We start from the raw sequence: 72089 nt of genomic DNA, 5'->3' as shown, positions 1-72089 counted from the left end.
GTACAGCCACTATGGAGAACAGTCTGGAGATACCTTAGAAATCTATACATAGAACTTCCATATGACCCTGAAATCCCACTCTTGGGCATCTATCCGGACAAAGCTCTCCTTAAAAGAGACACATGCACCCGCATGTTCACTGCAGCACCATTCACAATAGCCAGGACATGGAAACAATCCAAATGTCCATCGACAGATGATTGGATTCAGAAGAAATGGTATATATACACAATGGAATACTACTCAGCCATAACAAAGAATGACATCATGCCATTTGCAGCAACATGGATGGAACTAGAGAATCTCATCCTGAGTGAAATGAGCCAGAAAGACAAAGACAAATACCATATGATATCACTTATGGCTGGAATCTAATATCCAGCACAAATGAACATCTCCTTAGAAAAGAAAATCATGGACTTGGAGAAGAGACTTGTGGCTGCCTGATGGGAGGGGGAGGGAGTTGGAGGGATCGGGAGCTTGGGCTTATCAGACACAACTTAGCATAGATTTACAAGGAGATCCTGCTGAATAGCATTGAGAACTATGTCTAGATACTCATGTTGCAACAGAAGAAAGGGTGGGGGAAAAACTGTAATTGCAATGTATACATGTAAGGATAACCTGACCCCCTTGCTGTACAGTGGGAAAATAAAAAAAAAGAGGTGATGAGTATCAATCACATGAAAGTGATTTTCAGAATAGAAACTGCTATCCAGAGCCAAAGAAACCTGAGTTATCAATAAGGTCCTGCTGTACAGTATAGGGAACTAAGTCCAGTCTCTTGAGACTGACCATGGTGGCAAATAATATAAGGAATGTATGTGTATGTATGATGTGTTACTTTGTTGTACAGCAGAAATTGGCACAACATTGTAAATCAACTTATACTATAATTTAAAAATAAATAAACACTTTTTAAAAAAGAAAAAAAAAGAAGAAGGAATGATGATCCAAGTTCTAACTACAGTTTGTAGATAAAGTCTAACCCTTCCCAAAAAAGTTTTCTCTGGTCAGAAGGGTTATAGGTGGAAGGGAGAAGCACTTGTTGTTGTTGTGGCAAAGTCCCCTAAAATTAGTTACTCTTCCCTTGAGGAAATAGCACAGAGATGATTTATGCACTTAAATAAAACTGGTGTCTCTATATTGTGAGAAGAGAAGGATTTGAGAAGGCAGAACCATGAAGATTTTTTGGTGAGTAAACCAGAAAAGCAATACCTTTTCCTGACTTAACAGGTCAGAGATTCTGTTCCCTCCATTAACCACCTGAATTTAACTCCTTAAGTGTAACAGATTAAATGGGTGGGAGGCAGGTGGATAAGGCTGTGCTTGGGGTGCTTATTGCTTTTAAGAGTAAACAACACTCTTCAGGTGGAGGGGCTGGGAAGAAAGCACTGAAGAAAGCTTTGATCTTCTGGCCCCATATAAACCAGGCAAAGCCAGCTTCAGCTTCAAATGTGAGCTCCCACAGGAAAACTTCCTCTGCACGATGGCCTCTGTGGCAAACCATAGGCATCTAGTGAAATGATGGGAGAAGGCAGGGTGAGTCCCAAGGACTAAAACTTCTGAATTTTCATGGAGGAGATATGTTCTGAAGAAAGACTTGGAAGAACTGGCATCAAGAAATCTCTCACTCAGGAGTTCACCTTGTGGCTTAACATGTTAAGGACCTGACATTATCTCTCAAGATGCTAGTCAATCCCTGGCCTTTTTCTCCACACTGATTTTTCTTCTGCAATTGTGTTTGATTATGCCTGAGAAAGCAAACTTTTTATAACCAGGCCATTCACAGATAAAATCATCTCAACATCAACATTATAAATCATTATTTTTAAGGCTTTAGAATTTGGGGAGAACGGGGAGACACACCTGTCTCTACTTCCTCTGAGAATGACCATCATCATTTTCCACCATTTATTGGAAATAACTGCAACCATTATCTCAGTACCTTCTATGTTGCACAGGCAACCAAGAGGTAATTTGCTGAGATTTCTTCAATCCTAGAAACAGCCCTGCTGTTTTACAGGGGAAGAAATTGAGACTCCGAGAGGGAAAGGCACTTTTCCAAGGTCCAGAGAAAAGTAGGTCACAGAATTGAAGTTCAACTTCTGGCCTCGACACTAGAAATGAGCCCTTTCCTTTCCCCCACACACGGCCCCAGAAGGCCTTTCATGGCCTTAATTCACATGTGTGGGTTTGCATCATGTGACCTGCATTGTCTGCTTTCTTCTTGGGTTCTTCTATCTACTTGTCAAACTTAAGAAGAACTAATGGAAGAATCAGAAAATGTGCCCAGATGCTTCATCAGGCCAGGTACCAATTAGAAAAAAACTGACATTTTAGCTTCAGAATACCTGCCAGTGTTTCAGGGATAACCAGATCATAAGAGGTTGGTCCAAATACAGAAACAGACCTCTGGAGTATATTTCTTTATTAAAATATGAAAGGCCCTGGTACATTGTTACTCCTGTGGGATCCCTGTATTTCTGATTCTGAATGGAAATTGAATTGTGTGCTGATCTTGCAGCAGTCCAAGTGGGGAATAAAACAAAGGGCTTCAGAGCCTAGAGGCAGGAGCACTATGTCTCCAAACCTAGGACCATATCCCCAGCTGACCCACAGCCAGAGAAGCCATCACAGGTTCAAATATGCACTGCCTCCCAGAACCTCCAGGAGGAAGAAGATGCCTGGGGGGCTAACTGGGGTGAACAAGGAGCCCTGAGCATAGAAGGCAGGAGACAACCCAGAGGGGATGTGAAGTCCAAAGCCCCAAGAGGGGTCAGGATCACTCAGAGGACCACAGTTCAGATGCTGCACATGGCAGTGATGAGAGCAGATCCAGGCGTAGTCACTCACCAGCCATGGGACTGACTCTGGTCTCCCCAGTGTCAAACACAAGTGCAGTGCCTGGCCCATGATACCAAGTTTCTGGCTCACTTGGCCTCCCAGTCAAGAAAGAAGTGCCCTTCTGTCCTCATTAGGGGAATCACTTGTGAAATTATGGGGATGGTCTCCAGTAACATCAACTATTTACCAAGCATCTACACTGTCTTTATCCTCACAATGGCCCTATGTAATTGGCATGATTATTTCCATTTTACAGATGAGGAAACTTCATAGAGATGACTGGTGACAAAGTCAAGACCCAAAAATTTGTCCATTGACACTCACATCCTGTGCTGCCTCCCTACTCAGGAGCTTCTCAGACCAAGTTCTCAATATCTAGGTTAATGGTCTCTTTCCTCCTATTCCTTCTGCAGGTTATAAACCAGAACCTCCTATCTCTGATTTTGGCTGTGTTACACACATGGAGAAGATCTATGATGACCACCACAAGTTCACCGTCTGTATCCTATAAAACCAGGCAGGGTGGTCCAGCCTCTGTTCACCCAGCAGCAGTCTGAATAGCATCAACAGGACATACTCCCCAGATTGTCACATTTCCATTGTCCAAAGGGGCATCATATCTGAAATGATGAGTATGAACAGGTAGGTCATATCATTTCTCATGTCTTTGCTGACAGGAAGTCTTGGAGCTACATGTACTTAGAGAAGGCAGGTATCTATATCCCTCCATCACTGGTCTTGCCATGTAGAAGACCCTCACTGTGGCTAAACCATGGCCAGCCCAGCCTGCTGACGTAAATGGGATAGGTCTGACCCATATTGTCTCCAAAAAGAAATGTTCAGGAAAATCTGCATCTGAAGAGGGTAGTCCTAGGAGGCATCTGGATGGATTGTGGTGATGGCGTAGCAAGTGGGGTTGGGGGTGGACCAAGGGAAGGAGAATGTGAACAAGCCAGCTGATAGACTGTAGCTAGGATCAGGCCCAAACACTGACTATATTTATGAGTCAGGATTTGGGGTCCTGAACCAGGCAGGGGTCTGCTCCCAGTTCTAGGGTACATGGTGTGATCTGGTCACTGAGACAAAGCAGAAGCCTTGGGATCAGTATTAAGCATGAGGTGTTTAATCCTGAGTTTCAAGTGCTAGGTGTGCCCTTAGTATGTCTCTTCTTCTTCAGGTCAGGATTCATTTCAGACCAAGGACTAGGAACCAGAAAGGGCCTGAAGTTAAAAGTTGGTCCCAAATAAGTAAAACTGGTAACATGCCTTTAGGTCTGGATTAAACCATCACTGAGTATAGAAGAGATTTTGTGGTGTGCAAAAGTTGGACATGACAATCTGCAAACCTTGTTATTTCCCCTCTTTTCTCCTGTGACACAGTCCTTGTGCCCTTTATTTTAAGGCAGTTTCCTTCATTCTACAAGGGCCTCCTCTGCGCATTCACTATTTTAGGCCCTGGGCATGGAAAAATGGTCCCTGCCCTCTAGGAATTTGCCCTGCGTGAGGGGCAACAGACAACTACTCTCCAGTGTGAGGGGCTCACAGGGCAGGTTTACACTGATGACTAGAGAAACACAGGAGGCATAGCTGGTTCTGCCCAGGGAGCTCCTTATGTGTGAGGTCCCCTTATGGGTCGACGTGTACCAGGTAATGGGAAGAAAGGTGATCCAGGGAGAGGGGGCTACACACAGAAAATGGCAGAGAGGACATGTACAGCTCACATGGTGCCACTAGGGACATGGTGGCTTCCCGGCCCCCAATCTTGGTGGCCCAGTTTGGACTTGTTTTGCTGACAGCAATTAGAGAATTCTTCTTTCATGGAAGAATTCCTGGTGGTCATGTCGAGAGGAGTCCCAGGAATAGGAAGGAAGAGAGGACACAGTGGTTAGCAGGTGTGATGAGAAGATCTTTGGGGCCTGTGGACCCACAGGAATGTCGCCACAAGGTTTCACAGCATTCATCATCCTTAGCCTGCTGCAAGACGTAGAAAAACAAAACAGATTGAGATGGCAGTTCCCTTATATCTATCTGCATTAAGCATGCCCCTGCCTCACCCTCTGATGACTTTCCTGTGAGAGACGTGGAAGGTTACTATAGCCAATGAAAAAAAATGGTGCAAAAGTTTTTATTACCTAACACCAAGATGCCACTAATTCTCATTAAACCTGACCCTTTAGCTTCCATGTGGGCTACATGGAAGTTCATTCACATCCAGCAACAATAACCATAAAAGGCATATTTTTAAACTCCCCAGTTCTAAGCTGAGGTTAGAATTCTAAATTTTCTGACCCCCAAATCCTCATTCTAATATTTAGAGTGACTCAGTAGAAGTGCAAGACTGTACACACAGGAAAGAGATTATTATTATTCATCACTGTCCCAGGAGCCACACTGAAGTCTGGGACAGATGGGTAAAGAGCTTTTAAACTTAAGGGAAATGTCTACCTCTGAGATTCTGGAAAGAAGAATAAAATTCCCAAACATTCAGAAAGGCATGGTAGAAAAGCCAGTGGATAAATATATTTTCAGCCTTTACCTAAAGGCCTAATGGGAAAGTTTCACAGCTTCCATCATTCATAATTAAGACCCAGGTCTCTTTGCAGCCCCCTGGTTTCCTGGGCATATGCCTATTCCTGATAGTGGCTTTCCTTTGCAACTAGAAATTCAGATGAAAGTGCTCAGCCTCAGGCAACGTGGCTTTGAGGTGCCCCCACCCACTTGTATTTCTTTTAATTTCCTAACGAACCATGTTACAAGATTCATGGAATATGATATTCTTAGAAACTCAGCGAGGAAAGGGGCTTTGGAGAAAAGCTAGTCCAAGTGTCTCGTGTTGCAAAGGAGGAAATAGAGGTCCAGGGATTTGGAGGCATGAGTTTGAGGAAAAAGAGAAAACCTTCTATGAGACAGGAACCAAGCTAGACACTTTAAAATACAGTAAATACAATCATTTATGGAACAAACAATACAGTTCCTGCTAAAGGATAGCTTCCCCCCAATAATAAACTATTAATTTTCTTCTTCATTATGTGGTGAAATAATTTCTCTCATCAATTTCCAGATAAAACATGGAGCCACAGAGAGGTTAAAGAGACTGTCCAGGATCACATAGTTTGCAAGTTGGAGAGTCTGAGTTTGGATCTGTGTTTGTCTTTCATCACCAAGTTCTTCCCTTGTATGGTCTTTCTAGAAATAGAACTTGGGTTTCCAAGCTTTTCTTTCTTCCACTCCTCCATTCCAGATCTCCAGGCTTCAAATCCAAGACAGAGGCTCTGGAATATCCAAATAAACCAAAGAAAGAAAAAGAGAGAGAGAAAGGAAGGGAGGGAGGGTTTAAGAAAAAAATGCAAACATGTGGTTACTGAATGGAATGGGAACATAGGGTACATGGTTACTGGGTCAAAGCTGTTGACCCCCACAGAGGGACTCCCATCACCAAGATGAACACAATGCCACCAGTACCTGTACCTGGACCCCAGGAACCTCCCTGATCAGGAATATGTCTGAATTAGGAGAAGCCAAAGGCAGGCCTGGATGCCCACAGCCTGGAGTTGCTGGCTCTGAGGCTTAATTCCAAACCCTGCCTTTTCCACACTTTGGATTCAAGTCTTTTGTCAACCACTGCTTTAGCATCTTCAGCTGCCCCTTTCCAAGGAAGGCTTATCCATACTGAGACACAACCTGTATGTGTCCCTTGAGACCCTAAATCACCTCCCACCTGCCATCCCAGCCTCTTTCTGATTCAGCCGTGGTTTTCCTTTCTGATTTTCTCTGTCTTGCTGAACTGCTCTCTGCTTACCTGAACATTCCCCATATTCACCTCCCCTCTACAGGCCTTGCCATTTAAAATGGCCTTTGCCTGAAGGGTCCCCTTAATCTCTATCAAATCCTGACAAAATTTATGTAGCTTTCAATGTCTGGCCTAATTGCCACATTCTTCATGAAGACTTGTCAGCCTGTGCAACCAAAAGTCTCCTTCCCTCCTCTTGACTTCTGCCCTGGGTCAGAGTTATCCATGACCAGGACTCATGTCTCCCTCAGATTCCTGCATGTGCAAGCTGAGGTTCTCTGACACCAGGGCTGGGCACATAAAAGACTCTCTGCCACAGTGGGACAAGTGACTGATGGCACACCCTCAAGCTTCTTTCATTTCCTGATGTCCTGGCTTCCTGATGCCATTCTTCAGTGAGACAAATGCTAAGGTCCAAATCCCACTTTTCCCTATGGCTAGTATTTTATCACCAGTAATCCCCCTTCCCCAGGAATCCTATGAAAATCATTCAATGTGCATGGGGCTAGATCCTCAAGCCCAATATAAAGACTGGAAAATGAAGGCAGCGGGAGGTGAAATGATTTCCCTAGGCTGTCAGATTTAATAAAAGGAAAGATCATGGGCCAAAAACTCTTTGATCCTTAGCCATGCCATCTCCATGTCCAATGATCTTTGTCCCTGTGGCTCTAATCTCTGTAAAAAGGATTGGGGAAGGAGGAAACATTTGTTCCTTAAGTGGATTTTTTTTCTTTGAAAGACTTTCATTAGTCTTTTCTTTGAGTCCATACCTTCTATTAATGTTGGAGGTGGGTGTGGATCTGACCATCACTATGAAGCTGTAGGTCCTAGGGATAGGGTGGCAGTAGAATGAGGATCTGGAAACATAGTTTCTTCTTTAGTGACATCTCCCAGATATATCCCTAGGAGGGGACCATAGATCCCAAGGGCATGTTCAACTTCCATTCTATGAAGCAGTTCCCAGCATACCTGCACCTGCTGACTCTCCCACCAGCACCCTCCACATCCTCAACCCACACCCAACACCCCCTGCAGCATAACTCTAGGCTGCTTTCTTGGGATGTGTCATATCCGAGGACCACTGACTCCATGGGGATATTTCTGCTTCTCCCCCACCCAGATGTCAACAGCTGGCTCCTCACCTTTGGATTCCAGCTTCACAATGTGATTCCTGCCTATCCCAAGCCAGACATGGATGCCATGGAACCATCATATGAGTTCATCCACACACAGATGAAAACTCAGTAATGAGACAATAGCAAAATAATTCATGCACATGGCTGCTCACCTATCAGGCCATCCAGATATTACAGAGGTGGGTCTCACCAGCTTTTTGGGAAAGTTTGGGCCAGTGATAGATACCAATGTGGTATGTTCACAGTGCCTGCCAGAGACTGTTTAGCAAATACTTAGTAACCCTGCCACTGGGTCCCTGTAGCCCCAGCTGTTTCAGTACACAGACACTCACAAGCCAAATTAAGGAGTTTTATATGTCGTAGTGAGTTTGGAGTACCACAAAATCAGTGAGCTTTTGCCATATTCCTGGAAAAAACTCAAGAAGGGAAGCTGTGTTGTAAATAAAAATGTGACATTTTCTGGGTACCTCAATACACTTGGCCTTGAGTGACGTCTTCTATACAAATAAGCATAAATATCCCCTATCATTGTTCTCATTTTATCGATTTAATAAAATGCTTTCCAATGATGCACAGTAAGGATGGAGTAGAGTAGGATTCAAACACCGGTCTGTCTGTAGGTGCTCCAAAAAATGTTACCTTCACCAATTCCCATTCATGACCCAATTTCAAAGACTCCTAGAATTACATAGCTATAAAGATCCTTAAAAGTTTCATCTCAGAGGTCCCAATGTGGCTCAGCATGTTAAGAACCCAACTAGTATCGATGAGGACGCTGGTTTGATCCTGGCCTCGATCAGTGGGTTAAGGAACTGGCGTTGCCATGAGCTGTGATGTAGGTAACAATTATGATTCAGATCTGGTGTTGCAGTGACTGTGGTGTAGACCCGCAGTTTCAGCTCCAAGGCCATCCTTGATAATCATTTATAAACATGGCAGAGAAAAATAAAGCAGAGTAAGTGGGTTTGTGTGAATCACCATTTTTCATCTTACCAAGAGTGTATTCCTCATCTTCCTGCATCTAACATCACCCTCTCATCCTTCAAGTCCCAACATAGGCATGAGCCTTTCCTTGAACCCCATCATCCCCAAGTCTCTCTTGCACCTCCCTCCTGCACCTCCAGGGCAAGGTTTCCTGGGCTGTACTTGCTCCTCCTACTCCAGCAGCCGTTGACCTGAGCCTCTAGAATCAGACAGGACTGGGTTTGAATGTTGGCTTGAATACCAACTAGTTGCATGACTGTGGGCCAGTTACACCCATGTTGAGCCTTGGTTTCCTTAGATGTAAATCAAAAATAATAGCAGTACTTACAGTGTAAAGTTATTTTGAAGGTCAAATGAGATAATTGAATGTGAAATGTGAATTATTCAGCTCAAAGAACAAGGAACGTTGGCTATGGCCATTACTCTTACTTCTCTTAGACCACCTGTCACCACATTTGATTGTAGATTTTTGTTGTCACATCTGTCCTTCCCCACTGAACGATAAGTTCTCCAAGGGCAGGTATGATGTCTTATCCATTGTTGTAGCTCTGGTGCCCAGAAAAGGACTGGACACAGAGGAGCTACTCCCTGAACAGCTTCTGAGTGGCAGGAAGTGTGACTAGATGGATGAGGAGGTCTGGGGGTCCTAGTGGTCAGCAGCAGAGCTGGATGCTACAGGTTAATAAATCTGTATTGGTTTGACTTAGTTGTGGAAGCTGATTCTCCAGGCCTTTGGAGGCTTCCCCGTTTTTCTTATTCTCTCTCCTCCCTCATCAGTCTAGCCTTGGGATACAGTGCAAAGTGAAGAAGCGGCTCAAGACCTTCATCACCCTGGAACATTTTGACCAGCTCTGTGGCTCCACAATCACCAGCTTCCAGCAGGACCCAGAGACAAATAAGTTTGCATCTAGTGGATCAATCTTTGGGAAGGGGGCCAAGTGTTCCCTGAAGGATGGCCGAGTTACCACAGTGTGGCCAGTGAGGATGGGTGGAGCATTGCCCACTACCCAGAGAACATGCACTTCACCATTGACAGAGTGGAGACCACTGCTTTGTGAAACCAGGGCTTTCAGAATGTGACCTGGCCATTCTGGGGCTCAGCAGGGGCCAGTGAACCCTGGAGAATGGTGTCAAGATCACTGAGTTCCATATCAATATGATTAACCATGACAGGACTAGGCACTACACAGATATCCAGCTCTAGTATGGGGTGTTATGCTTGAACACCTGCTATAGGAGCACACTGGACCAGGAGAAGGTGCTAGTGCTAGACCTGGCCTAGCAGAGATCCATGCACCAGGCCTGGGCCTAAAACATCAGTGACTTTGGGAAGGTTAGGAAGGCCTGTAGTCCTGGGAAGAAAGAGAGAAGCAGCAGGTGCTGAACATAGGGCAGGATCAAGGCTATGATGGCTTCTTCATGATATCCATCGAGCAGTACCTGGAACTGTCAGACAGTGCCAACAATATCTACTTCAAGAGGCAGAATAAGATGGGCCAAAAGTGACTGAGAGGACCATGGGCTGGATTTCTTGCCAAAGACAGTTACTATTTTGTGGCTACACACCTGATTGTGCTGTACTTTAAATATATATTTTAAAATATATATCTCTTTCTCTTTTAACAAGTGAAGAAAACAAACAAAAAAGATACTGGTTGCATTGTAATGCATGCAATATGATTTTTTTTTAAGTAAAGGAAAACACAAATTTGGCCTTCACACATATTTTGCAAAGAACAGAAGGTATTTTTTTTTCTGTAGTGTGATTTCAATGAAAACTTTATTGTCTTTCTCTTGAGGAGTTGCCCTTATTGTTTGTGGTATATTTCTCCTCAATGAGATTCATCTCCTGAGATGTGTCCTTGTCTATCCCTAGCTACCCAGTGTGATGTGAGACATGAGTGTCTGTGCTAACTTGTCCCATGTTCAAATCTTCCTTACATGGGGTTTGGGCAGGAGTGAGGGGTGCAGAGAGCAATGGGCCAGTAGCATATTTCTGACGGGGCCTGAATGGAGGGTTGGCAGGACCTGGGGATCATTGACAAAGATCCTGAAGACTAGTACTGGCTTTTCCATCTTACTGTGTCCGCACCTCCAGAGGACCACGGATGGTCTCATCATGCTCTGGGGAATTTCATGATTTCACAGTACCTTTTTCAAGCTGCCCCAACCTCATGGCCAAACTAGTTTTTGATGCTAAATGAAACCCCCTACCCCTTTTGCCAATCTTGTGTGGTTATCAGTGCCATCTGCATCCTTGTATGGAGACAGTGTCTCCCAGGCTCTGTCCCCTGTCTGATGATGTCATCCCAGGATAAGAGCCCAAAGAGCCAGAGGCACCCAGGATGTCTGTGGTTGGTTGGTCCTTCCATGATGTTCCTCTCTCCCTAAGTCAGATGTGAGAACCAGCACTGCATAGCAAGTCCTCAGTTTGGGCACCACATTCAGAGGGAAGGGCCACATGCAACAATTATTGTTGGCTAATTGTGTTTTGATTATCCAGAAAACAAAGGCTCATACTATACAGCAGAAAGGATTCTGTTGAATGAGGAAAAAAATGGAAAAATTTACTCCGATATCCACAATAACATGATTGATTATATTTATATTCATCATTTTCTGGAGTTCCTGTTGTAGCTCAGTGGTAACGAGCCTGACTAGTGTCCATGAAACTTTGAAATTTAATTAATTAATTAATTGATTTGTCTTTGCTTCATTAAAAAGACCTTCTAAAATATTATATTTTTGTCCTCCAAAATTATATTAAAGAATCTACAAAGTTGTTCCATCACTCCCCAACCCCTCCCGCTCAATTCCTGACCTTCCCAAGTACAAATACTTCGCTAATTTTGAGGAGATGAACTGCACATTTTGAAAATCTTTGTTTCTCCTTAAAGGAGGACTGGGAAAGGGGTCCTAAGTGTAGGGAGGTCGGTTTTGATTTTCTTTCAGTGCTTTGGCAATTGGTATTCCTGTGGAGCTAGGGCTGCTCTGTCCCAGCCAACCCATCACCAGCCTGGCAAGTCCCCAGGTCAGTTAATGCTGGTGGCTGGCTCCAGGGAGCCTCCCTGCGTTTTTGGCCCACAGCCCTGAACACCGTGACATCATTAATGTGCAGTCTGCTATTCCTCTTTCTCTCTGCCAGACAGATGGTGGTTTTTCAGTCCTTGCACAAGTACCAGCCCTGCCTGCACATGATGGAAGTGAAAGAGGATGGTATGGAGGACACCAGCCAGCCAGGCTGCTTGCAGTCATTCACTTTCCCAAGACTCAGTTCATTGCAGTCACCACCTAACAGAACACAGATGTAAGGAGGTCTGTGGGCTGAGAGGATGGAGGGTGCCACCAGCTTCTGCTGGCAAGCACCTGTACCCTGGGCCATCCCTGGATAGGGCACTAACATCAGAAACAGCTGGCTCTGCTGGGACTTTTAAGCTGGTGGGAAAATGCTTCATATTCCTCTCTGTTGTGGGTCACCCCCAGCCACCTTTGAGAGGAGCAGGATTTCTGTGGCCTCTTCTCCTGGGAATTCTAACTTAGTTCTCAAATATCACTTTTTTTAACATTTAAATTTTTTTATTGAAGTACTGTTGATTTATATTGTGCCAATTCCTATTGTGCAGCAAAGTGGCTCAGTTATACATATATATCCATTCTTTTTTATATTACTTTCCATCATGTTCTAATCCAGGAGATAGGATATAATTCCCTGTGCTGTACAGGGGAACTTTCCGTCTATTCCAAATGTAATAATTTGTACCTACTAAACCCAACCTCCAAGTCCATCCTTCTCTCTACCCCCCTCCCTTGGCAACCACAAGTCTTCTGTATAATCATACATTTTTAAATATATATATATATATATATATATATATATATATATATATGTGTGTGTGTGTGTGTATATATATATATATATATATATATATATATATATATATATGTATGTTTTTATTTCCCCAATACATTATTATTTTTTTTTCTACTGTACAGCATGGTAACCCAATTACACACACATGTATACATTCTTTTTTCTCATATTGTCAGGCTCCATCATAAATGACTATACAGAGTTCCCAGTGCTACACAGCAGGATCTCATTGCCTATCCATTCCAAAGGCAATACTTTGCACCTATTAATCCCAAGCTCCCAATACATCCACTCCCTCCCCCGTTTCCTCTCCCTTAGCAACCACAAGTCTATTCTCCAAGCCCATTATTTTATTTTCTGTGTAAAGGTTCATTTGTGCCTTATATTAGATTCCAGATATAAGTGATATCATTTGGTATTTGTCATTCTCTTTCTGACTTATTTCACTCAGTATGAGAATCTCTAGTTCCATCCACGTTGCTGCAAATGGCATTATTTTGTTATTTTTATGGCTGAGTAGTATTCCATTGTGTATATATACCACTTCTTCCTAATTCAATCATCTGTCGATGGACATTTGGGTTGTTTCCATGTCTTGGCTATTGTGAATAGTGCTGCAATGAACATGTGGGTGCATGTGTCTTTTCAAGGAAAGTTTTTTTCTGGATATATGCCCAAGAGTGGGTTTGCTGGGTCATATGGAAGTTCCATGTATAGTTTTCTAAGGTACCTTGATACTGTTCTCCATAGTGGTTACACTATCTTACATTACCACCAATACTGAAGGAGGGTTCCTTTTTCTCCACACCCTTCCCAGCATTTGTTATTTGTGGACTTATTAATGATGGCCATTCTGACTGGTGTGAGGTGGAATCTCATGGTAGTTTTTTTTTTTTATTATTTTCCCACTGTACAGCAAGGGGGTCAGGTTATCCTTACATGTATACATTACAATTACGTTTTTTCCGCCACCCTTTGTTCTGTTGCAACATGAGTTTCTAGACAAAGTTCTCAATGCTATACAGCAGGATCTCCTTGTAAATCTATTCTAAGTTGTGTCTGATAAGCCCAAGCTCCCGATCCCTCCCACTCCGTCCCCCTCCCATCAGGCAGCCACAAGTCTTTTCTCCAAGGCCATGATTTTCTTTTCTGTGGAAAAGTTCATTTCTGCTGGATATTAGATTGCAGTTATAAGTGATATCATATGGTATTTGTCTTTGTCTTTCTGGCTCATTTCACTCAGGATGAGATTCTCTAGTTCCATCCATGTTGCTGCAAATGGCATGATGTCATTCTTTGTTATGGCTGAGTAGTATTCCATTGTGTATATATACCACTTCTCCCGAATCCAATCATCTGTTGATGGACATTTGGATTGTTTCCATGTCCTGGCTATTGTGAATGGTGCTGCAGTGAACATGCGGTTGCATGTGTCTCTTTTAAGTAGAGTTTTGTCCGATACATGCCCAAGAGTGGGATTGCGGGGTCATAGGGAAGTTCTATGTTTAGATTTCTAAGGTATCTCCAAACTGTTCTCCATAGTGGCTGTACCAGTTTACATTCCCACCAGCAGTGCAGAAGGGGTCCCTTTTCTCCACAGCCCCTCCAGCACTTGTTCTTTGTGGATTTATTACTGATGGCCATTCTGACTGGTGTGAGGTGGTATCTCATGGTAGTTTTGATTTGCATTTCTCTTATAATCAGCGATGTGGAGCATTTTTCCATGTGTTTGTTGGCCATCTGTATATCTTCTTTGGAGAAATGTCTATTCAGGTCTTTTGCCCATTTTTCCATTGATTGATTGGTTTTTTTGCTGTTGGGTTGTATAAGTTGTTTATATATTCTAGAGATTAAGCCCTTGTCAGTTGCATCATTTGAAACTATTTTCTCCATTTCTGAAAGTTGTCTTTTTGTTTTCCTTTTGGTTTCTTTGCTGTGCAAAAGCTTTTCAGTTTGATGAGGTCCCATGGGTTTATTTTTGCTCTAATTTCTATTGCTTTGGGAGGCTGACCTGAGAAAATATTCATGAGGTTGATGTCAGAAAGTGTTTTGCCTATGTTTTCTTCTAGGAGTTAGATGGTGTCCTGTCGTATATTTAAGTCTTTCAGCAATTTGGAGTTTATTTTTGTGCACGGCGTGAGGGTGTGTTCTAGTTTCATTGCTTTGCATGTTGTTGTCCAGGTTTCCCAGCAATGCTTGCTGAATAGACTTTCTTTTTTCCATTTGATGTTCTTGCCTCCCTTGTCAAAGATAAATTGACCATGGGTGTCAGGGTTTATTTCCAGATTCTCTATCCTGTTCCATTGGTCTGTCTGTCTGTGTTGGTACCAGAACCACACTGTTTTGATGACTGTGGCTTTGTAGTATTTCTTGCAGTCTGGGAGAGTTATGCCTCCTGCTTGGTTTTTGTTTCTCAGGATTGCTTTGGCAATTCTGGGTCTTTTGTGGTTCCATATAAATGTTTGGATTGTTTGTTCTAGTTCTGTGAAAAATGTCCTGGGTAATTTGATAGGGATTGCATTGAATCAGTAGATTGCTTTGGGTAGGATGGCCATTTTTACAATATTGATTTTCCCAATCCATGAACATGGAATATCTTTCCATTTCTTTACATCTTCTTTGATTTCGTTGATTAAGGTTTTATAGTTCTCGGCATATAGGTCCTTTACCTCCTTGGTCAGGTGTATTCCGAGGTATTTGATTTTGTGAGGTACAATTTTAAAAGGTATCATATTTTTATATTCCTTTTCTAATGTTTCATTGCTGTTATACAGAAATTCAACTGACTTCTGAATGTTAATCTTATATCCTTCTACTTTGCTGAATTTATTATGCAGTTCAAGTAGTTTTGGGGTTGAGTCCTTAGGGCTTTCTATGTATAGTTTCAAGTCACCTGCATTCAGTGACAATTTTATCTCTTCTCTTCCTATATGGATGCTTTTTATTTCTTTTGTTTGTCAAATTGCTGTGGCTAGAACTTCCAAAACTATGTTGAAGAGCAGTGGGGAGAGTGGGCATCCCTGTCTTGTTCCAGATTTGAGTGAGAAGGCTTTCAGTTGTTCCCCATTGAGGATTATATTTGCTGTGTGTTTATCATAAATGGCTTTGATTATATTCAGGAATGTTCCCTCTATACCCACTTTGGCGAGGGTCTTGATCATGAATGGATGTTGAACTTTGTCAAATGCTTTTTCTGCGTCTATTGAAATGATCATATGATTTTTGGCTTTTTTTGTTAATGTGGTGTATGATGCTGATTGATTTGCGTATGTTGAACCATCCTTGTGAACCTGGGATGAACCCAACCTGGTCATGGTGTATAATTTTTTTGGTATGTTGTTGGATTCGGTTGGCTAAGATGTTGTTGAGAATTTTTGCATCTATATTCATCAATGGTATTGGGCGATAGTTTTCTTTTTTGGTGGTATCTCTGTCTGGTTTTGGAATGAGGGTGATGGTGGCCTCATAGAATGTCTTTGGGAGTATTCCTTTTTCTTCAACATTTTGAAAGAGTTTAAGGAGGATGGGCACCAGTTCCTCTTTATATGTTTGATAAAATTCACCTGTGAAGCCATCTGGTCCTGGACCTTTATTTGTAGGGAGTGATTTCATTACCTCTTCCATTTCATTTCTAGAGATCGGTCTGTTCAGTTGGTCTGTTTCTGCTTGATTCAGTTTTGGCAGGCTGTAATATTCTAGAAAATTGTCCATTTCTTCCAGATTGTCAAACTTGTTGCCGCATAGTTGTTCATAGTATTCTCTTATGGTTTTTTCTATTTCTGTTGTATCTGTTGTGATTTCTCCTTTTTCATTTATAATTTTGGTTATTTGGGTTCTTCCTCGCCTCTTTTTAGTGAGTCTGGCCAGGGGTTTGTCAATTTTGTTGACCTTTTCAAAGAACCAGCTCTTGGTTTTATTAATTTTCTCTATTGTTTTTTGAGTTTCTATTTTATTGATTTCTTCTTTGATCTTTATAATTTCCTTCCTTCTGCTGACTTTAGGTCTTTTTTTTCTTCTTTTTCTAGTTCATTTAGGTGGAGGGTTAAGTTGTCAATTTGGGATCTTTCTTCTTTTTTGAGAAAGGCCTGTATTGCTATAAATTTCCCTCTGAGCACTGCTTTTGCAGCATCCCATAGATTTTGAGAGGTTGTGTCTTCATTATCATTTGTTTCAAGGTAGTTTTTAATTTCCTTCTTGATTTCCTCATTGACCCATTGGTTTTTTAGTAGCATGTTGTTTAGTCTCCATGTAGTAGGGTTTTTCTCTTTCCTTTTCCCATGGTTGATTTCTAATTTCATGGCATTGTGGTCAGAGAAGATACTTGAGATAATTCCTATGCTCCTAAATTTATTGAGATTAGCTTTGTGTCCCAATATGTGGTCGATTCTTGAGAATGTTCCATGAGGATTTGCGAAGAATGTGTATTCTGCTTTTTTTCGATGTAGTGTCCTGAAGATATATCAATTCAGTCTAACTTTTCTATTGTTTCCTTTAGGATGTCTGTTGCTTTATTGGTTTTCTGTCTAGAGGATCTGTCCATTGATGTGAGGGGGGTATTAAGGTCTACTACTATGATTGTATTCTCATCAATATCTCCCTTTATGTCTGTTAATATTTGTTGTATGTATCTGGGTGCTCCTATATTTGGGGCATATATGTTGATGATAGTAACATCCTCTCCTTGGATGGATCCCTTAATCATTAAATAGTGTCCTTCTTTGTCTTTCTTTATGTCTTTCGTTTTAAAGTCCATTTTGTCTGATATGAGTGTTGCGACGCCTGCTTTTCTGCCTTGTCTATTGGCGTGAAATATTTTTCCCCACCCTTTCACTTTCAATCTATATGTATCTTTTGTCCTAAGGTGAGTTTCTTGTAGGCAGCATAGTGAAAGTTTTTGCCTTTTTATCCCCTAAGCCAGTCTGTGTCTTTTGATTGGAGCATTCAGTCCATTGACATTTAAGGTGATAATTGATAGATGATTATTTATTGCCATTTGAGCCTCGTGTTCCAGTTGATTCTATGGTTCTCCATTCTTCCTTTCTTTTTTTTTTTTTTTTTTTTTTTTTTTTTTGGTTGGATGGTTTCCTGTTGTTATCTGCTTGAGTGTATTTTTTTTTTAATTTTTTGCAAATGCAGTATTTGGTTTTGGCTTGTGGTTGCCCTGTTTTTTAAATATGCTAACCCCTTCCCATAATTGTGTGTTTTAGCCTGATGGTCCTGTAAGTTCAAACACTTCATTACTATATTAAAATTAAGAAGAGAAACTTATACACAAACAAAAAGTGTTATTTACTTCCTAACATCCCTTGCCCACATTTTATGGTTTTGATGACCCTTTTTTATTTTTTTCTTTTTAATTTTATTTTCTTTGAAGCATGTTCATGATTAAATCTGTATGCTGGCTTATTTGAGTGACTGCTCTCTGATTGCGCTTTCCTCACTCCTAGTTCTTCCTCTTCTTCTTATTTTTTTTTCTTTTCTTTTTTCTTCCCTTTCCTTCCTTTCTTTTTGGTTTAGAGAAGCCCTTTCAATATTTCCTTTAACCTGGGTTTTGTGTTGCAGTATTATTTAAGTTTTTGTTTGTTGGGAAAAATTTTTATTTCCCCTTCTATTTTAAATGATATTCTTGCTGGATAGAGTATTCTAGGTTGCATATTTTTTCCTTTTAGCACTTTAAATATCTCTTGCCATTCCCTCCTGGCCTGTAGTGTTTCTGTAGAGAAATCAGCTGATATTCTTATGGGGGTTCCCTTGTAGGTAACATTCTGTTTTTCCCTTGCTGCCTTGAGGATCCTCTCTTTATCACTAACTTTTGCCATTTTTATTATGATGTGTCTTGGTGTGGGTCTGTTTGGGTTCAGTTTGTTTGGGGCCCTCTGTGCTTCTTGTATCTTGAACCCAGTATCCTTTAGATTTGGGAAGTTTCCAGCGATAATTTCTCCAAATATATTTTCCATCCCCTTATCTTTTTCTACTCCTTCTGGAATTCCTATTATGCATAGATTGGCCCGCTTTATATTATCCCATAGGTCTCTTATATTGCTTTCCAGTTTTTTGATTCGGTTTTCTGTCTGTTGACTGGATTGAGTGATTTCCATTATTCTATCTTCCATATCACTGATTCATTCTTCTGCATTATTCATTCTGGTTTTTACTGCCCCTAGTTCAGTTTGCATCTCTGCAAATGGATGTTCTAGTTTTTCTTGGCTCCTCCTTATATTTTCTAGTTCCTTTCTGAGGGTGTCTGCATTACTGTTCCTATCTTCTCTTAATTCCTTCAGTATTTTCACTATTTCTCTTTTGAACTCCAGGTCTGTCTGACTGCAGAGATCTGTTTCATTGTTGACTGTTTTAGGTGAGTTCTCCTGTTGGTTTGACTGGGGGTGGTTTCTCAGCTTCTTCATCTTGCTTGTTGTTTTCTTTCTCCTGAGGGAGTTGTACTGTCCGTTATCGGGCAGTGTTTGCCTTGTCACTGCCGTGGAATATTTCCTGAGGGCTGGCGTTGTTGGTCAATCTTTGTTGAGGCAGTGTGGCTTTTCTGGAGTGTTGATGGGGCTAACAGTGTTTCTTTGAAGCAAAGGAGGACTTCCTGAGGGAAGACAGGACTGGGAGGTCCACACCACGATGGTAGCAGATTTCACTTGGTCATGCAGAGCTTGCTCTGTTGTTTTTAGGCTTTGGGGTTCTTGCAGGGGCTTGGCAGTGTTGGGCAGCTGTTCCTCAGGGGTGCAGCACCCTTTGCGGGCTGGAGCAGCTATCTGGGTCACTGAGAACCTAAGAGGCTCTTCCCTAGGGCAGCCCAACTCAGAAGGACAGCCTGTGAATGTAGGTGGATGTTTTCACAGTCTGGCCAAGCTTGTTGCAGCTTTTCTGGGCTGCAGGGGCTCTTCCAGGGGGCTGGTGGTGCTGAGCAGTTATTTCACAGGAGTGGGGCACCCCCTCGGGGCTTGGGCGGGTAGCAGGGCCGTTGGAGACCCTAGAGGCTCCTCCCCAGGGCAGCCTGACTCAGAAAGACCGTCTGAGATCTTTTCCCAACTTGGCCAGGCTTGTTGCAGCTTTTCTGGGCTGCAGGGGGTCCTGCCTGGAGCTGGCAGTCCTATGCAGCTGGTCCACTAGGTCTCAGCACACCCTGAGTGCTTGGGCAGGTAGCAGGCCATTGGAGACCCAAGAGGCTCCTCCCCGGAGCAGCCAGACTCAGAAAAACCGTTCGAGAATTAGGCCGATCTATTCACGGCTTTGCTAGGCTTGTTCTGGCTTTTCTGGGCTGCAGGCCTTTTCTCGGGGGCTGGTGGTGTTTGGTGCTGCTCTGTGGAAGTGTAGCCCCTCCAAAGGGCAAGCAGGCCTGTGCAGGGACAGCCCCTGTGGTGGTAGGCTTCAGGCAATTGTTGAGGCCAGCCCTCCTGGATGGCAGGCAGCCCCAGGTTCAGCGAGAGCGTAGGGGGTGGCGGGGGTGGGGGGAGGGAATGCACTGGGAAGCACAGCTTTCTGCTAGCTAGTGGGCCTGTAAGCTTGCTGTGGTGTGGGGGGTATTCTATGGGGACCCACCCCTTCTTCTCTCCCCTCCCCAGCACGGGCACAGACCAGGCTCTTCTCCCAGGTTCCCTCTGATGTGGCTTTCCACTTCTCCGCCCCTAGAGTATTGTTCCCTTCGTCTGTGACAGCTTTGTTTTCTAGTCTCCCAGGCAGTCTCTGCCCCATCAAATGGTTTCTAGACCTCCCAAGCAGTTTCCGCTCCGCCCCGCCCCCCCAGCCTGGGAACTAACCTCCAGGGCTGAGGTCTCGGTGCCCAGCCCCCACCCAGGCGTCTCAATTTTTGGTGACTGTGCCTGTAGTTCAGATGGTCCGTTGGGTTCTTGATCGGCTTTTCCGTACTCCAACTTACTGCTACACTGTTCTCTGCATCTGGAGATTTCTCCGGTTTGTTTGATCTTTCCCCCGGTATGTGACTTTCCAGGGTGCAGGAACCTTTTCTCCTCCGCAGTTCCCTTTCAGGAGCGCCTGTCCCGCTCGGATTCACCTTCTCTCACTCTCCTCTTTTCTCCCATTCTGCCCAGTAATGTCACGAACTTCTTGCCGTTACTGGAGTTTAAGTTTCTCTGCCAGCGATTGGTTGCTGTTCTGTGCGAGTCATTTATTCTGTAGATGTGCTTTTTTTGTTGTGTTTGTGGGAGAGTGCGAGCATGTCCCCCTACTCCTCTGCCATCTTCTCATGGTAGTTTTGATTCACATTTCTATAATAATTAGTGATGAAGATGGACATAAAGAACATTTTAAAAAGGGTTTCACATCCCTGTGCACAATGGACGTTGATCTGTGATTTCCTTCTAAATAACTATGTCTTATGATCATTTTGTTTCCAGAGTAATGCTGGCCTAATAAAATTTGCTTGAAAGTTTAAACATCACGTTTTAAGTCAGCAAAAGAAATACACACATAGGTAAAAATTACAATAAATCTAATTTCTGAGGCTATGGAATGAGTTTTATAGTATAGCACTTTGAACTTTGAACATTTGCAAGTTTGCACAAACTTATTATGCTAGTGTTGATTTGACTACTAGAAGTGAAGATATGGTTGTTTTCAAGATATTCCCTTTCCTTTTTTTGGCTCCCCTTTTCTCTGGTAATCTTCTGGACTGGTGCTTCTGTGGTTTTGGTCAAAGATTTCGTCTACCCCTTTTTAGCTTTCATATGGATTAGAAAGTTGTTGGTGGGGCTCTGGGAGTGGCTGGCTGGTTGGCTGGTGGACCTGTCCTGGTTCCCAGTTGAGGGAGTTGTATGTGGCTCTGCAGATGCTCAGCTCAAATTGTCTGTGTCTGATACTGCCCAGTTCTACCTTAAAGTGCATGTGGCTCTGGCAGTTGCTACAGACTCCTTGGCATATGTGACTCTTATTTGCCCATTTCCAAGATTCATGTAACAGTTTTTCCCATGCAAGTTTACTATGGACTAAATGAAAATGTGCACCCACTGCAGTCAAGCTCATGAGCCCAGCAGACATTGCAGTCATTTTGGGCTTTGCAAAAGACCCAGGTGCTGTTGTTGTGTATTATTTATACTTTGAAAGGAAAATATTCTCTTTTATCACTTGTATTAAGTTGTTTTTTCATAAAATATGGTGGTTATTTTTTTTCTCCTGGCCTCCCCTACCAATTCCTATTTATTTTATGTCAAAATTCTGTCCTCTGGGGCAATAGTAAGTGTAAACTGAATGTCTTCTGTTGCTCCTTCTAGCATTCTTGCTGAGAGTCCAGATATAGTGCCTAGAAATTCAGATAGGGTTAAATAGCAAAAGCTCCATCATGATTGTGGTGATCCCTTCACTTTTTTCTGACCATAAAAGAGAAAGATAGATATATTTTAACTTTAGGGCTTGCATTAAGTGATTGGGATAGAGCTACAAAGGTGAAGCTGTCTTCGAGTAGGAATAGATGATATTTGAGGAGAAAGAAAGTGGCTGCCTCCAGGTAGATATGAACACCCTCCTCTATTCTTATAACAAACTGAAAAAAGAATCATTAATCATTAATGGAGAATTATTAATGGTACTGTCTTTAACCATCATGTGCATCCCTCAAAAGTGGACCAAAGGAAGCAAGCCTTCTCCAGAAAACAAACAAACAAACAAACAAAAACTTAGCTAAATTTCCTCACAGTCTGAAAAGCTGGGCTCAGCACAGTGAAAATCTTGCAGCCCAGGAGACCAGAGATACTGGTGTCTGTAGTAGGGGTTCATGTAGATTTTGAGCTTTTATTTCTGTTGTACTTATCTGTTTCAAAGCATTTTGTTTTGCAAATATCAATCTGGTAATGCCAAGTTGTGTTTTTTTCACTTTTGTTTCTTTTAAAAATATTGTTGTGCTCAATAGAGAAGATATTTATACCTTGCTAGTTATGATCCTCTCCTGCCTCCTTCGACTTGCTATTATGTGAAACTTGTATTAAATTTTGGGAGGGAAATTTTGTGTGGTAAGCAAACTGGACTTGAGCAGCCACAGGAAAACCCTCGCCTGTCCCTTTTCTGGCAGTCTTTTGTTGGAAAGGTCACTTCTGCTTCATTCTTAAATAACTATATATTTATCATAAAAATCTTCTTTCCCTATGTAAATGAATACCTTAGAGACTTACAGGTTAGAGAAGAGTAAAATGTTTTATGACACATTTTCCCTTTCCACTGTTATGTTGGCTATTTGGGCCTGGCTCACTTTTGGAGAAAAAGGAAGAGCAGTAAAGAGTTCATGGGGATGGGGATGGGGATTTGCTTGGCCACTCATCAGGGCATCTCCCCAAAAGATTGAGATCTGACAAGACTGAGGCTCTCTTCCAAAACAGTCTGTTGATTAAAAATTAAAACATTTATGGAGTTCCTGTCATGGCTCAGTGGTTAATGAATCCAAATAGGAACCATGAGGTTGCGGGTTTTATCCCTGGTCTTGCTCAGTGGGTTAAGGATCTGATGTTGCTGTGAGCTGTGGTGTGGGTTGCGGACATGGCTTGGATCCTATGTTTCTGTGGCTATGGTGTAGGCCAGTGGCTGCAGCTCTGATTTGACCCCTAGCCTGGGAACCTCAATGAGCCATAGCAGCAGCCCACGAAATGGCAAAATGACTAAATAAATAAAATTTAAAAAATTAAAACATTTATGTGTGAGTTAAATAAAAAAGGAAGGCATGTGTGTATGTGAATGAGAAAATGCTTTGACAAATTTTGAAATTATCCCTGTTTCTTCCCTAATTCTAAGTGGATTTTCTAGGCCCAAGGCCTACTGTTAATTTTTCATTATTTTATCTATGGTAATTCTCAGCAGCACAATTCCTGTCTATGATTGGGAAAGTTATTTAACTTCCCTTGGCCTCAGTTTCCTCATCTCTAAAGTGTTATGATGATGCTGCCTAAGTTGTAAAATTGTTGTAATGTTTGAATAATATAGAGTCATAGACAAGAATGTTTGGTACATAATCAAGTTGTGTAAGGATTTGCTATTATTATTGGGAGAATGTTTGGAGGAGGTTAACTGTACTTTAAGAGATTGCCCAAAAGTTGTCTTTTTTAAAATCATTATTATTTGTTTAACCAGTAACAGATCAAAAGCTGGGGATAGAAGATCAGAGTAAAGAACACTTTTTCTTTGTAAAATATTTTTACTGATTGATGACTTTGTTTCCAAGAAGTTAATACTTGTTGTATTGGTGGTGGAGGAGTTAAAGGCTAACACAGGAATAAACAATATAGTCAGTACTGTGGAGGCTTCTAGCAGGCAATCCTCGGGTCTCAGAAGACTGGAGAAGGCCAGTTTGATGAGTAGCACCCCAGTGGCCCAGCCGAAAGTATGTCAAATGGAATGAATTGCTCTTAAAAGGGTAGAGAGGGTAACTTGTTTGGAAATTTCAATGAGAAATTTTCACTGCAGAAGAAAGGCCCACTGGGCAAATAATAGAACCTTGGTAAATCTGCCTCAATGTATAATGTATATATTGGAGAAGTGGGGTAAGAATCTTCTGATGTTCTCCTTTCTTGGGACCCCTGTACACTTGTTGAGAGAAGGCACAAAGGAAAATGGAAACCTCCCTCTTGATCTGTATCATTTTCAGGTCGTTGGATGAATCTTTTAAATTTTAAACTTTTAAATTTTGAAATTTTAAATTAGTGTTCTTGGTAGTGTTTGAGGAAAGTTACAGATTTTTATTAAAATTTTACTTCATACTACAATAGGAAACCTTTAAATGATGCACAAACTTAAATGTAGTAGAAAGTGAAATAATGAAAACATTCTAAATAGAATTGTATAATTTGAACATTTCTTGGTGAAACAAGGAAAGTTTATCTTTGGCTCAAAATTAGAATGCAGGACACAGGAATTGAAAAAAAAATGACTACAATATACATGTATGACTTGGTTGGTTACTTTGCTGTACAGCAGAATTTTGTACAGCATTGTAAATCAACTATGGTTTAAATAAATAAAGGAAAAAGAACAATTAAAAAGAAAAAAATGCCTACATAAAAATAAGTAATTCTACTTGATGGAAACAAATATGCACCAAAGATAAACTAGCATTGGTGAAGTTATAAAACATATGTCACATCTTAGAAATTTTTAACTATCAAGGAAGAGTACAAAATAAAGATTAGAAAAAAATAAAACAAACAGTTGAAGGCACAGTGGACAAAAAAAGGATGGAAATAATCTTATAAACATATGGAAAGTTACTCAACTCATTCATGAAAAAAGAATAAAATTTAAACAATATAGACTTCGTTGTTAAAAAAAATCTGACGTTTTCCTTGTAGTCTCCTGGGAAAACACATTTGCACAATGATAGGGAGAGTGCAAATGGACAAGCCCAGTGGCAAGGAAGGAGCATTGAGCAGTATCACAAGTGTATTTACTTCTTGAATCAATAAAATTTGCACCCATGAGTTTATAAAGATTTGCATTTGGCAGCATTGTTTGTACTTGCAAAAGATTGCAAGAAAGCCATGCACAAATGATCACGTGAGAAATCTCTCTCTGATTAATGAAACAATTTTGATATTGCCATTTATTCTTTTTTCTCCTAATGCTATATGATACCTTCCAAATAAGGGTTTTATAGTTTATCAAAATGTATCTAGAAGTTTCAGCAGGAAGAGTGGCTTGTGTTGATCACAACCAGAAATGTAACTTATTGCTTCATCTGTTGTGAAAGTTGGAAATTATAGATGGCTTCTTTTCATGTATTTCCAATGATAGGGTTCATTTATTTATCTAGAAAAGTAGAAAAGCATCACCAATGTTGGATCATGCTTTATATATATTTGATTATATGTTTTAAGGCAAAGGAAAATTGATTTAACTGGTTAAATTTCAAACTAAAATGGAAGCATGACATGAAAAGGATAAAGAGAATAATATGTCTTCATTATAAGCATGACGTGATAAATAAAAATAGGTATATAGAGAAAAATAGGTATATAGAGAAAAATAAGAAAATCATCTCATGAGTAAACACTGTTATGTATTTTCCTCCATTTATTCTATGCATATTTGTGTTAGATTTAAACCCTATGCCCTATAGAATAAAAATGCACAAATTATCAGCTACATATAACATTATAAAGCAAATATCTTTGTAACCACTACACAAGTCAGAAATGGAAAAAATATGGAGATTACAGATGCCCCCATAAATTAATCTTTCCACTAAGAGTCATTAAATGAGCAGGCATCCTTAAATAATATCTTTTAAGTTTCTCTAAACAGACACACATAATATTAACAAGAGCGTGTTGTGCTCAACCATATGTTTCATTCATGTTTTTTGTAATTGTGTTTTGCTCATTTTGATCATTCTCTGAAATAATCAGAATCACTTTTCTATTCCAGTAGGATGAATAATTAAGATTCTGAATGACTTAAGATAAAAATTCTTGCAAGTGGCCCCTAACATACAAGTAAATATAACCCTGCTGAACGAATATCTAGGAGCAAACTTTTCTTGATGAGGATAGGCTGTTTTTTAATTAGGGCACCAATTCATGCACCAGCCTCCTAGGAGAGTCGCTATGGCTCCACGTTTTTCATGTGTTTTCTATAGTTTGCCTTTTTAAAATTTTATTATGCAGATAGGTGTATCATGGATTTCATTTGGTTATTATTTGAATTTTCCTGGCTAGCTGATGAGTTATTTTCTTTTTTTTTTCTGGACATTTTGACTATAGTCTTTATAAAGTTTCCTGTTAACTGTTCATCTGAGTTTTCAGGGTTTTGATTTGGAACACATATTAATATATGAAGCATATAACTACTTTACATTGAAAATTTTCACTCTGAATGGTTTCCTGGATGATGAGTATGTCCTAATTAATGCAATCCAACTTATCAATGTTTCCCCTAATTGTTAATAATCTATGCAATATTTATTCATACCTATGTCATGAAGATAACATATCTTATTCTCTAAAGCTTACTTATATTGTATTCACAATCAGATTTACAAACTACCTGGATTTTTTTTCAGAAATGATGCTATTATAGGTCAAATTCTCTTTTGTTAATACACTTTCTTGTAATTAAATTAGTACCACTTGTGAAAAGATCAGCTTTTCCATTTTTTTTTGCAGTTCTACCTTTTACATATGCAAGTGTGTGCATATGTTGTGTCTATGTTTTGCTCTCTACTATATGTCACTCATATCCTTAACAAATGTTGTATTATATCTCACTGTCTCAATTCTGCACTATTACAGTAAGTATGTTGTCCAATAAAGTAGGTTCTGTTACTTTACTGTTTTCAAGGATTCCTTGGCTATAATTTCCATATTTAAATGACACACACACAGTTACCTCCCCTCCACCTCACTCTCTCACACACTGACGGAATTTTATTCCATTTTATTGAATACTGACAGCTTTTCAATATTGAGTTTTCTATTACATGTATATGTTATAGCAACCTACTTACTTATTTACCTTAAATTACTCTCAGATTATTTTTCCATTTACTTCATGCAGTTTTTGAAATTATAATTACTTTTAAGGTTTTGGTATATATGCTCCTATTTAAATTGTATTCTTAATGACTTCTTATTTTTTCTTATTTTATATTGAAGTAAATTGATTTTGTTCATTGGCTCTGTATCCAGAAATAGTTTATTAGTCTAATAATATTTCCACATGTACATTTATAATACCATCCAATAATTAGATTAATATCTACTTTTCCAATGCTCATCTATATATTTTTCTTTTTTCACTGCATAGACTAGTATCTCTAGTAAAATGTTGAATAAATGCTGTAAAAGAAAAAAATCCTTTTCTTGGTCCAAACTGCAAAATGAACTTTCAACAATTTTTGACATTTGATATGAAATTTATTCACACCATAACATAAATTCTTTGCTCTGGGGTCAGACATTTTTTTCATTTCAACAGGACTTTCACATGATTACAGTCACAAAAGTATCACTGTATATTTAAAAACTAAATCAGAGGTAGAAAAGCACACAGCTTTATGCCAATTTAAATCTCAACATGCACGACCCCTCTACATGATCTTGGAAGTGTCTTCTGTAAGATTACTAAATATTAGCCAGAGAATATCTGAGGTCGCAAGAGATTGTTTACAAGATAAAATGTCTTTTCCTAGGGCTACTTGCTTTGTTATGGAAACATATTACAAACAAAATTTAGTGTTATGCAAGGTGTTCATTTCAAAGTCACATACAGTACACAGGTTCAAGCCATTTTTCCCCCTCATGTAAAGACATCATGATAGACGATGTGGATTAAATGTACTCTGGTAACGACTACCAGTTTAGTAATGACACACTGTCTGCTATGCTGACATTAAAAAGGAGAATGAAATAAAATATTTTCAGGTATTGGATACACTCATAATTTGTTCCTAGTCTGATACTCAGAAAACAATGCTAGAGAAACATCACAAAATTTATATTTCTTTCTGTTACAAGGAATTTGTCTAAAAATCTGTAGTTATAAAACAGATATGCTTTTTATGAAGAAATGACTAACATTTTCCCATGGTTATTTGGGATTCTTATTTGGAGGTTATTCAAGTTTTAATTTGGCCCTCTTTCTAGAGTGTGGGAAGGGGTATCTTGGGATTATAAGCTATATTTGTCAAATACGGAGCTGTTTCTGAAGACTGCAGGACACTGTTACAATCAACCAAATGGCAATATGGTAATAGTTTCCTTTCTTGTGATTATGTCAGTTGTAAAGAAGAGGTCTCTTACAAGCTGTATACAGCAATTTACAATTCTCTGTTCCTTGTTCACTTGATATAGTGTTCAAATTAATTTCTGACAAGTACTTGTCACATAAATTTATGTAGGCACATCTAAATCCCATAGCTTTACTGGAGGGGTGAGGTTTTCTGTGGGATCATGATTATGGATTCCATCTCTCAAATAAGAGGGACTATTTAATCCACCAGTTCTTCCCAGCCATGTTTATGACATGCTGCATTCTGTATATCTTCTCTGGTCTCGAGATCCTTGTAAGCTCAACGATGGTGAACCATATATAGCTGCCCAATCTGGGAGAAGAATCATCCAACTGCATCATTACTGTCCTGTCTGAAGCAAATTTAATTATCCCAATAATTTCCCCATTCAACAATAGTTCCTGGTCAGAGCTGGTAAGATCTTGAGTTCATATACATTTGGTCCTGATTGTGGGACAGCCTCACTCCAGAAACTGAACTTCTGGAAGAGCTGATTCTTCCTGGAGAGAAGCATCTTACTTCTCACCTTACAGAACCATGAAAATTCCTTATTTTCCTTAAGTTTACTCATGATCTCTGTGGGGGGTGGATAGCTTCCTTCATAGCTCCAGAAGTGGACAGATTGATCCTGCTTACCATAACACATGTTCCAAGTCCCCAACAAAGTACAAGGGTAATGTTTATCTTCATGAATCTTTGGCAATATCTCTTGACAAATTTTGCTGTATGCTTCTAGGCATTCCAGTTTAACATAGTGAAACTGTAATTTGTACAGACTGCTCATTTGCTTTTTGGCTAGGAACTTAGAATGAGCAATTTTTCTTTGGATTGACCTTCCAGACAAACAAGAATTTTAGCCAGTGGTCTTCTCTAGGTCTGTTATTACAAGATGCCAATTTCTGGAGCCCTGGCAGAAGGCTGCAGGGGGTATCCTGCGACTGGAAGCTGCTGATCGAGGCCAGTCCAAGGGTGTGCAGCACTACTGCTGCCATCTTGTTCCTGGTGCCTTGGCCACCAACACCCAGGCCCTTTCAACATTTTTAACATTATTATATTTATCAACACTATCAGTGACATAAAAGAAGGTACTTCAGTGTCACTATTGAGGGAAAATCTTTAACCTCTTACTTCCCAAACTAAGTTGAATGTCATTTTAATAACTGCAAATTTCATGTGAGTCACTGTACTGTACATTATTTATTTTATAATTTTATGTTAAACTGCTTTAATTTGTCTACCTAGTTATTCAGCTGTTTCTTTTCTATGTGTATGTAAATTACATAAGAACCAGGTTTTTTTCTTCTCTGCAATTCATCATGGTAACTACATGATATAGTAATACAAAGCTATTTTAGACATTAAAACCAAACACATTACCATCTGAATACTCCTTAGTCACCACAACCAGTTCTACATTGAACAAAATCATGCAGTTGATCCCTGCCTCAATTCCTGAAAATCTATAAGATACAGTAAAATCTTGCTCTAAGCTGCAAATTTTAGAGTTAATTTGTTAAGCAGTGCAAGAAAACTGAAATGAACTTCCAATGGTTACAAAACCAAATTTTGAAACTTTACTTATATTCTTCTTCTAAGTGGGTAATATGTTATTGCCACGATTATCATCTGTCACTGTAATCTGAACATCTTAAATAATTGGCTTAGTTTTTGCATGTGTTTTATAGATGTCTTTCTTTTTTTCTCTTTTCTTTTTTTTTTTTTTTTTGCCTTTTCTATGGTCAAACCTGAAGCATATAGAGATTCCAAGGCTAGGGGTCTAATCAGAGCTGTAGCCACTGGCCTATGCCAGAACCACAGCAATGCAGGATCAGAGCTGTGTCTGTGACCTACATCACAGCTCATGGCAACACCGGATCCTTAACCCACTTAGCAAGGCCAGGGATTGAACCTGCAACCTCATGGTTCCTAGTTGGATTCATCAAACACTGAGCCACCACGGGAACTCTTATATATCTTTCTTGATGCCATGATACCTACTTAAACAAAAGAACTACATGGTGGATACATTATAGCTTTGTGAAAAAAATAAATCATTTAAGCATATGTTAAAGGACATATTTTAAAAGAAAAAAAAACATGCACAGATTGAATCATTTTCCAACCATTTTGACTGAAAATGGGTTCAATGGATTCCCTGTATTTCAATGTGAAATATCTGAGGAAATACAAGACTCTTATTTTTTAATGGTAACTTCTTTTGTTTTGTTTAATGATAACCCTTCTCAAGTACCATAACAAGGAAAACATGGGGAAATAATGTGTTAAATATCTCAAGTATTTTTAATTTCAATTATATACTACACAAGAAAATAAAAAAATAAGTCAAGAAAACATAGAGAATGGGTGAATCTTTCTGGGGGCAAAATAGTTCAATCCCATAAATGATATATTTCTAGAAGCAAATATGCTTCCATATTTTTTGCATTAGCAAAGATTAAGGAAACAGCTTATTGAGATGAGAGAAGCATGATTTTGCCATATAGACAAAGCATTTCTATAAAGAAAAATTCAGAGGGAAGCAGATGGCAAATTTTTTATTGCAACACTACCATATTTTAATTGTTATTATGCAGAATTTCTATTTTTAATCTTTACATAGATGTGTTGTAAATCATAAGAAATCATATTGAGTTTTTTGAAAGGTAAAAATGTCTAAATTTATAAGCACATAGGTATTTAACAGATCTTCTCAAAGGCTTATCATTTTATTATCTAAAAATATGATGCAAAGAAAAAAGCAAATTATAGTTATATAAGAGGGAAAGTATTGAAAATATTCATTATGGTCTAGGAAAAGGGGTATATGACATTAATTCCTAGGTAAGAAATATTACATTTTCCCATAAAAAAAGTATTGAATCACTAGTAAATTTTTGAACTGAATATAAAATTGCTAAATACATAATTTCTTATCAGCAAAACACCCTGTGGATAAAATCCTAATATCATAAAATTCATCATGAGACATTAAGCTCAGGAGTGAGTAAAGGTAATAAATCTACAGTAAAGGACAAAAAGAAAACTGAACATTAATTTCTGATTATATAATAGCAGAATTAAATGAGAAAACAAAAATTGATTTCAAATCAAGCAGGTAATGAGTTAAACATTAAGGTAGCAATTTTCTCAAGGCCGTAAATACATCCTTATTTCTCAGACTCTACATCAGGTTGTTAAACGTCAGGGTGACAATGGTGTAGAAAATGGAGAGAAACTTGTGTATTCTGGATGAATTTTTGGATTTAGATAATAAATATGTAATGACTGCAGATTCATAGAATAAAGTCACAACCATGACATGTGAGGAGCAAGTGGAGAAGACTTTTTGTCTTCCTGTTGCCAATGCAATTGTAGGATGGTGGAAGTGATCTGACTGTAGGACCAAAGTATCAACAGAAAATGGATAACAACAAACACCACAGTGACTGCAAAGACCAACATCTCATTTAGAAAAGTGTCCCCACAGGCCAGCTTGAGTACTGAGAGGATGTCACAAAATAAGTGATTTGGTTGTATCTACAAAAGAGTAGAGAGAAAATCTGGCATGTTTGCACTATCCAAAATGGAATGCTGGTGATCCAGCAGGCAGCCACCAGCTGGACACAGGCTTTGTCGTTCATGACTAGGGGATAGTGCAGAGGGTTACAAATGGCCACATAGCAGTCATAGGCCATCACTGTAACAAGGAGACACTCTATGTTTCCAATTTTGTGTGGCACAGGCAAACAAATAAATGTGTATTTCCTGAGTCCAAAGGTTTGTAAGCATTCTGGGGAGACTGACCAATACATAACAGATTTCCAAGAAGGAAAAATTACTGAGGAAAAAATACATAGGAGTCTGGAGTGCCTGGTCGGTCCCAGTTAAGAGAATTATCATGCTATTTCCCATCAGAATTATTACATAAATAAAGAGAAATCTCACAAAGAGAAATATTTGGTGATTAGGAATATCAGAAGACCCCAAAAGAACAAATTCCATCATTGAAGTGAGATTTACATCCAGTAGGTCTTTTTTGATGTTCCATCTGTGAAAATAATACATTCAGACATTTACTTTTTGGCCTATGTTAAAATTTTAAAATTAAAAGGACTTGGGGGAATTAGTACATTCTCCATTAAAGTACAGCATTTTATATCCTGAAGTCAAAGAACACAACTTAAGACTAATGGAGAACATGTATGCTAACTTTCAAGTACAACAACATAGTTCATATCTAAATTTAGGTTTGACTTAAAATGCAAGTGATCTGTTTGAGAATTGTGCTTTTTTATTTTTAATCTGTATGTACAGAGCAAAAATTGGTCAATTTTACTCCCCATATTAACAAACAGAATTCTGAGGAGGAAACATTTGCCTCCCACTTTCAAAGTGACAGGCACCACAAGATTTTTAAATTGTATTTTTTAATAATTTCTCAACTCTTCCATGAACATTTCACATGTACAAGGCATTCTTTCTATTTTATATGGTGCAACTATAACTATTACTCTTTGTACATACACTTTATTTGAAACTGTTCTGGTTGCAATTACCTATCCAGATACATATTATGATCTTCTCTCATTATATTGTGAGAACTTTTATTTTGCCTCTCCAAACACAACAGATGTTTGATAATGTGTTTTGACATATTGGTTGTTTAATTATTAATGACACATTTGATGGAATTACTTTGAGGATGCAATTTATGAAATCTACTTAGTAAACCTCATCTCAAATTTCTTACTCTGAACCATTAGTAATTTTTCACTTTAAAATGATCACTTTAACAATACATCAAAGGTGAAATACATGATAATCAACATTGAAAAGTATAAATTATTTAAAATATGGTTGAGGCAGTTGTCAAAACATCAAAAGCAGGAAATATGTATTTTAGGTAAAGTATGGGAACAAGGATATTTTAGGTCAGTAACCAGTGAAACTTAGACTCAGTTTTCTCCTTTATTTATATATACTTGGAGCATATATATGGATTTTTAAAATAAATGTGTTTAGCATAATATAGTTTTAAATAATACCTGGTAAAGCAGGAAACAAAAATTATTGTAAGTGAACTATGCTTGTGTTAGTAAAGTGCTGCCAATTCATATTCTTGAAATTTTTGTTAATGTCCTCATGTTATACTGTAGATGAAGAAACAAAGGCTCACAAATTTATAGAACTACACTAATAAAGGATTTTATTTTACTCCCAGGATTCATGTGCATTTTAAGAAGAGTAATGAATCCATAGCAATTTACAAGAGGGAAAAACTCCTAAGAAAATAATATGTGGAAGATTTCCTCCTGTGGTGCAGTGGGTTATGAATCTGAGTGCAGGAGTTTCCTTTCAGGCTCAGTCGTTAATGAACCTGACAGGATCCATTAGGATGCAGGTTTGATCCCTGGCCTTGATCAATGGAGTAAGGATCCCATGTTTCCATGAGCTGTGGTGTAGGTTGAAGTCATGCCTCAGATCTGGCATTGCTGTGGCTGTGTCATAAGCCAGCAGCTGTAGCTCCTATTTGACCCCAAGCCTTGGAAATTCCATATGCAACAAGTGAGGCCAAAAAAGCCAAAAGAAGGGAAAAAAATATATATGAGTTCAGTGGCACAGGTTCCTGTGGAGGCACAGGATTGATCCTGGCCTGGGGGGATGATTTAAGGATTTGGCATTTTACAGGGAAAGCCAAAGGGAAGGCTGTGGCTGGAGCTGGGATTTGGTCCCAGGGCCAGGATCTTCCATGTGCCATGGGTGTGGCCATAAAAAACACATGGGGATCTGGGGTGGGGGCAAGGCCAACTTTTGTTTTTAGAATGAATGTACTACAGCCTATTGGAATAGTAATAAAAAAATGACCTAGAACAATCCAAATAGAAACGTCTGTAGATGGAGAACAACAAAAGTCTAAGAGAAGAAATCTACTTAATTAAGACTTCCTTCCAGTGGATATGCGTGTGTGTGTGTGTGTGTGTGTGTGTGTGTGTTTGTGTGTGTGTGGTGCTTTGTGTGCACTTTATCTGTGGAAATGGAAATTTAGGATGTATTTTCACTCTTCCTTTTTCAACATTGCTTGTTTTACAGATTGGCTCAGGGTGACCAGATTGGCTTCATGGATCACTACAGTTGCAATTGTTTCTGACATAAGATATTACTACTGATGTACTTCTCACTTTCCCAGTTTTTAGATATAATGTAAAAGCTCCACTGGAATTTCCTTTAAAGCAATTCCATATACTTTCTGATTATAGCCTGGGATAAAAAAAATTACCCTATTCACCAGAGACACTTGAACATCACTGTCAACTGTGAAGAAGACCCAGAGCTTTGTATTATGATTATACATTTAATGAATTGCCCTTCTTGACAATTCTCTTGTGCTTCTCTACCCATTTCTATTTCAGTAGTTCTAGATCATAAAGTGTACTTTCTCACTCATTTTCAACTACCTATTTCAATCCTTCATTCTCTTCTCATCAGTTGATCTTGAGCATACCTGTCCCTGTTTTTTAGTCTGTAGTAGTAGACAGTTAAAAGATTTTTAGAATGGTTAATGTGTACATGAGAATTAAGTAACTTTTGGTAAGATATAATGTGGAAAGCATAAAAGGGTTTCAGTCAATTAAACTGACTCAGAAAAAATAGGGGGTTTTAAAGCTGGGAAAACAGTGACAGCCTGGAGGTTGTTAATTATCTGTATATGTGTGTGGACAGAAGGACAAAAAATGTTGGCTTTTCATTTCACCTTGTGTGCTGTGTGAGCCTCCAGTATTTTTGCTGATCCTCAAAAAAATTATTTAGTAATCATTTCTAACCTGATTCTTATTTAGAGGTAAGTGTATTGAGACTCATAAAGGTGGATAATTTGTCCAGTTACACATGGTGTGATTGCATGCCAGTGCCTTTTAACTTTCTTTTTAAGTTTGAATCCTATTTCCTTGATTGATTATACATGTGATGTTAAGCAATTATATACACTTTCAAAGTTTACATCCTGATTTATGAGAACTGTATAATACTGATAAAATTATGGCCTATCAAATTTAAAGCGATTATTGTTTAGGTTATATAACCATAACTATGATTATAATACATGCTTTGAACTGTCTGGGTGTATAACACTCAATCTAGGAAAATTTAATAATGTATAATAGAATTACTGGGTCACCTCTTGGTAATCACTTCTTTTTCCATTCTCCCTTTTCATCTGGGCCAGGTAAAGAGAGGGGAAGCAAGACTTGGAGACAGCAACATTTCCAAGGCTCTCAGTCCTGCTCAGGGTTGATTCTGCTCTTACACAGATTTTTTTTTTTTTTACTTGCCACTACAACACGTTTATTAATTTTTTTTTATTAAAGTATAGTTGATTTGTGATGTTTCAATTTTGGCTGTACAGCATAGTGACCTAATTATATATCATATATACATATATTTTTTTCATACAGTATTCCATATATATACAGAATATGCATACATTCTTTTTCTTATATTATCTCTAATCATGTTCTGTCCCAAGAGATTGGATATAACTCCCTGTTCTGTACAGTAGGACCTCACAGATCTTAATGTAGATGTCCCCTTTCTTATTTTACCTGGACATCTCTTGGCTCATCACTTGCTCCAGCCTGTTTTCAACTCTCTGGGATTGGAGACTGTCCACAAAGTTTTTGCATAGGTGTAATGTAAAAGAGCACAGCCCTCCCTGGATGGATTGAATGGAATTACCATCACCTGCTTGTTGTGTGACTTCTAGCAAATTACACATTCACCAGGATGACAGTTCTCTCAGCTAAATGTGAGCCAGCTTCTGACCCAACACTGATTTTTATGTGATTTAAATCATTTAGTATACATAAAATGACTTATACAAGCTCTGACATTTTTAAGATGTCTATATACATGCTAGTTACTATTTTTTTTTGTCTTTTGTATTTTCAGGGCTGCACCCATGGCATACGGAGGTTCCCAGGCTAAGGGTCCAATCAAAGCTACAGCTGCTGGCCACAGCCACAGCCATGCAAGATCCAAGCCGCATCTGTGACCTACACCACAGCTCATGGCAATGCGAGATCCTTAACACACTGAGCAAGGCCAGGGATCCAACCCACAACCTCATGGTTCCTAGTCAGATTCCTTTCCACTGCACCACCTTAGGAACTCCCATGCTAATTATTATTATTACAATGAAAAACTAAGTTTCATTTTTCTGAATTTTAATCAGATTTCCACACAACATGAATTACTACTCTGAAATTAGCTTTTCTTTGTATCATGTGATTACTATGGGAATGGAGTGTGATTTAAAGCAATCATTAAATATTATGAAAATTCCAAATAATTCAACTTTCAAGTTGCAAATTCTCCATGAATGCTCTGACAAGATCATTTGTTGTAATATTATCTTAATCCTGTGAAATCTGACACCTACACTATGCATCACCATTTAGATTTTAGTGTTGCAATCAGACTGATTTGTCACCTTTAATTGTCACTAAGTTATCTGAGAGGTAAGAACCTTAACTCTTTTCCTTCTTCGGATGAATAGAGACCCCAAAAAATTACATTAGACTTAATGTAGTGCTTAGTATTTGATGCTGCAATGAACTAAAACAGTAGACAGTATTTAAATGAAATCATCACTCTTAAAAAGGAGAAAAAATAATACATGTGAAAATTTAAAAATCCAAGCTTTATTATCATTTTAAGAATGGCTACATTCAATTTAAATAATTTTTTCTTATTTCATGAATATAAGGACTTCACTCCTAAATGAATTATGACGTATAATTGTACAAGTCCAACTTTTTATAATTAAATTATCAACATATGCCATGAAAAAATTAAGATTTTTTATGTTATTCTCAACTGCAAACAAAGTAGAAAAAGCGAATATTTACTCTGGGTGCTCACACTAAATTACATTTACTTCTTTCATGTACATGTTTGTGCATATTAATCAAGGAAAATAGGAGTTCCCTTCATGGCTCAGTGGTTAACAAATCTGACAAGGAACAATGAGGTTGATGGTTTCATTCCTGGCCTCACTAACTGGGTAAAAGATCCAGTATTGCTGTGAGCTGTGATGTAGATTGCAGGCACTGCTTGGATCCTGAATTGCTATGGTTCTGGCATTGGCCGGCGGCTACAACTCTGATTAGACCCCTAGCCTGGGAACCTCAATATGCCATGGGTGCAGCCCTAAAAATAAAAAAAAAAAAAACAAGGAAAATAAATCTTAATATTCTAATATTGCTATTTTTAAACTCTAGTGTCCATTACCTGGAAAAATCCAAATAATTAAGAGAATATATGGCAATATTCTACATCATTTTGCTGTTAATCATATCAACAACTCTACCTAATTCAGTTATATCTGCATGTTTAATATTAATTAGCAAGTTATACCATATAACTAACTTAAAAGTCAGTATTGAACTGAAGATTTTTCATTATTTCATACATTTTAAATACAAAATCATTAATTTTTTCTTTAGTATAAATGTTTCTTCAATTTCCCAAAAGTTGGAATTGTATTAACTGTATTGCTTTATATTAAATCTCTAATTAAAATGTCATCCAGACTACAATCAATTTAAAAATGCTTTTTACTATACCTTGGTTCAAAATCAAATTTATCTCCATCATTATTTATAATACTTACATAAAATATAATAGCTATTCAAGTTTCCATTATGTCAAAAAATTTAATATTACTATTTAGTATTTTATTTAAATTATATTTATTTAATCAAAAATATACATATGCTACATTAATATGACACTTTTGCTGTTATATATTTAATATTAAATTTTATATTAAAATTAATACCTAAAGCTTATTTCAGTATAAATTGATTCATATTTACCATTCCTATTTGAGAGGATGCTGATTTTTTTTCTAAATGAAGAGGGCTTACATGTTCATAATATCTTATTTCATCAAATATAATTCAACTTACTTTTAAAATAGTCTGCTCTTGGAGTTCCCATTGTGGTGCAGTGGTTAACAAATCCAACTATTAACCATGAGGTTGTGGGTTTGGTCCCTGGCCTTGTTCAATGGGTTAAGGATCCAGCATTGTAGTGAGCTGTGGTGTAGGTTGCATACTTGGCTCGGATCTCACGTTGCTGTGGCTCTTGTGTAGGCTGACAGCTACAGCTCCAATTCGACCCCTAGCCTGGGAAACTCCTTATGCCACAGGAGTGGCCCAAGAAATGGCAAAAATACAAAAAATAAAATAAAATAGTCTGCTCTTTCCAAAAATAAAGGGCTTTTTAATGAATAGTTGTATCTACTCCATGGGATCTCTTTGAACATACACTTTATGTTTCCAATTAAAATCATCATTTAGTACTCTGTTATTTGTTTTATTTATTTTTTCCCAGACAGCTCTCACTCTTCCCAGAACACTTCCGCATTAGGCTCTTGAGAGAATAGAATGCAAAGCACATTTCACTTCTTGGATATGAACAGGTTGCTGAGCAATATAATTGGAGAACTGATACACATCCAGTTTGCTCTATTGTGAACACTCCTTATAGAGCCTCTCTTCTATTAAACTGAGATGCTGTCATAATTTCCTAAATATGTTTTCCTTATATTCTGTAATAAATTCCTTAATCAGTCTTTAGGGTTCTGCACAAGTAGTAGTTGTAAATGCCCTGATAACAAATATTGTTTTAATGTATAAATCTTACATTTTATTGATTTATTGATATCTATATGGGCACCATGGAAATCCAAGAGCTACTTATTGAATTATTATAAGTAGATTAAATAATAATTTTGGAATCACGGTTAATATTAAGAAGAAATGCTCTTCTTTTCAACCCAGGATCATATCATATTTCCTCAATTCATTTCCACTGTGAATGAAATTTTAGGGGGAAATAATACCAAACTTTATGTAGAATAATATTGAATACTTGAATTTCCCAAATGAGATATTATTTAAAATGCCAGGAACATAGTCTGTGTCTTCTGGGCTTTGATTTTAGGAATGAAAATTATCTCCAAAGTTGATACTATTTAAGAATCTTCTTGGCTTCCTGCTAGTTCCTCATGTCAAAAAATAGGATTTAATTCCTGTTATTTAGTAAAAAGTGATTTCTAAGTGTTTATGATTATGAAGAGAAATAGTTCCAAGAGAGGGAACTTCTATAGTAGTGTGACAACAGAGAGTGACTATGAAGGTAATTGCAGAGTATTTGGAGCCATGTGGCAGAGAGGATGAAAGGCAAGTGAGGAGTGAGTGGTGAGAGAAGCTTCACATGGGGACAAGATCTGACAGAGGACAGCAAGGGAGTGAGAGCTCAGTCAGACCTGAGGCCCTGCAGATGCTCACCCAAGAAGTAGCTATGCTTTGAAGAGGTTTTAAACTATGTAATTGGCAGAGGCTCTACCAGTTACAAATAGAGAAATTTTCTGATGCCATTGATGCCATAAAATACAATACTGAGAAAAAAACTCTAACATAAATGAAAATGTAAGAATAGCATACCAATTTTGACAAAGTATGGACTTAAAAAAAAACCCCACAACAGGTATGGGGACAACAGGGAAAACTTTAAGAAGCGCAAAACACAAAAATTGAGAAAAATACACAGAAATAAATAAAATAATTCTACTGGGTACAAACTTGCAATAAAAGTAGATAAAATTATATTGATAAAGATGACAAAGCATGATAGCTCAGAAAAAGTGCTATTTTATTTTATCAGTGACCTCTATTTAGGAGTTCCCATTGTGGTACAGTGGAAACAAATCTGATTGTTATCCATGAGGATTCAGGTTCGATCTCTGGCCTCTCTCAGTGGATTGGGGATCTGACATTGCTGTGGCTGTGGCATAGGCCAACAACTGTAACTCTGATTTCACCCCTAGTCTGGAACTTCCATATGGCATGGGTGTGGCCCTAAAAAGCAAAGAAAAAGCATTACAACAAACCTCTATTTAATTATCATGAAGTTAAAATAAAACAAAACTAGACAATTTAGCCAAATAGATGAAGTAACATTTCTGAGAAAAGGGAGGAAACTCATCCTTTAAACGCTTGGAAGGATACTTAAATAGGTGCAAAAAATAAGAAAGAAAAAAGGAATAATAGTTAACAGGAGAGCAATCTAATTTATAAGAAAGCCTAAGACAATGTCTTACTCAATCTCGTTAAAACACATTTGCTGCACAAGTTTTGAAAGTTCTAAAGCCCAAACCCTGTGGAGAGGAATTAGGCACCATCACTTACTCCTTGCATCAATAAAAATTGTAAGAATATACGTTTATGCAATTTTGCATTTGGCTTCACTGTTTATATTTGCAAAATATTATAAATCAATCAAGTGTAAATGATCATTTGAGTTGTCTCTCAGATTAATGCGCTTTCTTTTTGTTTGTTTTATGGCCTTGCCCACAGCATGTGGAAGTTCCTAGGCTAAAGTTGGACTCAGAGTTCATCAAGCTGTCTACACCACAGCCACTGCAATGCAGGATCTGAGATGCATCTGCAACCTACACCACATCTCAATGGCAACTCTGGATCCTTAACCAGCTGACAAGGCCTGGAATCAAACCCAGGTCCTCATGGATACTAGTTGGGTTCATTACTGCCAAGCCATGACCAGGAACTCCCAAATGGGCTTTCATTTTGATATTGTCATTATACTCTTTCTTTCTCCCAGTTACCTGATGCCTTCAAAATGAAAGTTTTATAGTTTATCTAAATTTGTCTAGTGTTTTCAGCAGGAGAATTGGCCTGCTGTGGCCCTGTATATTACAATTATAAGGTAATTCTCTGTTTTAAATGATCCTACTTACATGCAGTTTGTTTTTAAGTATGTCCATTGATAGAAGATTCCATTTATTTCATCTCAAAAGAGTGCAGCAGTATAAGCAGTGTTGGAAAATTAATTTTTTTAGGTTGATTGTTTGTTCATCTTGAAGAAAAGGGCAATTGATTTGACTGATTTGGTATCAGGCCAAAATAGAAGCATGCTATTAAAAGAATAGGAAAATAATGTATATATATGTATATATGTGTGACTATTTGCTATACTGTAGAAAATTGACAGAATACTATAAACCAGCCATAATGGAAAAAAATAAAAATCATTTAAAAATAATGTTTTTATTCTGGATATATGCCCAAGAGTGGGATTGCTGGGTCATATGGTAGTTATGCATAATTTTCTAAAATACTGTTCTCCATAGTGGTTGTACCAGCTTATATTCCCACCAACAGTACAGGAGTCTTCCCTTTTCTCCACACCCACTCCAGCATTTGTTATTTGTGGACTTATTAATGATGGCCATTATGACTGGAACCTTTCCACAGAAAAAAAAAATCGTGGACTTAGAGAATAGACTTGTGGTTGCCAGGGGAGAAGTGGAGGGAGTGAGAGGGACTGGAAACTTGAGGTAAATAGATGCAGAATGTTTCCTTTGGGATGGATTAGCAATGGGATCCTGCTGTGTAGCACTGGGAACTCTGTCTAATCACTTATGATGGAACACAAAATGTGAGAAAAAAGAATGTATATATGTAAATATAACTGGGTCACCATGCTGTACAGTAGAAAAAAAAATATATATAAATGATAAAAAAGTGCATTAGGTTCTTTGTTTTCATTGTGAACATGATATATTGATTAAAGAAAATTTAGACAATAGAATGAAAACTAAAAAAAATATTTCTCTTATTTGTGAATATTTTGATACATTTATTTTCATCTATTTAAAACATAGTTTTATTTGACTCAAATTTTATACCCACCAGAGAAAAAATTATGAATTGTCAGCCATGTGAATCTATATAAAAGACACATTCTGTAACCCTTGTTTAAATCAGTTATGGAAAAATATGTAGGACATAGATACCCCATTCATTACCTTCCCAGAAAGAGTCTTAAATATTGTCTTTTATCCTTATATAAAGGACATACACAGTGTGTTTATGGCTTATTTTGTACAAATTTATATTTCATTTCTCTCATATGTAATTGTGTTTTATTAATTTTCATCACTCTATTTCTTTATGTATAATTAAAACAATCATTGTTCCATTTTAATTTGATTAAGATTTACTCCTATGAATGATGCTAAGATAAACATTCTTATATATGTATATGCTATTCTACTGGATACAAACCTATGAGAAGATTCTCCAGATGAAGGCAGGATATTTTCTAATTGAGTACAAATTCATATAGCAGCACTGAATGTGGGTTGCCATGACTCCACATCTTTTATGCACTTTCTATAATCAGGCATTTTAAGTTTGTGTAACTCTGATGAGTGTATCATGTCCTTGGTTTGGGTTTTTTGGTTTGTTTGTTTATTCTAAATCATGGATCTTATCTGTCATGAATGTCATTTTTCATTTTCCTAGCTATCTTCTACTGTTTTTTAACAATTGGGATTATTTTTTTTAAAGTAAGATGCTCATTCAAATTTCTTGTCAATTTTTCCTTTGGATTTTCTATGATTTTAATTTGGAGCATTTATTTATAAATTGTATACCTAAATCCTTTGTGCTGAAAAAGTTCACTCTGAATACCTTATTTGGATTAAGAATAATTCTTAATCAATGCAGTTCAATTTATCACCCTTCACACTATGGCTCATAATTTAAAAAAAAATCATGCAAAAATAATGGAGATATTTACATTATCCTTTAAATACTCTACTGTATTAATATTTAATAGCTAGGTTTAAAAGCTACCTGACATTATTTTATTCATAAATGATGTAATTTGAGTTACTTTTTTTCTTTCCTTTCTTTGTCTTTCTTCCTTTCTTTCTTTCTTTCTTTCTTTCTTTCTTTCTTTCTTTCTTTCTTCCTTCTTTCTTCCCTTCCTTCTTTCTTTTATTGCTTTTTCTTTTTAGGGCTGTACCTGCAGGACATGGAGTTTCCCAGTTTACAGGTAAAATTGGAGCTATAGCTGCCAGCCTATACCACAGCCACAGCAACACCAGATATGAGCCACATCTGCAACCTACACCGCAGCTCATGGCAATGCGGGATCCGTAACCCACTGAGCAAAGACAGGGATCAAACCTGAATTGTCATGGACGATAGATTGATTCCTTAACCACTGAGCCATGACAGAAACTCCTAAGTATTTTTATGTTTTCTTTGTTTCTCTCTCTCTCATTTTTTTTTTTGCACACTTAAATCTATGTTATATGAATGTTGGGTTATCTATTACATTCCACTGATTCTCTTTTTTTCTCCTTGTATTGCTTTCACATTAGATTTCTGCAGAATTATAAATCTTGATTCTGTAATAGAACATGATCATTTAATCTTTATCAAGCATGACTTGAATATTATTGGTTTTTGGGAATGTCCATAATAATTTCACAATCAACTTAACTTAGACACAAACATACATTCCCTTCACATTCCCTTGCACACACAGACGGGGTTTTATTTCATATCATTGGATATGTGGTCCATTTTGGATAAAATTTGTTTATTTATGTTCAGTAATCAACATTGGAACATATTATAGCAAACTATTTACTGCTTTTAAATTTTTTCTCAAACTATTTTACAGTTTACTGGATAGACTTCCAACACGTTTTTATTAGAATTACAAAGTTTTTATGTATTTAATTATATTTACATTGTATTTTTAATATATACTTATATTTGTCTGTTATATGGAAACCAATTGATTTTTATTTATTGACTAAATACAGAAATAATGTTAAACTTACAATCTGTAATAATTCCTTGGGTAATACATTAATGTGTATATACATGCATAGTATATATCATCTGACAATAATAGTAAATATAGAATTTTTATTCTCCCCATTTCCCCTGCTCCTGGGTTGCTACTTAGTTATATATATAATTTTCCTTATTTCTGCTCTTTTGCATCTTCTTTAGTCTCCTAACATTGTCATAAGTTTACACTATTTTCTAGTTGAAAATGTTTTTGGTGAGATAAGTGAGGTGCTTTTAGTGCCAGTTATAGTAAGAAAATATCCTTTAATCTCTGATCTTCCAAATTAAATTTAACACATCCTAAATATTGCAAATGCAATCTCATTCACACTTTTGAAGTTGATTTATTTTAGTATTTTAAATTAAATTATTGAATAACACATACCTACATTTTTTCCCAAAAGGGTAAATGTTACATGAAAATGGGCTTTTGTCTCTTATATACCACTGTAATTACATCATTTAGAAATTAATTAATGCTCTATTAATTTCCTAGACTGGCACCACATATAGAGCAATGTGATCAATAATCACTCTCATTTAACATTTCTGCTCTGAAATTAATCCATTAATTTGCTTACATGTTTTTTTTTTAGATGATTTTACTTATGCCATGATATCTACCTAGACAAATAGAAGAACTAGCTGGACAAATTAAGGCTATGTCAAAAATAAAATATTTTTGAATCATGAGAAACAAAGCAGGGGACATAACTATCCCAGACTTCACGCAATATTATGAAGCCACAGTCATCAAAACAGTGTGGTACTGGTATCAAAACAGAAAGACAGACCAATGCAACAGAATAGAGAGCCCAGAAATAAACCCTGACACCTATTGTCAATTAATCTTTGACAAGGGAGGAAAGAACATAAAATGGGAAAAGGAACGTCTATTCAGCAAGCATTGCTGGGAAACCTGGACAGCTGCATGCAAAGCAATGAAATTAGAACACACTCTCACACCATGAACCAAAATAAAACTCAAAATGGCTTAGAGACTTAAATATAAGACAGGACACCATCAAAATCTTAGAAGAGAACGTAGGTAAAACACTCTCTGACATCAACCTCATGAATATTTTCCAAGGCCAGTATCCCAAAGCAACAGAAATAAGAGCAAAAATAAACCCATGGGACCTCATCAAACTGAAAAGCTTTTGCACAGCAAAGGAAACCCAGAAGAAAACAAAAAGACAACTTTCAGAATGGGAGAAAATAGTTTCAAATGATGCAATGGACAAGGGCTTAATCTCTAGAATATATAAGCAACTTATACAACTCAACAGCAAAAAAACCAATCAATCAATGGGAAAATGGGCAAAAGACCTGAATAGACATTTCTCCAAAGAAGATATACAGATGTCCAACAAGCACATGAAAAATGCTCAACATGCATGATTACAAGTGAAATGCAGAACAAAACTACCACAAGATACCATCTCACACCAGTCAGAATGGCCATCATTAATAAGTCCACAAATACCAAATGCTGGAGGGGGAACCCTCCTGCCCTGCTGGTGGGAATGTAAACTGGTACAGCTACTATGGAGAACAGTTTGGAAATACCTTAGAAATCTATCCATAGAACTTCCATATGAACCCACAATCCCACTCTTGGGCCTATATCTGGACAAAAGTTTCCTTGAAAAAGACACATGCACCCACATGTTCATTGCAGCACTATTTACAATAGCCAAGACATGGAAATGACCCAAATGTCCATTGACAAATGACTGGATTAGGAAGATGTGGTATATATACACACTGGAATACTACTCATACATAAAAAAGAATGACATAATGCCATTTGCAGCAACATGGATGGAACTAGAGACTCTCATCCTGAGTGAAATAAGTCAGAAAGAGAGAGAAAAATACCATATGATATCACTTATAACTGGAATCTAATATCCAGCACAAATGAACTTTTCCACAGAAAAGAAAATCATGGACTTGGAGAATAGACTTGTGGCTGCCCAAGGGGAGAGGGAGGGAGTGGGAGGGATTGGGAGCTTGGGGTTATCGGATACAACTTGGAATGGATTTACAATGAGATCCTGCTGAGTAGCATTGAGAACTCTGTCTAGATAATTATATTGCAACAGAAAAAAAGTGTGGAAAAAATGTATACATGTTAGTGTAACTTGGTCCCCATGCTCTACAGTGGAAAAAAATTAAAATATAAAAATGTAAATGAAATGTTTTCTTAAATATAAAGGGGTTGAAATAAGTACATGCCATAAATTATTTCAAATTAGAACTAAATATATATGAGATACTTGCAAGTCAATAGTTACTATAATTTCTCTAAAGCCTTCATAACATTTAATGTAAAAATCAAGAAACCAATTTTCCATATTAAATGTTGGGAGTATAGTCATTCCTATTCTTTTCGAGTCAGAGTTTGATACTCGTCCAAAAATATGCAAAAAATATAAAAAATAGCAACAACAACAAAGAAATTATTTTTTAATTGATTGTTAAAGAAGAGAGACATTTTTTAAAGGAGACTCATCCATTATTTACCAGTCCAGCTTGATTGAAAAGGAATCTAAATGAGTCAACAGCGTTTTCATGGAAGTCATCTGAAGGAAAGAAAAGACTTGGTTTTCTTAACAATTACTTCTTGATCTTTGTTTAGGCCCCAAAATGACTCTTACTTTTCAAGTGGTTATCTTTCTCAACCAGGGAGACTTGGAAAAAATAAAGCAACAAATTTACTTAGTACATTTGTTTTCATTTCACTTAATATTTCTTCAACTAAAGAATTCTTAGTTAAGTCTAGAAATCTTGGTAACTAGATACTACATTGGAGCAAAATAGTTAAAAAGCAATTAAATCCACATCATATTATTTCTTTGAAAAATCAGGAATACATTCATATGTTTTCTTTAATAAAGAATAAGGTGAAAAATTATGGAGATGTCACAAATACATTTCTGCCATATAGTTGAAGGATTTCTACAGAGAATTAGGCTAATAGGTACACAAGAAGAACAAAGAAATGAAAAAAAGAGGAAAAAACTTACTTTTTTCAGATGGTTAGATCCAATTCTAAGGGTATATTCATTTATGCTAGTTTAAACTTTGGGGGAAGGAAACATTTATTTTTTATATTTACTTATTTATATATTATTTTTTCTTCTGTAGAGTTGGGACCAGAAGACATGCATACATACTTTTTCCTCCCATTGTTGTGTTGTGATGTATCTAGACATTGTTCTCAATGTTACTCAGCAGGATCTCATTGTAAATCCATTCCAAGAGCAATAATTTGCATCCATTAAGGGCAAGTTCCAGATCACTCCCACTCCCTCCCTCTCCCCCCTGGGTAGCCTATTCTCCAAGTCCATGATTTTCTTTTCTGTGGAAAGGTTCATTTGTGCTGGATATTAAATTCCAGATATAAGTGATATCATATGGTATTTTTCTCTCTCTTTCTGACTTATTTCACTCAGTATGAGAGTCTCTAGGTCCATCCATGTTGCTGCAAATGGCATTATGTCATTAATTTTTATGGCTGAATAGTATTCCAGTGTGTATATATACCACATCTTCCTAAACCAGTCATTTGTCAGTGGACATCGGCTATTGTAAATAGTGCTGCAACGAACATGCGGGTGCATGTCTTTTTTAAGGAAAGTTTTGTCTGGAACCATTTAAAAGATTCATTATCACACCCCAAATCATCTACAGTATCTTTCTGTAAAGGTTCTATTGCTAATTTTTACTAAGATATGGAATTTTTTTAATTCTGAAAAAGTAACTTCAATATGATAAATGGGCAAAATATCTAAAAATATAGCTAGAGTTATTCAGAAATTATTCTCCAAATGCTTCCTATATAGTACATTTATTAGTTTATATCTTTTTGAAGAAAAATATAATATCTAAGTATGTAGGAAAAGGAACAAGGATATTCATTATGATTTATTTAATTTTTGTCATTTTAGGGCTGCACCTAAGGCATATAGAGGTTCCCAGGCTAGGGGTCTAATCAGAGCCATAGCTGCTGGCTTTTACTGCAGCCACAGCAACATCAGATCTGTGCTGTGTCTGTGACCTACACCACAGCTCACAGCAACACTGGATCCTTAACCCAATGAGCAAGTCCATGGATTGAACCTGCAACCTAATGGTTCCTAGTAGAGTTTGTTTCTGCTTTGCCACAGTGGGAACTCCTTCATTATGATTTCTTAAGATGGTATTATTTTAACATCAAATATTAAGTCATTATTTAATTTCAGTAAAACAGATCCTTATCATGAATTGATTTGTTGGGGGCAATAGACTAATCTGCTATGTATGAGATTTTATGAAAAATTTGTTTCTTATTGTCAGCATAACACTGTGGATATGTCAGAAATTCCAGCAAAAAAAATGTGCTCAAAAAGAGACATACTCAGTGTATGCATTCAATAGTTGATGGACATTTGGATTATTTTCAGCCTATCATCTATCTATCTATTATCTATCTATCTATCTATCTATCTATCTATCTATCTATCTATCTATCATCTTTTTTCTTTCTTTCTTTATCTTTCTTTCCCTTCCTTCCTTATTTTCATCTCTGTGTGTAGAACAAAATAATTTATTTTAGTACAAAACCAGGTAGTAATCCATAAATTCATATATGGGATATCCAAGACAACACAAGACAACACAAAAATTTGATCTTTACCTCTGCCAGATGTCTAATCTAATGTCTAAAATATGACAGTTATTTGTATATTGCATATGAACTTATATATCTCTGGTATTAAACTCTCAATAAGATTTTATCTATGTCTCATACCACTTAGAAGTATAGCACTTTAAAATGTAAATATCTTCAGTAATCTTTAACTATGATGAAGACTGACTTGGTTCTGCTTCCATATTATTTCATTATATAAATATTCATAAGATTGTGAAAATAATAAGAGGAATCTGTATTTCAGAGAAATTAAATTATCAACCCATTGGAATAACTATTAATATCTGAGCTAGATCTTTGTCTTATATCTTAGATAACTTTTCTAGTTCTATACATATCCATTTTCCCCTGAGAGATCATTTTACACCAGAAGCCAAAGTGCATTCATGTAATCATTTCTCACCATGAAGTTCAATGCATTTGGAATCTTGCATTTTTTTTTGTCAGCGCAAACACACAAAAAAGAAATCATCTTTTCTATTCCAGAAGAGAATGAGTGTGTTTTATCTTTTAAGCATCCCTGAGAACATCAGGAAGAGCCAAATAATCCAAATAAGAGTCCAAATGTGTAAAGTTCATATCAAACTTAGAATAAGTAGTTCATTTCCCAGGTAAGAGGAAAGGTTTTTTCATCATTTACAAAGTATTTCAGAAGCTATAACTTTGAATTTCAAAGTAGATTCTATGCTTTAATATTTAACTCTCAGATAACTATTTCTTTTTCTTTTTCTTTTTTTTTTTTTTGGTCTTTTGTCTTCTTTTTAGGGCTGCACCTGCAGTTTATGAATGTTCCAAGGCTAGGGGTCTAATCTAAGCTGAAGCTGCCAGCCTACACCACAGCCACAGCAACACTGGATCCAAGCTGCATCTGCAACCTACACCACAGCTCATGGCAATGCTGGATCCTTAACCCACTGAGCAAGACCAGGCATAGAACCTGCAACCTCTTGGTTTCTAGTCAGATTTGATAACCACTGAACCATGATGGGAACTCATCAGATAACTATTTCTAGTTAACTCAGAATTAAAGTCTGATTTGAGGAAATTTAAGGGAACACAGTAGGGGAAATAGGAAAGTCTCTCTATGTATTTAGCTCAATATAGCTATACATTTGAAAATTATTTTAATTTCCTTGGGAGATAACATTCAGAATAAGGTAGTAGAAATAAATGGCGGTGTTTAAACTTTAACAAATTTTTAAATGGAAAGAAAATCTTCAACCAGCTATTTGTTACATATCATTTGATGATCATTATTTTGTTTTCTCATGGAGGGATATATTAAGTTCACTGTTTAGCTGATTGATCTAGAAGGTACCTCAGACTTGTTCTCTTTGACTCATTTTAATATCCTAGGCTACTTAGCTTGATTTAAAAAAAGATTCAGGAGTTTCCATCATGGCTCCGTGGAAACAAATCTGAGTAGCATCCATGAGGACACTGGTTTGATCCCTGGCCTCATTCACTGGGCTTCATGATCCAGCATTTTCATGAGCTGTGGTGTAGGTCACAGATGTGTCTCACATCTGGATTTTCTGTGGTGTAGTCCTGAGGCTACAGCTCTGATTTTAACCCTAGTTTGAAAAAGAAAACCTCCATATCCCATGGGTAAGACCAAAGAAGACAATAATAATAATAATGATAATAATAATAATAATAATAAAAGACTCAAATATATAAACATGTTATTTTGTATTGTTTCTAGGAGATAGCATTTCCAAAATTATGGATGTCACAATTAGCCTGTGATGTGGCCAATGAAATAGCACGTGATCTAGCAACATAGAAATTTGTAATTTAAAAATCTTGGCCCTGCTAAGAATTTAGCATGTGAGCTCACTCAATTCATAGGTCTATCTGGTCCTCAATTATCTCTTCTATAAAAGAACACTAAATTCCTTAATTTGCAAGTTTCTATGTAGATTGCATAAAATAATGTATATACACATTATAAACTCTTACAGCCATTTCATGATGTGTAGTAACTGCTATCAGAGCATTCTTTTCCTCAAGCTTAATGCTTGTGATACTGTTCTCATGTCTACTATATATGTTTTTTTTTTTCCACTGTATAGCATGGGGACCAAGGTACACATACATGTATACATAAATTTTCCTCCCACTGTCTTGTTGCAATGTAAGTATCTAGAAGTAGTTCTCAGTGCTACACAGCAGGATCTCATTGTAAATACATTCCAAGAACAATAGTTTGCATCCATTATCCCCAAGCTCTGGATCCCTCACACTCCCTCTCCCTCCCTCTGGGCAACCACAAGTCTATTCTCCAAGTCCATAACTTTCCTTTCTGTGGAAAGTTTCATTTGTGCTGTATATTAGATTTCAGATATAAGTGATGTCATATGGTATTTGTCTTTCCCTTTCTGACTTATTTCACTCAGTATGAGAGTCTCTAGTTCCATCTATGCTGCTGAAAATGGGATTATGTCATTCTTTTTATGGCTGAGTAGTATTCAATTGTATTCAATAGTATTCAATTCAATTCCACTTCTTGCAAATCCAATCATCTGTCAATGGACATTTGGGTTGTTTCCATGTCTTAGCTATTGTGAATAGAGCTGCAATGAACATGTGAGTGCATGTGCTTTTTAAGGAAAGTTTTTTACAGATATATGCCCAAGAGTGGGGTTGCTGGGTCACATGGTAGTTCTATGTATAGATTTCTAACATACCTCGATACTGTTCTCCATAGTGGTTGTACCAGCCTATATTCCCACCAACAGTGCAGGAGGGTTCCCTTTTCTCCACACCCCCTCCAACACTTGGTATTTGTGGCCTTATTAATGACAGCCATTCTGACTGGTGTGAGATTCTATCTTGCAATAGTTTTGATATGCATTTCTCTTATAATCAGCATGTTGAGCATTTTTTCATGTGCTTGTTGGTCATCTGTATATCTTCCTTGGAGAATGGTCTATTCAGGTCTTTTGTCCCTTTATCCACTGGGTGGTTGGCTGTTTTCTGTTCAGTTGTAGAAGTTGCTTTTATATTCCAGAGTTTAAACCCTTGTCTGTTGCATCTTTTGAAACTATTTTCTCCCATTCTGTAATATATGTTTCCCAGGTATTTGAGAGTTGAACCAATTTGATTTTAGTTTTCCAGAATGATGATATTATGTTACAAATTTGGGATTCATCTTTATACCCTCTATCTCTCACAGTGAAATCAGCTAGATAAAGAAATAATTAGTTCTAATTTTATTAAATACTAGTTGACAGAAGTCCCTATTTCAAGTACAGCTTGAAGTAAATGAAGTCTATATTTTTTATCTGCCCTCCCTCCAGTTCCCCACAATGAAGTAGATAGTTGCTCAAATTGAACATGGTTTTCAGTAAAATATGTCTTCCCTTCATGTCTTGCATTACAAAATCAGAGGTATCAAGAGTTATGAAAAAATTATTATGGACAAAATTATCAGAGAGATTTAAGTTTTATTGACCTGTCCCACATCAGGATGCAATGACAGAGATGCATTTTTAATATGCTGTATATCATTAAATATTGGAATTTACTAGGTTTAATCACATAAGAATGATATTTTAATGCATGTTGTTTCATATAATTTAGGTATAACTAAAAGAAGAGATACTTATGTTCTAGTTTGGAGTCCAGTCATTGCTCAAATCTTTGATAAAAATTTGATTTCATAGCTCCTTATTTATTTTGTTAGAGTTAAGAAAAATTTAAAAAGTCATATTTCATATGTGAGCATCTTTCAAATATAATTAATCCTATAAAAATATATATTTTAATGCATTTCATAATTAAGAATTATGTAGTCTGACCATGTTCATGCAGTTGAACAAGACATGCACAGAAATCTTGGTCAATCTTAGTTATCCTTTGATTTGAATGATGAGCTTAGTTTTCCTAGGTCACACTAGGTGGTAAGTCTGAGATTTCAGTATAAGGTTTTAGGGTGAAAATACATATTTTTTATCTTCCACAATTGTGCTGCTTCAAACATACCAGTTAAATAAAGGTTAGAATCATAGTAAAAATAAAGTTTCCCAAAAAGTGTGTCAATTAACACGTACATTTTAATGGGTTCCTTTAGTAGACCACCTATTGATACATTTTTAAAAATTTGCTTATGTGTTCATATTTATTTTCACTTTATTTCTTTCTATCACCTAAGTCCTATTTTGTATCTGAGTCTTTTCAGGAAATATTTTGTATGTAATATATAGATTCTTGAAAAAGAGAGTGAAAACAACAAATTTTTATGGTTTATTTTATTTATTTATTTATTTATTTATTTATTGGCCATTCCTGAGGCATGTGGAAGTTCTGAGGCCAGGGATCAAACCTGTGCCACAGCAGCAACCCAAGCCACTGTGTTTACAACTCTGGATCTTTAACCTACTGTACCATAAGAGAACTCCAAACTTTTAAAATCATAAATGTATTTTAATGTTCAAATAATACATTAATGCATTTTAATTCTAATAATTGATTCTTTTATAAGATACATTATTAATATAACCATTCATATTAACTAGAATTTTTAGAATACATTTGTGTACATATGTATGTTTTCATGTGTAATGTTGTCAGTGGTCTGAAGTAACAGAAATCAAAAATTGGATTATTTATATATTTGCACTGTATAATTCTTTAAGGAGTAAACGAGTCTTTTTTTATGTTTGGTAACCCCACATTTAAAAAGCAATTTATTCTATATATTAAGAAAATGTTTTACATGAACCTGGGAGGAAATTTCTGGGAAAAGAAAAATATGTGGCTTCAAAGTTTCAGTGCATGCTCTTATCTCCAGTAGCTGCAGAAATGAGTTTTCTGAAAACACACCCCAGAATCTCTCATCTTTGTGGAGAATCTACTGTTAAAATGGTTGCACTGTAAAAAAAATACATAAGTACATAAAAAATAAATTGAATCCTTAAAACTGTAACAAGAACATGTGAGTAGTCCCTGATGAAGTTGGGACATGGATCCTCTAAATTTTGATAGGTCTATATGGCCAATAGAAGTAGTGTTACCATTCTGATCACTTTGTTGGAGATAACTCTGAAGATAATGCAGATAACTCTGCAATGGCTTAGGGAAATGTTATGGCCTCTTCTGAGGCTGTCATTATGCAATTCAATGCTAACTCTTATCAGGACCCACCTCCTGTACCTTTCTTTGCTTCTGGACCTATAACTAGACAGGAGTGCCATAAGCCCATAAACTTAGGAAGTATGACTTATATAGAAGTACACTACACTCTGAAAGAACTGATTTCTCTAATTTATATAGACAGTGACATGGGGGACATGTGTGGCTATTAAGGATGAGGGACAATTATGGAAGGAACATAATGTTAGATCAGATCACATTTATGCTAGGGCCTGCTAAGCCAAGATTCTTCTTTCATGTTGTAGATAGCATAGATAAGAAGAGTTCTAACAGGTTTGATTGTTCAGTTGGATAAATCTTGCCACAAAAGGTGAGCTAATGGGTAACTGTGAGTCTGCCTTGGTTGAAGGTAGTGACTCAATGTCCTAGGGAGACTGGATTGTTAGGGTGGAGTTCTCTTTTAAGATCTATTTACTCACACTGGGGAATATGTAAAAGATATATCTTTCACCAGCAAGGTGAGACATACATTTGTGAAGGGAGCTCCAGCATTCTTGAAGATATCCATGATTCTTCTTCTCCATAGGCCAGATCTTACAAAGGCTACAGCCACTAAACTGGAAATTCTAAATGTGGTGATATAAATTGGATCTCAGAGTGACAGGAGCCACCTGGCAGCACTCAACTTTCAAAAGTAGGGTGGTCATTAGCATTCCTGTGACTCAGGAATACAATGTTGTCACCACAGTGGCTATGGTTACATCTGTGGCAGAAGTTCCATGCCTGTCTTGGGAACTTCCACACACCACAGATGTAGCTGGGAAAAAAAAGTGAGGTGGTCCTAGTTATTGCAAGGGACAGCAGAGTCAGACTAGTTTGATCCATACAGACCTATGACATTGGCTAATTTATCATGGTTTTCTTAGAAGTAAAATAGATAAGAAACCTACTAAACTCTTATTTGATCCACATAAGCAGAAACAATTAGATAAAGTGAACAAAAGTCTGACTAAAGTTACTAAAACAGACAGTCACAGATCCTTATTTCCCAGACTTGAGCCAGTTTACAGAACCAGAAATCTTTCAATGCGGAGTTCCCCTTAAGGAATAGTAAAATACCCAGAATTTACATTAGTAATATTTACCCCAACCCTTCCCAAAGGGACCTAAAGAATTTCCAGGTTACCTGACTGGGGAAGTAGTTCTGGAACTACTGAACACTGACGCTGAACTGACATTCATTTCAGTGGAGACGCAAAATATAATTATGGCCTTCCAGTAAGAGTGGAATTTTATAGAAGGCAAGTGATTAAGAGAGTTTTAGTTCAAGTCCATCTCACAATGAGTCCAGTGGGTATCTGAACCCATGCTGTACTTGTCTTCCCAGTTCGGGAATGCATAATTGGAATATAAACACTTAGCAGTTGGCAGAGTCCCCTCATTAGATCACTGAACTATGGAGTGAGGGGTATTATGATGGGAAAGTCCAAATGGAAACCATTAGAACTGACACAGGGATGGAAAGATTTCCATTATTGCAGAGGACAAGTTGGAATGATGAAGTGCTATTCATGTGTACTAATATTCCCCTGGCCAAAGGTAATCACATAAATAGAGTCAGTCTAGGAAGGATAACAAAAAAAATGGATGCAAGAGGAAATTATTTGTTAGGGACCATTATCATATAGATGTAACATGATTTTTAATGACTCCATACTTTTCTATTAGTTTTACTCATGATATTTATTAAAATATTTCTCAATGTGAGCATTCATGCTCCTTTTTGCATTAGAAAAATAGTAATTCTATAGACATTATTACACATAAATTGTTTGTATCACTACTTCTTACACTTATATCCTTATGAATTTAGGCTTTTTTTTTTCCTGTGAGGGAATCAATTTGTAATGAATATGCATCTAATATTTTTTCTCTTTAATAATGTTATGATAGTGCATACAAAGACATTAATAAAATAGAAAAATGGTGTAATTTCAAACAAAGAACATATTGCATATCACATCATCTTGTTTAATTATACATCTCTATTCACTAATTTACAGTAAGAGGGGAAACTGACCTTTAAAAGTAAAACATTACTAAATAAATGAAGACAACTGCCTTAACTCTGAGGACATAAGCTCCTATTAAAAAGAAATTACATTGTTATCTTATTAAATATATTAGAACATTACAGAAAATAGATTTCAATTATGTTTACAATACAAATTAAATATATTAAAGAATAAATTGTATTATTTCAAATGTCTCAATGCTGATAATTTAGGAAGCAATTTTTTTGTCATTTTGTCTCTGGGGATGCACCTGTTTCATGTGGAGGTTCCCAGGGTAGGGGTCAAATTGGAGTTGTAGCAGCTGGCATATTCCAGAGCCACTGCAATGCCAGATCTAAGCCGTGTCTGCAACCTCCACCACAGCTCATGGAAATGCCTGATCCTTAACCCACTGAGCGAGTCTAGGGATCAAACATGCATCCTCATGGATGCTACTTGGGTTCATTAACCACTGAGCCATGATGGGAATTCCAGGGAAGAAATTTTCTTATCGCCTTTCTAATATCTTTGTTCCATAGACTGTGTATCATAGGATTAAACAATGGAGTCAACATTGTATAAAAAAAAGAGAAGAGTTTGTCTATTCCTTCACACTGATTGGATTTAGGTTTTAAATAGGTGACAGTGTCTGATCCATAGAATAAAATCACAACTATGATATGGGAAGACCAAGTGAAAGAGGCTTTGGTTCGCCCTGTTTTTGATGGCGACTTCAAGATGGTGGAGATAATTCTGATACAGATACCAAGAATCAACATAAAAGGAAGAGTAACAAACAGTATAGCACATACATAGACCACTAGCTCATTCACAAAGATGTCTCCACATGCCAGCTTCCATAATGGCGGAATATCACAGAAGAAGTGATTGATTTGGTTAGAACCACAAAAGGGCAGAGAGAAAATCTGGCGTGTTTGTCCTATCTGGATTGGAGGTCCTACGAGGAAACCAGCAGCTGGACAGAGATATTGAGGTTCATGACTAGAGGGGAGTTTAGAAGGTTACACATGGCCACATAGTGGTCATAGGCCATCACAGCCAGAAGGAAACATTATGTGACTCCAGCATAAGGAAGAAACACATTTGTATAGTATAGGTAAAAAAAGAGTTATTTCTTTTCTGGGTCCAAAGTTCCATGAGCATCCTGGTAAGAGTAACGGATACATAACAGATTTCTAGGAAGGAAAAATTACTGAGGAAAAAATACATGGGGGTCTGAAAAGTGGCATCTAATTAGTTATTAGAATAATGATGCCATTCCCTACCAGGATAATCAAATAGATGACTAAGAAAACCCCTAAAAAGAACCAGTGATATTGGAGAATATCAGCAAAGCCCAAAAGAACAAATTCCATCATTACAGTAAGATTTGTTTTTGTGAGTTTCAAATCATTTTCTGTCTGGATTTACATTTCTTAAGTGCATTTTCTTCTTTAATAATTGGATCACGAAATTGGCTTTGGTTGTAATAAATTCTGAGTTATTTGTCACACTTTTGTTCTGTGATTCTGGGAGATTCAATGTGAAACCAGGAGCTATAAACTCATCTGGAGAAAAAAAATCAATTCAATAAATAAATTGTTTAAATTATGTTCCATGTTAGATCTGTATTTTAATTATACCAATATGAGCCATAAGCCTATATATTTTAATTTAAATTATGATATGAGAAGGGAGTATTCAGATGACCTGCTTCTTCTGGTAAAAACTCAAATTCAGCCATTATTAGCAGACCACTTCCATAATTTTTTTGCCAATAAATCCAGCCCATAAATAATATCTCTCCTGTAATGTTCAATGCAATGTTCCACTATTTACATCTCTTGTACTTTTGCCAATATATGCAGTGATTCAGTCTGTAAAGAATATAGCACAAGGCTCTGCCCTAGTATGTTACTCTATAGATGCTTGAAAATTAAATTTAAAATAGAAATTACTATTATAATTGTTTTTTCCAATAAGTGAGAAAGGATTATTATAACTATAAGAATATAAAAGCCAGCTGTTGTTTTTTTTTTAATTTTCAACACCCTGTAAGTTTCCAGCAATGATCTTTCTAATTTTTTTTTAAATTAAAATATATCACATTGCTTAAAAAACACAACTTTTGGCCTTTATGAAAATTTAATGCTACTAATATTTGGGAATAGTGACTTATATTCAGCCAAAATTAAATGTTCCTAGGAAAAAGTAAAATAAATAAAGCAGAAGATCACCAAGGTAGTCCAATATTGTATCCAACACCTTCTCTGTTAATGACTGGATTTGATTGAGTCCCATAAACAATATTAGAACACGGGCTACAAAAGTCAAACAGATACCAGAAAGATGTGACCAGAATATAGGTTCTTGTTCATGCAGCCAAATTATGAACTTCACAAACACACAGGCAGCAAGCAAGCAAAGTCTTTATTACAGGAAAGCAAATAGCACTCAGGGATGCTGGGAGGGAGAAGAGCCCTTGCTCTCTATTGTACTATGGGGGTTTTTGTCCCTTAAAGATAAGGGGGAGGTACCAACATGGGGTCCAGAAAGATATGGTTTTCCCTTATTGGCCTTGCCCAGTTACCTATATCAGTCTTTGTCCAATAGGAATTTTAGGGGTGGAAATGTCCCATAAGTTTTTATCCTTTCTTTGCCCTACTCTTCTCTTAGACCAAGTCACCATTCCTATCATTTATTTTATAACAGTTAAGGAGTGGGTTAGAAATTAAGGTCCATGGGGGTGTAACTACAGTTCCTATAGTAAACAAGGCCTGTGGGAAAGGCACATTTCCTATAGTAAACAAGACCTGTGGGAATATTACTTTCTGGGGACCTTGAATTTCAAATGATAATCAATAGCCATATCAAAGAATGCATCAAAGCCCATCCTCCTACACTGACTACTTGAATTATTAGTCAGCCTTGCAGACATGGGGTGAGTGTGAATTTAAGACATGGGTTAAAGTTCCAATCTGTGTTCTGGCTAGGTTCAGGCCATTAATGCTGTCAGATTCAAATGCATACTGCAAAAGATATAACAGTATTGCTCAAAACAGAGACCAAACAATAAAGCAAAATGTTGAATGGATGGATGACTGGATGGGTGAACATGGATAAGTGGATAGACAGATGGGTAGATGGCTGGACACTATCCATAAAAACAAATCTTAAAGATATAACACCAGGTGGAAAATGTAAGTTATAAACGATATTTCCAGCGTGATACCAGGTATATATATATATATATATATATATATTCTTTTTCACACAACAACACAACCCAGCATAGCAATCACTGAAACATAAAAATAGAACAAAGGAGAATGCGCCACCATGGAGCTACAGCGCTGGCATCTGCGGGGACCACCGCGCAGCAGAGGAGCCTGAGGAGGAATGCGGGCTGGGACCAGGGCCTTGGGATAGTGAGCCTGTGAACACCCGCCGTCCCCCAGCCCCAATTCCTCCTCCATGCCTTCCTGGGCTCTGGCAGTGACCCCGCAGTAAAATGCGTGCCTCCCAATCCCCGGAGGCTAAGCCCGCTGCCCCGCGCTCCACCCTCGCCGCCGCTCTCCATGGCCTTGCCAGGCGCCCAGGTCGCGGTTGACAGGCCGGGATCCCTCGCGCGGGGCGCCCCCGCCTCCTCCTCATCTTCGTTGTCCGCCTCCCACTTTGGCTCTGGCTCAGCCGCGGCGGATGCGAGGCTGTGGGCGGCTCTATAAGACTACTTACTCGGCGCTTGACGAGGAAAGCTGAGCCTGCGACGTGGACAGCTGGTGGAAGTACTGTCCCAGGATGCCCCCATGTCGGGGTACTAGGGCTGTTGGACCAGGCAGGTGCAGCGACGCCTGGGCATCTTACCGGCTAACTACATGGTGCAGTGCCGCCCAGGCGCCCGCCAGGCTGCCGCCGCAGGGGCCGGTTCTCTGGTGCACGACGACTTCAAGCTGCTGCAGCTCAGGAAGCTCCTCAGGCTGGCAGCTTCCGTCAGGTGTACTGCGCCACCTGGCAGGGCCAGGAGGTGGCGGTGAAGGGGGTGCGCTGGGACACAGAGCAAGACGTGGCGGCGGCGGCGGCGGCGACCGCCGAGAGTGTGCGGCGGGAGGCCAAGCTATTAGCCATGCTGCGGCACCCCAACATCATCCAACTGCTTGGCGTGTGCCTGAGGCAGCCTCACCTTTGCCTGGTGCTCGAGTTCGCCTTAGCCAGCAGAGTGTTGAACCGCTGCCAGGCATCCCCACACACGTGCTGGTCAACTGGGCGGTGCAGATCTCGGGGCATGCTCTACCTACAGGAGGAGGTCGTGGTGCCATCCTGCACAGAGATCTCAAGTCCAGCAACATTTGGTAGTGGAGAAGATCGAGCATGATGACGTCTGCAATAAGACGTTGAAGATCACAGACTTTGGGTTAGCGAGAGAATGGCACCAGACCACCAGAATGAGCCCAGTGTGCCCATATGCCCGGATAGCCTGGAATTCATCAAGTCTTCTTTGTTTTCAAGGGAAGTGACATCTAGATCTATGGAGTGCCGCTGTGGGAACTGCTCACGGCAAGCTACCCTATCGTGAAATTGATGGCTTCGCTGTGGCCTGTTGGCTCGTGGTCAACAAGCTCATTCTGCCCATTCTATCCACCTCCTCTGAGCCCTTTGCCATGCTCATGAAAGAATGCTGGGAGCAGGACCCTGAGATGCCGCTATCCTTGAACAGTTGACTGCTATCGAAAGTGCGGTTATGACTGTAATGCCTCAAGAATCTTTTAATTCCATGCAAGATGACTGGAAGCTGAAAATTCAACCGATGTTTGATGAGTTGAGAACCAAGGAGAAGGATCTGCGGTCATGGGAGGAGGAGTTGATGAGGGTCACACTACAGCAGAAGTCACATGTGAAGCTGCTCAGGCAGTGGGAGCAGCAGCTGGCAGAGCAGGAGATGGAAGTGCTAGAGCTCGAGCTAAACATCCTCATCTTCCAGTTGAACCAGGAGAATCCCAATGTAAAGAAGAGGAAGGGCAAGTTCAAGAGAAGCCACTTAAAGCTCAAAGATTGGCATTGAATAAGTTTACCTTCAGACTTCCAGCTCAAAATCACGGTGCAGGCCTCCCCCAAACTGGACAAATTAAGGAATTTGAACAGCAGCAGCTCCATCCAGCCCAGTAGCCCCACGGTGATCCTATGACTCTGAGCTATACAGCTGACCTCAGATGACAGCAATAAAACTTGGGGAAGGAACACGGTCTGTCGACAAGAAGAATTTGAAGTTGTAAGAAGGAATTTCAAAAAAAGTGTTGTAATTGGGGACAAAATTTGATTCAAATGAAAGAGAGAGCTGATTGCAAAGAAAGAATAAGACCTCTCTCAGATGGCAACAGTTCTTGGTCAACTGTCTTAATAAAATATCAGAAAACTGTGTGGTTGGCTTCTTCATTGGTGGACCAGTCAGGTGTTTGTGAAGAGACAAAGCCTACCCCTGATGGACTGGAACACAGAAAACCAAAGCAGATAAAATCACCGAGTCAAGCTTATGTTGATCTAACTCTTTGGAAAGATGGCCAGAGAGAGAATCCAATGGAAGTGGAAAGCTGGGAGGATGGAGTCCCTGTAAGCCCTCCCACCAGGATTCCTCAGGGGACACCCCAAACAGCCTGAGCAGACACCCCCAGAGGAAGAAGATGGAGTCTGCTTCATATGGCTGCACTGTGCTCTGGGCCTAGATATCAGCTCACCAAAGCACAGGCCACTGAAGAGCCCCCACCCAAGGAGGAAAGGAAAAAGCATGAAGGAATCTTCCAGTGGGCTCCAAAGCCTCGCAGTGGTGCCAGCCCTGCCAAAAGGCTGCTGACCTCAGGTGAGGGGGCCAGCGGCACCCCCATGCCTGCTCTTTCCAGTGCAGTAGACCTTCTGTTCATGCTTTCTCTCTTCACCAAGTGCCTGCTGCAGACTGATGGCAAAGATATATTTGAGAGCAGAACACACACCCCTGGTGAACCCAACATGCCCTCTACAGCTCCTTGCCCTGGCTTTGGAGGGAGGGCTGAGGAGTCAGTCCCCATTATAGTACTGGAGACCGTCTTAATGTGTGGGGAAACCTGGCTCCTTCCTTCGTAGTGAGGGTTCATGGGGACGTGCCTTCTTCTGCTTCAAAAGAGAGAGCAGCACATCACCACCAGACCATGTCTGATGGATGTGCTTTCCAGCCCCCAGCTGGTGCCTCTCTCATCTCAACCCCCAGAGCCTCAGAACTGCCCCCTGCATTGGTTTGGAGGATGCCCACCTCTGGGTCTGGACCTCACAGCGAGCTGCCACGTGAGGTCTCACCAGAAAAACAAAGAGCTATCCACGTGGTGTCACTGCTTTGCCTCCCTCCCAGAGAAGCCCTGTGGGTGCTTCGCAGGCCTTCCCTCATGGAAGAGGGTCACTGCCTGCTCAGGCCAGCCCAGGCCAGCCCAGGCCAACCCTGTGGTGGGCAGTCCAGCACCTAGTCCCCGACAAAGCCCTGGGCAGAAAGGAGAGAACTAGGGAGTAGATGCCTTGCCTACTGGATGCAGAGGTGGAGGGCCAGACCAGGGACTGCATGGTGCCCCTGTGCAGGATGGGGAGCAGAGCTGCACCCCCCCACCCAGTACCAACTGGAGAAAGAAATTCTGTCTTAAGTTCCTTATGTTGTTCAAACATTTCTTCTTCCTCTACTTCTTTTTTTTTTTTTTTTTAAGGTGAACAAACTAAAACAATGTGTCTATCTTTGAATTGTTTCATGCTGCTGAGCTTTCAAAGCTGTGGTCATGTTACTAAAATAATAATGGATGTCTACCTTCTCCAAAAATGTATGTGTTTGCTGTTGGCTGTTTTTCCACTGGATTCTTACCTAGAACTTGAAATACTACACGTGTGTGGAAAGTGAGAAATGTGCAACAGTATAAAACACCATTTAAGCACAAATTTAAGTGATTGGTGTGTTTCCACTTAACTCTTTGTCCAAATGCAGACATTGTAAGGGGTGTGTCAATTCTATTTTCTTATTTCGTGTTTCCTTCCTTCTTTCATTTTCAATTTTCCTTTCCCATCATTTTTTTCCTCTTTTTCATGTCTTTCTCTTTTTTTGTTATTTGTGCAACAAAAGGCCAAGAATAATGTTATATTAATAAGTAAAGATGTCTATTTAAACAGAATTGATGACTAAAATAGGCAGATTTCTAAACTCAGCAAAAGGCTGATAATGTATGCCCAAATCTCACCTAAAATATGCAATATTTCTCCCTTTGAGAAAATTTTACTGAATGTAACTTGTCAAGTTTTACTGAATGTAACTTGTCAAAATTTTATCCATTAGAACTCCAGAATAGAATCAATTCATTTGATTCATTCCGTAGAGATTTTTTTTTTTGACATTTGATTCAGATCATGCAGCTGAGAGGAGCTCACTATAGATTCCTCCTATAGAAAGGGCCTTCCTTCATCAGTAGCCATCAATTTTGTATCCAGCGTGTAAATCTTTTCTTTTTGTCATAGAATTGTTTTTAATTAATTGACACATGTGTCATGTATTGTAAACATTCATGTCACATAAATTTATTTTTATCTAATTAAATGCATAGTTATCTTAATCATCCCAAATATGGTTAGAGAGAAACACTGCAAAGTGAAGAAACAACAGTACTATTTAATTTGGGGGGGTTTTTTGGCCACACCCATGGCATGTGGAAGTTCCTAGGAGGCTTTGAACCTGAGCCACAGCAAGACCAAGCTGATACAGTGACAATGCTGGATGCTTAACCCACTGCACCAAAAGGGAACTCCCTAAGAATTTTAAAACAGTTATTTCACATTTCACTTCCCATTGTGGTGCAGCAGAAATGAATCCGACTATTATCCATGAGGATGTATATTCAATCCCTGGCCTTGCTCAGTGAGTTAAGGATGTGGCACTGCTGTGGCTGTGGTGTAGGCTGGCAGTTACAGCTCTGATTTGACTCCTAGCCTGGGAACTTGCATGTGCCATGGGTGCAGCCCTTAAAAAAAATCAAAACAAACAAAAACCAGTTAAATTTGGAATAAATGATAGATATCTGTTGGGTGAGATTAAGTTGATACTTTAGAAAGCAGTGATATAGATTATTTTCAGATGTGGATTTATAAAATGAATCTTTGGATAGCAGATAAGGTTTTTAAATGATTTATAATTATGAGTCACTTTTATAAATCATACAGCTGGAATAAAAATAGACCCCAGAGTTATTAAGCTACTGAAATGACTATCCACAAGCTTGGGAAATTTGCCAGGGTTTCTTTGTTAAATTTGTTAGGCCTCTATCACTAAGCCTAACATTCAGATGATCAGAAATAAATATTTAAAATTTAAACATTACTTGATATATCATTTAAAATTTTACCTTGTTAAAGTTTTACTGAATAACCGAAAGTTCAGTGATTTATATTAAACCAGATGTGATAAAATATCTAACTATAGTGGAAGATGAAAGGAAAATTAGATTATTTGGCAATTTGGGAACATCTTAGTCATCTAACAAATATTCCGTAGCAAATGAGGAACAGGTGTGAAAGGATTATACTAATAGAAGTGCCTTTTCCCCAAGGAAGATGGTCTCGTATTTAAAACTCTTGCAGCAAAATCTCAGGTACTTAATTACATTTTGTTGTATTATGGTCTGTTCTGTGATTTGGCTTCACATTTGGGTGATTATTAACTTATGTAACAGATTTGGTTTCCTCAAAATTGTATTACATTTGAAAGTGTGGTCAGCTGCTTCATATTCAGTCATTTGGGTCAGGGAACTTTCCATTAAAAATAAATGAAATGTATGCTTACACTAATACATGAACCACAAAACGTAGAAATTGTTTTCAGTTTTGCTTCTACCAAAACATGGCTTGTATGTTTGTGTGTGTGTCGTGTGTGAGGGTGGGGGAATGAACTGTCTCTCTTATTCCTGTATTCTGCTCCTGTTCCTATATAGTTTTATTTTAGTTGACTCCACATTATGATAAATTTTAAAAGGAAGCTGTATTAAAAAGATAATCATGACATAAGTACTCAATATCACATGGTATTACAGATAATTATTTTTGGATGAGATCTATTGCACATTTGTGATTTTCCCTATGTATTAGTACACAGCGGAATCTGGTTATTTCTTTTCTTTTTTTTTCCTTTTTTTTATTACTCAAATGAATTTATCACATCTGTAGTTGTATAATGATCATAACAATCTGATTTCACAGGATTTCAATCCCACAGCCCAAGCACATCCCCCCACCCCCCAAACTGTCTCCTCTGGAGACCATAAGTTTTTCAATGTCTGTGAGTCAGCATCTGTTCTGCAAAGAAGTTCCGTCTGTCCTTTTTTCATATTCCACATGTCAGTGAAAGCATTTGGTGTTGGTGTCTCATTGTATGGCTGACTTCACTTAGCATGATAGTTTCTAGGTCCATCCATGTTGCTAAAAATGCTGGTATTACGTTGTTTTGATAGCTGAGTAATATTCCATTGTGTGTATGTACCACATCTTCTGGACCCACTCCTCTGTCGATGGACATTTAGGTTGTTTCCATGTCTTGGCTATTGTAAATAGTGCTGCAATGAACATCAGAGTACATGTGTCTTTGCGAGTCCTAGTTTTCTATGAATAGATGCCCAAGAGTGGGATTGCTGGATCAAATGTTTAGTTTTCTGACGAATCTTCATACTGTTTTCCACAGTGGTTGCACCAATTTACAATCCCACCAACAGTGTGCTAAGGTTCATTTTTCTCCACACTCTCTCCAGCACTTATTGTTTGTCGACTTTTGGATGATGGCCATTCTGGCTGGTGTAAGGTGGTACCTCAGAGGGTTTTGATTTGCATTTCTCTAATAATGAGTGATGCTGAACATCTTTTCATGTGTTTCTCGGCCATCTGTATGTCTTCTTTGGAGAATTGTCTGTTTAGATCTTCTGCCCACTTTTGGATGGGGTTGTTTGTTTTTTTGGTATGGAGCTGCAGAAGGTGTTTATGAATTTTGGAGATTAATCCCTTTTTAGTTGAATCACTTGCAAAGATTTTTGCACATGGGGTTTTGTGGGTTGTCTTTTTTGTTTTGTTTAGGGTTTCCTTTGCTCTGCAGAAACTTTGAAGTTTGCTTAGAGCCCATTTGTTTATTTTTCTTTTTATTGTCATGACTCTGAGAGGTGGATCTGAGAAGATGCTGCTGTCATTTATGTCAGAGAGTGTTTGAGCTATGTTTTCCTCTAAGACTTTTATTGTGTCTAGTCTTAGATCTAGGTCTTTAATCCATTTGGAGTTTATTTTTGTGTATGGTGTTAGGGAGTGTTCTCATTTCATTCTTTTTCATATGGCTGTCCAGTTTTCCCAGCATCATTTATTGAACAAGCTGTCCTTTCTTCATTGTATATTCTTGTCTCCTTTGTCATAGATTAGTTGGCTGTAGGTGCATGGGTTTAATTCTGGGCTTTCTATCCTGTTCCTCTGATCAATATTTCTGTCTTTGTGCCAGTACCATGTGATTTTGATGATTGTTGCTTTGTAGTATAGTCTGAAGTCTGGGAGCCTGATTCCTCCAGCTCCATTTTTCTTTTTCAGGATGTCTTTGGTTAGTCTGGGTCTTTTGTGCTTCCAAACAAACTCTCACATATTTTGTTCGAATACTGTGAAAAATGTCTTTGGTAATTTGATAGGGATTGCCTTGAATCTGTAGATTTCCTTGGGTAGTATGGCCATTTTGATAATATTAACTCTTACAATCCATAAGCATGGTACATCTTACCATATATTTGTGTCATCTTTTATTTCTTTCATCAGTGTCTTATAGTTTTCAGAGTACAGGTCTTTTGTCTCTTTCGGTAGGTTTACTCCTAGGTATTTTATTCTTTTGGATGTGATGGTAAACAGGATTGCTTCCCTAATTTCTCTTTCTGATCTCTTATTGTTAGTGTACAGAAATGCCATTGATTTCTGTGTATTAATTTTGTATCCTGCAACTTTGCCAAACTTGTGGATAAGCTCTAACAGTTTTCTGGTAGAGTCTTTAGGATTCTCTAGGTATAGTATCATGTCATCTGCAAATAGGAATAGTTTTACTTCTTCCTTTCCAATTTGGATTCCTTTTATATCTTTTTCTTCTCTGATTTCTGTGGCTAGGACTTCCAGAACTATGTTGAAGAGTAGTGGCAAGAGCTGACATCCTAGTCTTCTTCCTGATCTTGTTGGGAATTCGTTCAGCTTTTCACAATTGAGAATGATATTAGTTGTGGGTTTGTCGTATATGGCCTTTATCATGTTGAGATAGGTTCCCATTATGCACACTTTCTGAAGGCTTTTTATCAGAAATGGGTGTTGGATTTTGTCAAACGCTTTTTCCACGTCTATTGAGAGGATCATATGTTTTTTATTCTTCAGTTTGTTAATGTGGTGTATCACACTGATTTATTTGCAGATATTGAAGAACTCTTGTATCCCTGGGATAAACCCCACTCGATCATGATGTACAATCCTTTTAATGTATTGTTGGATGCGGTTTGCTAGTATTTTGTTGAGGATTTTTGCATCAATGTTCACCAGTGATATTGGCCAGTAGTTTTCTTTTTTTGAGGAATTTTTGTCTGGTTCTGGTATCATGGTGATGGTGTCCTCATAGAATGAGTTTGGGAGTATCCCTTCTTCTGCAATTTTTTGAAAAAGTTTCAGAAGGAGAGGTGTTAGCTCTTCTCTAAACGTTTGATAGAAATCACATGTGAAACCATCTGGTCCTGGATTTTGTTTGTTGAAAGTTTTTAATCACAGTTTCAATTTCAGTTCTTGTGATGGGTCCATTTATCTATTCTATTTCATCTTGGTTTAGTCTTGGAAGATTGTACTTTTCTAAGAATTTGTCCATTTCTTCTGGGTTTTCCATTTTATTGGCATATAGTTGCATATAGTAGTCTCTTATGATCCTTTGTATTTTTGTGGTGTCCGTTGTTACTTCTCCTTTTTCATTTCTAATTTTATTGATTTGAGTCCTCGTTCTTTTTTGCTTGATAAGTCTAGCTAGGGGTTTATCAATTTTGGTGATCTTTTCATGAACCAGCTTTTCATTTCATTGATCTTTTCTATGGTTTTCTTTGTTTCTAGTTCATTGATTTCTGCTCTGATCTTTATGATTTCTTTCCTTCTACTAACTTTAGGTCTTGTCTGTTCTTCTCTCTCAAGCTGCTTTAGATGTAAAGGTAGCTTGTTTACTTGAGCTTTTTCTTGTTTCCTGAGGTGGGCTTTTATTGCTATAAACTTTCCTCTTAGAACAGCTTTTGTTGCATCCCATAGGTTTTGGAGTGTCCTATCTTCATTGTCATTTGCTTCTAGGTATTTTTTAATTTCCTCTTTCATTTCTTCAGTGATCCATTGGTTGTTTAGTAGCGTGTTCTTTAGTCTGCATGTGTTTGTGTTTTTTTTCAATTTTTTTCTATCTTTGATTTCCAGTCAAATAGCGTTGTTTTCAGAAAAGATGCTTGATATGATTTCAATTTTCTTAAAGTTACTGAGGTTGGATTTGTAGCCCAGGATATGGTCAATCTTAGAGAATGTTCCATGTGCACTTGAGAAAAATGTGTATTCTCTTGCTTTTGGATGGGTTGTCCTGTAAATATGTGTTATGTCCATCTGGTCTAATGCTTCATTCAGAGCCTGTGTTTCCTTATTGATTTTCTGTCAGGTTGATTTGTCCATTGCTGTAAGTGGGGTGTTAATGTCCCCCACTATGATTGTGTTATTGTTGATTTCTCCTTTGAAGGTTGTTAGCAGTTGACTTATATATTGTGATGAAACTAAGTTGGGTGCGTAGATATTTAAAATTGTTATAACATCTTCTTGGATTGATCCTTTGATCATTATGTAATGTCCTTCTTGTCCCTGAAAATATTCTTCATTTTAAAGTCTATTTTCTCTGATATGAGTATTGCTACTCCAGCTTTCTTTTGATCCCTGTTTGCATGAAATATTTTCTTCCATCCTCTCACTTTCAATTTGTATGTGTCCCTACAAGTGAAGTGGGTCTCTTGAAGACAGCATATACATGGGTCTTGTTTTTGTATCCATTCAGCCAATCTATGTCTTTTGGTTGGGGTGTTTAGTCCATTCACATTTAAGGTAATTATTGCTATGTATGTTCTTATTGCCATTTTTTAAATTACTTTGGATTTGTTTTTGCTGCTCTTTTTTTCTTTCCTTCTTCTCTTGTTCTTTTCTGCCTATAGAAGTTCCTTTAGTATTTGTTGTAAGGCTGGTTTAGTGTTGCTGAATTCTCTCAGCTTTTGCTTATCTGAGAAGGTTTTAATTTCTCCTTCAAATCTGAATGAGAGCCTTGCTGGGTAGAGTAATCTTGGTTGTAGGTTGTTTCCTTTCATCACGTTGAGTATATCATGCCACTCCCTTCTGGCCTGCAGAGTTTCTGCTGAAAAATCTGCTGATAGCTTTATCACGGTTTCTTTGTATGTTATATGTTTCTTTTCCCTAGCTGCTTTCAAGATTTTCTCTTTGACTTTAATTTTGGTCAGTTTGATTAGTATGTGTCTCGGGGGTGTTCCTCCTTGGGTTTATGTTGTATGGTACTCGTTGGCTTCCTGGATTTGAGTGCGTGATTCCTTCCCCATGTTAGGGAAGTTTTTGGCTATTATCTCTTGGAATGTTTTTTCTGTCCCCTTCTCTCTCTCTTCTCCTTCTGGCACCCTATAATACGGATGTTGGTGTATTTCACGTTGTCCCAGAGTTCTCTGGGACTATCTTCATTTGTTTTCAATTGTTTTTCTCTTTTCTCTTCTGCATCTGTAATTTACACTAATCTGTCCTCCACCTCACTTATTCGTTCGTCTGCCTCCTGTATTCTGCTCTTAGCTGCTTCTAGTGAATTTTTTATTTCAGTTATTGTATTTTGCCTCTCTTCTTGTTTAATTTTTATATCTCGTATCTCTTTGGTCAGTGTTTCCTGTAAGTTATCCATCTTTGCCTCCAGTTTATTTCCAATGTCTTGCATCATCTTCATCATCAACAGTCTAAAGTCTTTTTCCTGGAGGCTGAGAATCTTCTTATGTCTTAGCTGATTTTCTGGGGTTTTTCCTTTCTCCCTAGAGTTATAGTCCTCTGTCTTTTCATTATTATAGGTTTTTGGTGTGGTGACCTTCTTGCAGATAATAAAGGTGTAGCCCCTCTAACTTCTGGCGTCTGTCCCCCTGTGGCTGAAGTCAGTATGGGGGCTTGGTGTAGGCTTCCTGATGGGATAGGTTGATGCTTGCCCCTTGGTAGGAGGAGCCGATTCTACTCCCTCTGGTGGGTGGGGCTTTGTCTCTGGATGGGATTAGAGGCAGCTGTGTGCCTGAGGGGTTTTTAGGTAGCCTGTTTACTGAGGGGTGGTGCTGTGATCCCACCTGGGTTGTTGTTTGCCCTGGGGCTTCTCAGGGGCTGGCTGATGGGTGGGACCAGATTTTCCCAAAATGCCCACCTCCAGAGAAAGGCACTGCTGCTGAATATTCCCGAGAGCTTTGCTTTCAATGTCCTTCCCTCAGAACAAGCCACATTCACCCCTGTTTTCCCAGGATATCTTCCAAGTACTGTGGTCAGGTTTGACCCAGATTCCCTTGGAGACTTTTCTTTGCCCTGGGACTCAGTGCACGTGAAGTCTGTGTGCACCTTTTAAGAATGGGGTCTCTGTTTTCCCCAGTCCTGTGGAGCTCTTGCGCACAAGCCCCACTGGCTTTCAGTGCCACATTATCTGGGGCTCTTTCTCCCTGTGCCAGATCCCCACATGTGAGAGTTTGATGTGTGGCTCAGAACTCTCACTCCTGTAGGTGAGTCTCTGTGAACCAGTTAGTTTCCAGTCTGGAGGTATGGGGTTGTTTATATCGCAAAATCGCCCCTACTACCTCTTGATGTGTCCTCCTCTTTTTCTTCTGGAGTAGGATATCTTTTTTATAGCTAAAAAAAATAGAACAAAGGGCAAGAAGGATTCACAGTGAATTCATGACAGTGATTTACTCTGATAAGAGGGGCCTTGGCAGGAAGGTTAGGGGGACTTTGACTTTTTCAGGAACATTTTAACCCTATGATTAAAAAATGCCAAAATATTAACCACTGCCAATTCTGCATAATAAACAATAAGAACTGGCATTTGTATTATGCTTGGTCTTTTCTGATGTTTTCAATTTTCAATGAATTAAAAAAAATCAATCTGGAACCTAAAGTGTTCCTCAGCCTCTTGGGGGCTTCCTTGGCTGGACTGGAGTCAGCCCTATGCTACACCACTTGGCCATAAACAAAGTTCTTGTAAAAGGAATATTATCACACTATCTGCCCACCAATTCCTCTTTGAAGACTTTCTTAAGTGCAGAACATGTAGTAGACAACTCAGGGTCACATACAACTAATTTTATAATTACATCTAAAATCCCAAGTAAATATCTCTGGGCTCAGCAAGCAAGCAGGCTGGACAGAAAGTACATTTTGGTATAGAAATATCAGAAAATTATACAGGAGCACAAAAAAAAAATTCCTGTTTGGGTACAAAAGTCTCTTCATCTCTTCTTTCCCTGTGCTACTGTGTGACAAATGAGCCCATTAAGGAGACATTTTAGGCATTAATGGGGTAATCATTGTTTTTTGGGGGAGGACTTGAGGGTATGGACTCATCTCCAACAGGAGACACATCACCTGATGTCACTGATATAGAACACCCAGAACAAGAAAATCCATAGATACAGAAACCAGATCAGTGGATGCCAGGGACCAGCAGACAAAGGGGCTGGGGAATGAGTACTAAAGGGTATGGGGTTTACTCTTGGGTGATGACATGTTATAAAATTGACTGTGGTATTGGGTACCCTCAGCTGTGAATTGACTAAAATCCAGTGGCTTGAACCTTTTCAATGGGCAAATTTTACTGTATGTGAATTCTATCTCAACATTTAAAAGAAAATGAAATATTAGAAAAGGAATACAAAAATAAAATACCTTTTAAAATTACATCCCCAAAAACTAAATACCTAAGAATAAACCTGAACAAGGAGATTAAAGACTTATATGCTTAGAACTATAAAACATTAATCAAGGAAATTAAAGAGGATTCGAAGAAATGGAGAGATATTCCATGCTACTTTAATATT

The 72089-nt window shown here is 38.0% G+C and overlaps 5 pseudogenes; 2 read left to right on the top strand and 3 right to left on the bottom strand.

Annotated features, from left to right (window-relative positions):
- The first annotated feature begins 4584 nt into the window (after positions 1–4584).
- On the top strand, positions 4585–10262 carry LOC146398986 (teneurin-4-like; annotated as a pseudogene).
- An 18221-nt stretch (positions 10263–28483) lies between these two features.
- Positions 28484–29346, bottom strand: LOC110258767 (protein NipSnap homolog 2 pseudogene; annotated as a pseudogene).
- A 2138-nt stretch (positions 29347–31484) lies between these two features.
- On the bottom strand, positions 31485–32419 carry LOC110258766 (olfactory receptor 10AG1-like; annotated as a pseudogene).
- A 23974-nt stretch (positions 32420–56393) lies between these two features.
- On the bottom strand, positions 56394–57320 carry LOC100621306 (olfactory receptor 10AG1-like; annotated as a pseudogene).
- A 2199-nt stretch (positions 57321–59519) lies between these two features.
- On the top strand, positions 59520–62597 carry LOC100621411 (mitogen-activated protein kinase kinase kinase 21 pseudogene; annotated as a pseudogene).
- The last annotated feature ends 9492 nt before the right edge of the window (positions 62598–72089 follow it).

The sequence above is a fragment of the Sus scrofa genome, chromosome 10 (assembly GCF_054392235.1).
Source record: "Sus scrofa isolate SSC_HxYL_T2T_F1_AM1 chromosome 10, Sscrofa_HxYL_maternal_Yorkshire_Landrace_v2.0, whole genome shotgun sequence".
Taxonomy (NCBI): domain Eukaryota; kingdom Metazoa; phylum Chordata; class Mammalia; order Artiodactyla; family Suidae; genus Sus; species Sus scrofa.
The sequence above is the reverse complement of the archived record's forward strand: the minus strand, read 5'-3'. Positions and strand labels throughout refer to the sequence as shown.